Source organism: Platalea leucorodia, assembly GCF_965183815.1.
Source record: "Platalea leucorodia genome assembly, chromosome: 7".
Lineage (NCBI taxonomy): Eukaryota > Metazoa > Chordata > Aves > Pelecaniformes > Threskiornithidae > Platalea > Platalea leucorodia.
This window is the reverse complement of record NC_138829.1, coordinates 63127309-63199397: the sequence shown is the minus strand read 5'-3', so window position 1 is coordinate 63199397 and position 72089 is coordinate 63127309. Positions and strand designations below refer to the sequence as shown.

Genomic DNA, 72089 nt, shown 5'->3' with positions numbered 1-72089 from the left:
TGTGCATCGACTTCGTAGTGTTTTGGAATGGAAAAAGAAAGCCAGGAGCACCACAAGCTTCAGCCCAGGCCTTGCCATTCAGCTCAGCTTAAACTTAGTTGCTATCATGATCCAAACTTCCATTAGAAAAAGTAGTCACTCACCTTTGTGGTGGCAAAGAAAGAGCCACCTAGTGACGTGAGCTGGAGCCTTTTGAAGAGCAAAGTGTATGCACCTCAATATTAGGTAAAACTGATGTGAAGCAGCCTTTCAGAAAACCTGACCGTAAGGCAAAGTTAGCGTACAGCTGAGAAATGGCTGGCTGACAGGCCAGGAAAAAGGGTGTTAGCAGCTGTCCTCCCCTCCCCTTCCCCTTCCTGCCCCCAGATGGACCATTCTGCCACTACTAAAGATAATCCCACTCTCCCTTCTGCGGTCTGCAGGAAGGGAAAAGAGGGTAAATAGCAGAGGGGGTGCGAGTAAGGTACAGATGGTACTGCGGTACGCTCTGAGCTCTGGTCTGCTTTTGACTAGCTTTACTGTTCACCAGAGGCAGAAATCTCCACCTACACCTGAGATAAAAAATGAAAACACCTATTTGGTCAAATTTTTGTCTTCTGCATATAAAGAACAATACCTTTTTCTTCAAGGGAGTGTTAAGTCTGAAGAAGACCATTTAATTCAGCTGATACATTTTTCTGACTTACCTCTGGTATTTTAAATACTTCAGTTGCAAAATACTCTGGAGATTTTTAGTGGTATAATCTGACAGCTGGGAAATGGGTTTAAACTGAGTTTCAAGACTTTTCACACAGTGTGGGAGAAACAAAGGCCTTACCTTCCCCACTGAAAAAGATCACAGATAACTATGGCCTTACTGAAGTTGAAGGCTCCATCCAGCTTCAGAAGGGCAATGTCATAGTTCATCGGCCTTCTGGGGTCAAAGTTTGGATGCTTAATGACGTATTTAACAGGGAGTGTCTGCTCGCCATTCTCCCTGATCCTCAAATCATGCTCTCCTGCAGTGACATTCAAGTACTGGAGCAGGTTCCTGTAGAAGAGAAAAATAAACGTTCAGCTACGGAATCTTCAAAATGAAAGGAAAAAATACAGTTGTTTTTAAACAGAAAAGTTGGCCGGGGCCAACTGTATGAGGTTCAACAAGGCTCAGTGCCGGGTCCTGCACTTGGGTCACAACAACCCCATGCAACGCTACAGGCTGGGGGAGAAGTGGCTGGAGAACTGCCTGGCAGAAAAGGACCTGGGGGTGTTGGTTGACAGCCGGCTGAACATGAGCCAGCAGTGTGTTCAGGTGGCCAAGAGGGCCAATCGCATCCTGACTTGTATCAAGAATAGTGTGGCCAGCAGGACCAGGGAGGTGATAGTGCCCCTGTACTCGGCACTGGTGAGGCCGCACCTGGAGTACTGTGTTCAGTTTTGGGCCCCTCACTACAAGGACATCGAGGGGCTGGAGCGTGTCCAGAGAAGGGCAATGAAGCTGGTGAAGGACCTAGAGCACAAGTCTTATGAGGAACAGCTGAGGGAGCTGGGGTTGTTTAGCCTGGAGAAGAGGAGGCTGAGGGGAGACCTTATTGCTCTCTACAGCTACCTGAAAGGAGGGTGTAGCAAGGTGGGGGTCGGTCTCTTCTCCCTAGTAACGAGTGATAGGACAAGAGGAAACGGCCTCAAGTTGCACCAGGGGAGGTTTAGGTTAGACATTAGGAAAAACTTCTTCACCGAAAGGGTGGTCAAGCACTGGAACAGGCTGCCCAGGGAAGTGGTTGAGTCTCCATCCCTGCAGGTATTTAAAGAACGGATAGATGTGGTGCTCGAGGACATGGTATAGATGGACTTGGCAGTGTTAGGTTAAGGGTTGGACTCGACGATCTTAAGGGTCTTTTCCAACCTTGACGATTCTATGATTCTATGATACCTAACACCTTTCCTCTTCAGATTTTAGAGCACTTAATACGTACAGTCAGCAAGAGCTGAGTATGCCCCACAGCAGAAATTAGGAGATGAAAAGGACTGAGAAGAAAGATGATTTAGCTACATTCTGACTGTGGTTTGGTGGTCCACTAAGGAACTAGGTCCTCTTACTGTGTTTAAAAATGTTCAGTCACTGCTTTTTGAAGAAGGAGGGAAGATTTGGACATAGGAAAACACAGAAAAAATAAGACCACTTCTCTAACATTCTCAGTTTATACCTTAAAAACATAGTGAATCCTGCTTTAGGGTTCCTAGAAGCAGATCAGATGTGCAGCAAGGAAACACAAAAGCAATCATTATAAACTTTTTATTCTGATTCAAATTTATTCACCAGACTTGAAGAATTACTTTTGTGTCAGGAAGCCTTATGCTGATTTAGATATTGCCTGTCCTTCTGTAGTTAATATAAACGCTGCAGTTATTGGCTAATTTGACCAAGATGTGATCACACACAATGCCAGATACAGATCAAATTTATAATTCCAGGTGACCCATTAGTACAAAGATTCAGTATTAACTATAAGGGAATTAGAATTTCAGTGAAGCCACTACAGTATCAGGACTGAAACCTTCCATACAACATTCACAGACCTCTTTTTTTTTTTAGCACTAAGGCTGAAAATCATCAGTATGCAAGAGGTCAGTACTGTATCCATTCACCATTTAATTGCATATACTCTGCCAGCTGCTACCTCTGGGGGGAAAAAAAAAAAAAATGTAGTCGCCAGATAGTTATAGTTAGGTACAGATTTTTAGCTACACTTCCAAAATCAGTCTCCACCAATCCCTGTAAGTTTATTTTATTCTTAATTATTTTTGAGATGTTGAAAGGTTTTGGGGTTTCTCCCTTTCTGTTAAAACATGGAAAATATTGGTTACAAATGAAAGGGCAGCACCTGTAAGTAATTGCCACAAAAAGATGCTACAGAACACACACACTTTTACAATCAATGTTTTTCTGCACCTGCAGCCTGCTCCTGAAATATCACATCCATACCTGTCTAAGAGGCAGTGAGCTGCCGTGACCACCCACTGAGCAGAAACAATGGTGCCTCCACAGAAATGCTTTTGCCTTCGTTTCAAGGAAACCTGCACCACAAAAAGAAGGCATGTCAAATAAAGAAAATCTTTATTAAAATAAAGAAAATCTCTTCCTCTGACTGCATTTGAGGAAGAAAGGAGAAAGTACGTGCAGGTACTCTCTGAAGATTCACACAGCTGAAGTACCTGCTGCATTTTCAAACACACACACTTTCATGGCATTCTTATGGTCCTTGAACCTAAGAGATCCTAAACCTTGCCGTTCCCCTCAGCTATGACTTTGTACCTGGATAAAAGCAACATACATGTAATAAATGCCAAGTCACTGATGTGCTCAGCACGCTGTAAAGTTTACTAGTTAGTTGAGAATTTTTTCCTTTACAGGTCACTGGGAGCACTGGAAATGCATGATGCCTGGCAATAGTCAGGTGCTGGGGGTCGCGTCCTTCAGCGTTGTTCTATTTTTGAGTAGTTTCACCCATGTCACAATACATGTCACAATTTACAATAGACTCATCTACGGATGCTGTTTTGGAAGGAATGATAAACAAAATAATAAACGATAAGCAAAGGTTTCTTAGAGAGCAGGACAGGTTCCGTGTCCTCTCTGCCTGCTTCACTGTTTTTCATAAAAGCAGAGTAGAGCTCAATAATACACCATAAGTGTCAGTAAGCACAAAATACACCTGTTTTCTTCTTTTGTCATTTCTATGAAAAGTCAGGACTTTGTTCTGAAGATAAAACCACATTTGCTTGTACAAACCTGCCATGGATGTGAGCCTTGTTTCACCTGGTTTCCCCCAACAATCCGAGTGAAAAGGTTAAGGTAACTCCATGGTTTTGTCTCTTGAAGTTTCTGCCCACACTTAGGATCTGAGGAGTAAAAGGAGGAAAAGAAGGAAAGATTTAGCCTGGATTTAAATTTTTCTACTTTTTAGTAACATAGAATTGGAAGGCATGGCGTGGCGTAGAGGTCCGTGCAATCTCTCTGCCACGACAGGAACGTTCTGATAATTCCTAATACGAACTGCCCAGACTAAGGCTAAATTGGGCTAAGAAAAAGGCAATGTACTTTATTTTGCAGAAGTTCTGCAAATGAGCACTTTTTGGTTTAATCGCATCATAAATATTAAATTTTGCCTTCCATGAGCAAGTGTGTGTGTGCGTACACATTAAAGTTCTCATTAGGTCCATGCTTACTTGAACTTTCTGAATGCCAACATTCTCTTTCAAGCAAGTTTTGGAATTATTTTGGGACTAAACCACTGTTTCATTATGGTTTTCAGAAATCTCTTTACACCCAGCATTTTTACTTAAAAAATTTTGGACAAACGGGGTCAAAATGCACAACGTGATGTTGACCTTGATGATCAACAACAGTGGCTAAATTTCTCCAGAACATCTACTACTGGGCCAACTTTATTTCTTCTTAACTCACTATTGTTATCACCTACTATGGCTAAGTAAAGCTGATAATATTTATGTATTTGTATATTTACAGAAACAAATCTTTGTGGTGATAACTACAGATTTGGTAGTATTTTAAGAAAGATAGAAGCAAAGCAACCAATTCTGCCAAGCAGCACGTTGTAACAGAGGAATTCTTTGTAGTGCACTTCCCAAACCCAGCAGTGACCACAATTATTTTTTTCTTGAAGCTGTATGAAAACTCAATGAAGCCAAACACATCCCTAATACATTTTACTACAAATTCTGTTAAACACTACCTTGGGAAAAATTTAGCATCCATAAACTTTGTTGTTTTTCTGGCAGATAGGTGGCTGTATTCAAAGGATGGAGGACCAATACTTGTATACACTGCTTGGAAAACGCGAACCCTCCCAACTGTAAAATGCAGCTTACAACACCTATAAAAAGGGTTTTGCAATCATCCTCAGGATTAGCATAGCTGATGCAAGTGATTACAGTGTCACAACAATGCTGACACAATAATACTTACCCTAGCTTTTAAATAAAAAAGGCTTTATATAGAAATGATCCAGTTCATTTATCTGATTTTTTTCATTCTTTCCTAGTTCTCACTGCATCCACCTTTTTCCCATGTGCAAAGATATATTGAGGAAAGGGAAAAGAGGAAACAGAGACAAAATTTAAAAAAATGGGATTTAGGTTTTACCAAAAGGAATTTGGTACTGGGGAAATAGGCAAAAATAAATAAATAAATAAATAAATAAATAAATAAATAAATAAATAAATCAGATTCTCAAACTAACACTTCCCTTTTTTCTTTCAGCATTGAATAACTCTATTCTCCTAGCCTATGCAAGACTAGTTTAAAAGTCACAAGTTAATATTTATGTTAATATTATACCAAACTTATATTATCTGTATTTTGACAAACTCTTAAAATTTTCTGCTCCATGGCATTAGTAAGCCCAAGAGATTCCTGCCTGCTTTACAGGTTGCTTCAGGACCAGTGTCGTTCACTGGTCAGACGAGAGATTTCTATGTAAACTGCATCACATCCATCTGCATGGCAGGACGCTGAAGCAAGAGAACACCATCCTACAGAATACTATGCTTTGGGCTGCTTAAGTGAGTAAGTTATGATGATGATTTAGGTGCCACACCTGTTTTGACAGCCAAAATAGAGATTTTTACAATGAAAACAAGTGATCTGCAGAATTTAGGAAATCAAGCTGTAAATTGCCCTTTTTTACTACTGCAAATTTAAAAGGAAGCAAAATGGTTATGCAAACAGCCAAGATCTGATTTCCATTCCAGTTTGCTATAAATCAGTAAATCTTCATGAAAGAAACAGGAACAATGGCCATCATTAATTGTTCCAAAAACAGCATACTCTGGATTTTAAGATGTAAGACAATGGAAGAGAGGACTCATTGTATTTTGTTTGCAGCCCATGGGTAACATGCTAAACTATGTCCTTCATTAACTTGCTGAAAATCTGAGAGTACTTAATTTTATTTATTTAATTATAAATCATATTTCTTTAATGTTATTCATTCTGAATCATCAAGGAATCAGACAAAAGTTTTGTAAGGATTACCCATTAAAAGATAACTCTCAGTTACAGACTTGGAACAAAAGCAAAGAATGAAAACTAGACCAATTATTCTAATGCTACCCTGTGTCTAGGTCTACAAGCTCTTAGGGTCAAAAACTTAAGGGGTGAAACTAGTGCAGCTGCTTTATTTCAGCACTGACTGCCGTGCTTGTCACTGCCTAAGAACAAAACCATTAGTACTCAGCAAACTGTTAAAGCTAGACATGAAATTTTCATCCTACCTTTCTGAAGAGCGGACGGTACAGCACGAAACTCTGTAATACAAACTATCCCCGTCAGGAGTAACTGCAGCTTACCGGGGGCCATGCGCATCTTGGGGTGCTAAATGACTGAGTGAAAACAAGGAGAGTTTTTATAGGGAAAAAGAAACCCAAATACTACACTGCAGGAGAACAGCAACTAATTGAAGCAGAAGTTACTTATTAATCCAGCCATAAAGCACTTACCTGCACAAATACATTTTCCAAATTTAACGAAGCATGATTCTTTTATACGCCATTACGGAAACCTTTGCTGTACAATACTAGCTGTACAATCCTCCCTAAAACTAGTTTTTTCAGGCAAAATGACAAAATGAAGTTATCATTCCTTGCTTTGTTAGCAACACTTATCCAGGCTAATCTACACATTGAAGTAGAACACCCAAACAGAATGTCAATTGCTATTTGCCCCTACAATTTCTACAGCTCTTGAAGAAGCAATACGCTAGATTTCCTGCACACTTTCTATTTAGCCAGTTTTACAGACCTGAGAAACATATCAAAAGTTGATCATTTTGTTGGCAGCATGCTCAGTGTTGTACAAGACAAAGATAGCTCTCTGCAACAAAGTGTCATTTTTTCAAAAAAGCAGTTTACATCCCATTTGTGAAAGGCAACTAAGGAGGACAAGACAGCTTTTTAAAAATATTTCAAGTATTGTTGCCATCAGCAGTGCCAGTTCCAAGTCATTTTGATGGATAAGCTCCACTTTTGATAGCAATTTAAGTGCAAGTCTCTTAGAAGGCTATTCAAATCCTAAATAAGGAACACAGCAGCAGCTAAATTAAAAGATTTCACAAAACTGAAAGCATAAGTTAAATTACCCTGCAAATTCACCACTTAAAACTTTTGTCTCATCAGTTTTAGCAAGTATTGCCAGACTTGGAAACGAATGAACAACGTGGTAATTATAATTAAAATACTATCTGAACCATCTTGAATTCATATGAAACGTATAAGAACCAAGTAAGACATTAAAGTCATTGAGAGAAGAAACAGATTTACTCTGGACGACAGAAGCCACAAGTTTCATTTGTAACAGAAAGGGCAAGGGATATTTATACCTGGGAACAAAGAAATATTTACATAAGGCAGGGAAAAACATTGTTTGTTTTCTTGGCTTAACTGGTTGAGATCCTCAGCTTCCCCTCTCTTTGTAAAAAATAATTCAATATTTGCACCTTCGATATTCCCACAAGAAACATAATTTTCACATGGGAAATGCATCAGACTTTGAAGACAGAAACGTGGGGTGAACAATACGTGCATATTAATACAAATTTCAGTCTTGAACACCTTCACAGTCTGAAGCTATTAAAAGTAGATTTTTTTTTTTTTAAGATGCCGACAAGTAAATGCAAAGCGTATCTTCCTTTAAAATAAGTTGCAACAATAATTAAACAGTTTCTCTTTTTGTGTTTACCATCACTATGGACAAGACTCATGTTTCTTAATTCCACTCAGGCTCTCAAATAAAACAATCTTATACTTGAACCATTAGCCCCAGTCTATTGAATATGTTTTATTATTTGGCCAAGGCTTTCACAATACCCCCCCAATCCACCATCAGTCAACATCCCAACAATCATTTATGTATTTATTCAGTTCTAGGTTTTTGTTGTTCTTTTCCTCTATCAGTCAGAGGATAAAAACCAGCTTTTACCCTGAATATGCAACTTCATAACAACTGAATACAAACCCTGTCCTAGAAACTCTGAGTTGCAGTTGTTTTTTCTGTTATAAATATACAGAACTTCTTAAGACTGCAGTTTTCCTACAGGTCCTGTGGAGATCCCTAATTCTGCACCTTCTGAACCCCACATCACCAATATCATCCCAGCTGCTTTCCTTCATTAATTCCTTTGTATTTTGCAGGGACAAAATAAAAACCCCAAACCCCCCAAATCAGTTCCATGTATGGCAGAGCTCTCTGATCACCCACCACAATGACAGCCTTTGGAATGATAACATCCAACAGGATGATACAAAACCAAGAACAAACAACTTCTGCAGTTATAAGCGACGCTGTGCAAACTACATCTGTCACATTACCGAGGAGAAACAGAAACATCCGTCCCACTGGCAAACGGAGAAACAATCAGCTCATTTCAAATTTATGACAGAGAGGCAACACTTACTGTGCAGCAGCCAAAGATGTCAGAAAGAAAAAGCATAGAAGAGCACGTTCTGTACAACCTGCTCCTTGTCTGCGATGGCAAAACAGAAGCACAGGCTTTCTTGTCCTACTATTCTTCGTTCTCTTTTGCTACCTATTTATTCTTCTCCTGAAGCTGTTATCTTTAGCCTGTGTGCAGACAGAGGCACTAATGACTTTACCTTCTTCCCCCACTAGATTGCTGCTACTGCTCCTAAAAATCGCAGCCTTGGCAGGCAGCGCCGCCAGCATCATTCCTCAGAGAAAGGCAAAGGTCAAATCTTACGACTTGATCTCCATCCATGCATGTGCTCTGAATTTCAATGCAGAGCTGGCTTCGTATCCTGTTAGCGTCCTGTACCTTTGTAGTAAGACAAATCAAAGCCATTAAATCACCAAGTGTCCAAAACGACCATGTGCTTGAAATCTAAGCCTGACCCACGTTTTAGCAGGTAGAGCCAGTCCCTAGCCCCAAATTAACAGCGCTAATTGATACTAGTCAGTCTGGCCTGCCCCTTCTTTTGCCGTCCATTTGACTTACAAGCATTTTATTCCCCAAAGTATGCTTGATGCTGTAGGAATATACATAGCTGCTTCTTCCTATGAGATTATTAAAAAAATAAACATGCACACATACAAATCACTTTAAGACCAAAAGAAAGCAAAGAATATAGATAGAATAGAATAGACTAATATTCATCATCAGAACCTTCCAGAATGGATCCTCTGGTTTTCTGGTTTTGAGGGGTTTTTAATGGGGGTCGAGGGCTGGTGGGAGGGTTGAGGGCTGCTTTTCAGTGAAGGTTAGTGGATGACTGAGATGGCCAGACAGCAAGACGTAAAAAACCACTTTCTATTCTTGCTAGAAAAGTTGTTTCGCATTGCTCCTCCTGTCCGAGGAGGAAGAAAGGTGGAAAATGTATTCACCCAGTGGACAATGTGAAGTTTAAGAGAAGAGGGAACAAGGAGTGAAGGACAGAGGGTGGGGAGGGTAAAACAAGGAGCAAATGCTGGTTAGTCATTAACCTGTTAGAATATCAGTAGAAAAGACACATTTAAATTGGAGGGGGTTTTGTTGGGTTTGGTTGTGGGTTGGTTTTGTTTTTTTTTTTTAAACACAATGAGCTGTGCTTTCAAGGGTCACTGATCACATCCGAACCGTTTGCAAGGTCACTGCTGGAAGACCTATTAGCTCAATGAAATTAATGGTTTCATATTTTAAACAAGATATAATGTCTTTGAAATATTAAACTTCATAAATCTTATCATTCATGTATTACATTATGAATCCCATAGTTATTAACTGAAAGCAGATTTAGTTTTACTAGGGATTAAATGTATTTATGCTTTGATAGTTGTGCATGAATTTTGATTTTCCAACAAACGTAATTTTCACCAGTTTTAGCCTACTGTAATTCCAATGACTTGATTCAAATTATGCCAGAGTTTGATGTAGGAAGAAAATCAAGTTTAATTCTCAGGATAAGCCCATTATTGCCTACCATTTCCCCAAAATGAAAGAAGACATTAAGATGCATATAAAAGACGTGAATAGCACCAGCACAACACCCACTTCAACTTTAATATGCTTAAAAAAACCCCACCATACACTCACACATTGAGAGAGGTTAACTTTTCATTCACTTTTTTCAGCCAAACCCTTCATGTTACTTCAAAGATTAACGTATTGAAAAGCTGAGGGAATTACCTGCTTGAAACTCTCCATTCCTAGAATCAAAACATTAAATAACTCTTCAACTCACAAACATGCTTTTCCCTCTCTACAAATATAGTTTCACCTCAGAGCAGAACCATGCCGTTCTGCTACGTTATGCCTTCGGCTGGGATTCATGTACTTCTTTATATCAGTAGAGAACATTGATAAATTTGCTTGACGTCCCGCAAAAGACAAGCCACAGAATTTCTCCTCAATATTCCCACATGAATCCTAGTTAAGCTAGTTTTATAGTTCAGGATTTGGGTAAACATTGCAAAAAAGATCTGCAAACTGAAATTTTGCAGTAACAATGCTCACAATGCTATCAATTAATTTTCCAGAAAGAAATTCATAACCATGATTTTTCAGTTGCTGGGACACTGTCTGGGAAGCAAAATATTTGCCTGAAAATTAAGCAAATTAATATTTATACAAAGGCCAGAGACAAAAGTTTTAAGCCGGTACCATTTTGAACCTATTTAATTTCCATCTATTAATAAAAACAGTGCTGACAATTGATTGCTACTATACCAAGGACAAACAGTAACTGTTGAAAACACACAAGGCAAATCCTTCACAAGTGATCCAGAAAACTGATATATGTTCCCACAGTCCTTGTAGGTTCATGATAGCTTTAAACCAACTTAAGTTTAGGCTGCTACCAAGGTGGCAGTTGTGCCCCATCTCCTATGAAAACGCCTGTTGCTGCCATTCCTCTTGTGCTCGCCTCAGTTCTGGTCAGGCTGTGTGGAGAGCTGAATACTCTTCCTTTTTATGTAGCTGGGTTTGCTTTTATAGCTGAATTGGTTTCTTGGTCAAAGCTGTTACTCAAAAATTGAATGCTAGGAGGAACGTGAAGGAGGAAGAATGAATGCATGCACTAGATAGATCAGTCCATTCCTTCTGACTGAAGCCTTCACTTACAATTTAAAATATCTAAAGCAATCATGAAACTTCAGCCGGACTGGGTTTTAAACACAGTATTGTCCTAAAAACAGACCCAGAGTTTTCAGGTTTGTTCCAAGTTTTGTTAGGACCTCCTGTCTGGTTCTGGTTAGTAACCATGTTTCAGCTAAATGTTCTGCAATATTTAGGTATCAACTATCACGCTCTGGGGACCATGAAGTCTCTTTTCTTAAGGCATGAAGATCCCTGAAAGGGCAAAGTATCTTTATAAACTTTTAGTAGCATAGCAGAAGTTAAAAGATACAGTCACCTAGTAACTCCATAGTTCAAATAGGCAAGTTGCTACCACCCCTGCACAACTTACGTCCACTCCACATCCTCCCAAGTATTAGTCAGCCTAATATATCAGATGCCCTTGGATGCAGCTTACTTTCTAAGGCTTCATGCTTTTAACATTTCCTCCCCCGCTACCACTATATTCCCATTACAGGTCTCCACATAACTGAAAGGACCAGTGTTCTTGCCTCACAGAGAGACATTTAGTTATGTTTTATTGCTTCTAATTAACTGAAGTACGGACTCAGAGGGAGCAGTAAAACAAGAAAGGCTGGCTTCTGATAATGTTTTTACTTCAACTTGCTACATCCTCCTAAATTCTTCAGTTGACCTGTCAGGGCACAGAGCAAAGCGTACAATAGCAAGAATGTTCAAAAGAGTACTTGGTAGAATAAGAACCCACAGAAATCCCCCAAGACGCTGTTACCCAGAACATTCAGTCTTTAATTCAGGTTTTTGGATATGCATCAAGATCTATTTAAGTTTCCTGTGCAAAAAAGGAGTGCAACTTTAGAGGAAAATGCACCAAGCTCTTTTTCATTACACAGAATAAAGCGCAATAGTTGCTATGCTAGCCAAAAGTGACCCGTAACCAAGAACTAAAAGAAACACCACCTGCTGGCCTTCTCCCACTTTCCACAACAGCTCCATTTTTCCTGCTTTCAGAGCTCACCAATATATGAGAATTGTAGATACAGGCTCAGTTACTTGCGTCTGCAATGAGTAATGCTATGACATATATTTTCCTTTTGTAGCTAAGTCTTCTTACGGATGGAGATTTTGCCTTTAAAGGTAAACAAGATGAAAACCAAACAAGATGAACAATGTCATAAAATGCAAAAATACTGCAGGCTGTGAAATGCACAGTGTGTTAAGATATAGACCAAAGCTTTCCCTGGATGGAGTCCAGCCTTACATCTACAGCACAACTGATTAATTGGGAAAGGACAAACGAAGGAAGAGAAAGGGAACAAAATTGTGCTTAGCTCAAGTATTTGGCCTGAATATCTCAAAATGCTTTGTAAGGAAAGATTGATACTAATGCTTTTCAGCAAAGGAAAATCTGGCATATGGATTAAGCAGATCAGCGACGGTCAGAAGTGTGCCGTTCGCTGAGCTCCCAAACATACAGCATCCCCTCAGGAATGTTTTCTTGCTACTGAAATACATAGTCTTTAGCACAGTGGCAGCTCCTCAATGTAAACATAAATAAAAAAAATAGAGGAACACTAAAGCATTAATTTAATGTAAGTGTACTGTTTTATGCTGAGCTAACATACTAGCAATTACTGGTTTTGTTCTGCAGGTATCTAGACCCTATATTTAGCACCCTCTCACATCCAGAAGAACAAAGCCTGAAATGCAACGAACCTGAGCTCACAAGGCATTGTACCGCAGAGAAGCCATTATGAGCACAAAGGCCGTGAGGTCCTGGCTCTCCTCACTCAGCAGGCACCTCGACTGTATGAGATGCAAGGCACCGGAGAAACAGGCCCTCCATTGCTGCCAGCTGTCTCATGTTCGGTACTGCTTTGTGCACAGACAACAGTCGAGTCCCTCCCTCCCTCCCTCCGTCCTCAATCTCCCTCCCCCTGTCAGTACTGTGTGCACAGAGAAGAGCCCTAAGGATGCCTCCTACAGCTAACTGCTGCAAGACAAGCACGCCAATTAATAAGTGCATTTTTATATCATACCACACTTCAGTGAGGACAGTTGAAATGACGATACTGCAATCTGGCATGATTTGGCTGAGCAAACATTCATCAAGCAGGCTTTGTAGATTAGAAGACTTTTTTTTTTCCAAGAATGCAATTTCTTCTCTCAGCATGACCAATGAATGATAAAGAATCAAACGCTTTCTAGTGTAACTAGTTAAGCCACTTAAAAAATATACATACGCCTATTAAGATTTATCATTTGTTCCCTCACCATCCTCTTGATAGGAATCATTCTGGTATATTTATATTGACCATCTTGTAGGAATAAATCTCCAGCTCACCTATACAAGTACTGGCTTGTGCTTCCCTTACTGCTTCTCTCATCTTTGGGCCTGATACTAGGAAAATGTAACTGGACATGCTAGATTTTCAAGGTCTGAATGCCCCTTCTGATTAAGCATTTCTATGATAGCTTTAGCATTTTATCATGAAAACACAAACAACTCCTGAACATAAGGAACCACCTTTAGTATAGCCTTTTAATGACTGCATTATTTTTTTATACCTGATACTATAAATGAGATATATACCAATGAATGACAGATGCAACAGTAACATCAGGTAGAAGGGGCTGCACAACCTCTTCCCTGTCACTGGTGTGAAACACGCGAGTGAGACTACAGTCCTAACCTGTCTCCTCCTCTCCCCAACTTTAGGTACTCTTGCCCCTGACACACATTTGCCAGCAAACTCTGATTATGTACTATCTTCCAACAAGGTTCAAAATAGCTTAACAGAGGAAGGTATAAAAGGAAAATTTGCCTGCTACATAGAAGGCATTCATAATAATTACATCAAATCAACTGCACATCTCTTATTAAAGTGATGTATAACAGATGCATGATCCAAAATAAATCCAACAAATTGCTTGATTTTTGGAGAGCACAGTGAACACATTTTAATGTCTGATTTTAACATGGGAAAAAACATTTACAGTATTACAGTGCTTAAAAAATATGCTCAAAATATATAAATACACCATCTCAGGCAAACAGCCATGAGGTGAACTCTTGCATGCTTCTTCAGAAACTGAAGACAACAATTTATTATGTTAGCACGGCCACGCTGCCAGTACAGTGTCTGTACTTCACATCGCATCAAGAACAGGACATGAAAGGACAGCACTCCAGGTGCCTGCGAAGTTCAGCACTGCAAGTCCAAAACTCTTGGTATCATTGCACAGCCTGTTTCACAGAGGGTACCACTGCCTTACGAGGAGATGGAACTAAGGCCAAATGGTAGGCGATCACAGATGAGTGATTTGTCAAACTGCTTAAAAGACCAGGAGAAGGAAGTCCAAAAGTAATCCATGTATTTGCTCTTGATCAGTCAACAGAGACCAGCTTCCACTGTTGCACAAAACCGGCACGTAACCACGGTCTGTTTGCTCTTGGCCAGGCTTGGTGTCCATGGCTAAATAACTTATTTTCAAGACCCAGGGGAAAATGCAATCAGCACAAGAGAGATCAAAGAGCATGTTCACAGCCCTCAGCTACTGGTTTAGACTGAGAGGTCAAGCCAGAAAAGAGCAGAGAACAGTGACAAAGTAGCACGCTCATAGAGCTACTTATATTGTGCCAGAACTGTAGAAAGGTGGATTTTAAAAACTTTGGGGGTACTTTCCAGGCTGAAATCTAGGTAGTAGGTTTTGGGTCTCTTTGTGAAAGACTGCAAGATTCACAGTCCCCACCTTTAAATACAGAAATAGACACACAGAGAAAAAGAGAGGCAAAGAGGAAGTCTGCAACAAAGTTAAAACCAGAACTTAGTCTTCTGTCTACTATCTTATACTGCCAGAGTAATGTAAGGGTATGGAAAGCACACGCCAAGTCAGTCCAAGCCCAAAGAGAAAGAAATTTCAGAGAGAAAGGTAAAGCTAAGCCAAAACAGGATTACTGAACAATGATGGGATATTTCCTTTATTTATTTTATTTATAATGAAAATACATCCAATAGCAGAATCTGCTGTATTCATATTTATTCTTCTAGCTGCCCCACATTAATATGTGTAATCTTCATTGAAACTAAAGTTGGAAGTGTTGTGTTCGGTTTTCAGCTCTGCCATAAGATGGCAGAGCAACACCATTTCTGTCATGGAGGTAGCTGGTCTACACCTGACTGATACTGCTGGGTATAGTGAACAGGCAGCCATGCAAGTAGCTGTAGGAATTAAAAAAAAAAAAAAAATCAATTGTTTCCCCTCTGTAGTGCAAGACAAGCCTCACTCCAATCCAGAGAGATACCTAAAGTCATATCAGAAAGTCTAGTTCATAATCCTCTTCATAGACTTCACAGAAATAAATTTTAAACTGTTTCCATGATTGCAGAAATGGTTCAAGGAAAACCAAGAAATCATAATAAGGAACCACATTATGAATAAGTGACACACAGTCAGCACAGATCTTGCTGCATCATTTTTGTGTGGCTTTTCCAATTTTGTATCTCACTGTGTTGAGTGTGCAAGAGACAGTAATTTGCAAACCCTTTCTACCCCACAGCAAGCCTAAGAAGGATTCATCCTAGTACAGGTATATGCACTGACACAAAATCATCTGGGTTTAATTAGCTAGCTTAGAATTCTCAAGTTAAATGAACATGCCTATTTTCTCACTTTCATAACTAGCTTCCTGCTTCCAAGCAGCAAAGACTTAGCAAGCAGCTTGTATCAATGCAACCACTTGCAATATTTTCTGCCACAGAGGACTCACTGCTTAGGTGCTACCAGCCAGCAATGAAGCTACTAGCTCTCTCCTTTAGGGAAAGATGCAACATACATTGTGCTCCAGTAAATACCACACAGTAGGATGAGGGAGGACAAGCAGAAAACTTCTCTATTGAAATTGAGGGGATTCCTTGTCTCTGCAATGGTAATGTAGTTCTAAATACTGAGTAGGAAATGAGAATTCTGCCTTACAAAATATTCACTACTTTGAATGTGCAAACACACTGAAGCCTCTGTAAAAATCATTGTGGCAAGAAGAGGCAAAAAGAGTCAAAACGAAAAAGCTAAATAATGGAGCTACTAAAAACCCATTGTTGTACGTAAGCAATGTGATCATGCGTACTGTGAAGAAGAGACAGGGATGTACAACCATGCCATCACGCCTCTGCTTTGGAAGGAATAAATTTCAACTGTCTCAGCAAGATTTGGCAAAGTTGCTAGAGTCTGAGGGTCTAGATTAGTACTATCACATCTGCAATGACAGGCCAGAGCAAGCTCCAAGCAGCACATTGCAACAAAATGATCATGGCAGAGTCCTAATAGCTTAAGAAAATGAATTTAAAGGAGTTCCAGGGCCAATGTGAAACTTCAGTAAGGAGCAAATTGAACTATGCCACTGGTCAATTCTCTTGTAGCAATACAGTCAAAAATGGGAGGCCTTCAATGAACATCACAGAACACTACAGAAGCCACCTTATGCTCAAAGATGGGAAGTGGGTTTTGCCTTTCATCAGCAGACGCACGATCTTCCACACAATCAGCATTAGTTGAAGCTGCTAAATTCTTTCCATTCAGAACAACGGCAGTACAGTCCACCCAAGCTAAGCAGGCAAGTTTTACCATCAGCTCTCTTTCTTCAAGACACAGTTATTCTTAACATAGTGGCACATGGCACTAGGAGACATTTATTCATGGCTCAAAAAGATAAGTGAATTCAACCAATACAGACAGTGTTAAATTAAAATGAACAAGCTTTATTCTTAAGTTGATGTAAACAGGAGATAGAACTAAACCACCCACAAATTCTGTACATGCTTAAGACTTCATTGCCATGAGGATCGGCCACATATTTGTGAGAAGCAGCACTGTGCTGATCATGCAAGATCTCTGGCCAATTCTAAAAAAAAAAAAAAAACCACAAACAAAAAACCCAACATAACAAAACCACCCAATAAAACAAACTAGACAGCAAATACTAACTCCCTACAGATAAACAGCTAAAACACACTGAATGGCAGTTTCTTTCACATCTTTGCACACAATGCAACCTTTTTTATGTAGGGAAGTGCCATGTCAAGCCCTCAGAACACTGCAGTTCACAAATACTGCAGAATACTGTAGTTTTGTGCCACTCTGTGCTAGTTTATATTGAATTAGCACACATCACTTGCTGTGCTGTTCCTTGCCCTAATGCAATATGCATGGCATTGCATCACTAATTCATGATTTAGGAACTTTACCTTCTCTAGAGCGGAGGTCAGGGTAAACTGTAGTTTTTGATATCTTTTCATGCAAAAATAGCCCTGACGTGCAAAGCTGGTGTGGCACATGTCTGTATGGACAGATGGATGAAAGAAGTGGGGAAGGTTGGATAAATCTGCAGCCGAAGCACAGCAAACTTCAGTGAGGCACATCTTAACCTCCAGAATAACCTACCAAAAAAAATAAACCCCAACTTCCAGAGGCTGAAACCATGCGTGGTATCGAGAACAGGAGACATAACAGGGCTGTGGACTAACATGACAAGCCAGCCAGTGGAAGCACTGCCACTGACATTCAAGATGATCTTACCAACAGGCAACTCCTTCAGTTTAGCAGCTTCTGCATCTTCAGCATGCTTTTCTCCACCAAGATGAAGAGAGCAATTTTCTTTCTGCACTGTATTTCTACCTGCAATGTTAGAGGTCTTCCATGGGCCTTGTATATTCTTTGGAATCATGAACTGTTCCCAGGTAGCAAGAAAGCAAACCAAAAGGCTTCTGCAGTTTCAGACACCCTCTCAACTTGCAGGAAGGATGCCAGATTTAGGACTACAAAGACTAATAATTCAAGCAGTCTCCAATATTTTCATTGTTACAGGCAGGAAAGAATCATGAAAGAAACTAGTGGTTACTTAATAGGTGTGCTCAGTGTGAGTCATTTTCAAACACAAGATTAATTTGAGTTTAACACTGCATTGCCACAAAGCCTGTCCTATGGACCTGGATTCAACACACTGAGCACAAGGAGCTTCTGGTTACAGTCCGATTTTCTGTGCTTTCACAGCCTTTATCACTTGTCAGCTGTGTTCAGCCAAGGTTCTCCTACTTCCTAGGTTAAGTTAAAAATAAAGTTGACACACACAAAGCAACTGTCTAGACTTCATAAGTGTGGAAAAACCTTGACAACAGAATTTGGGTACACTTTGGCTTAAAACTTCTTAAAATTTAGATTTATTTTTTTTTTTTTAATTACTCTCATTCATGCCTCATTCTGAAATACCTGGTTTGCTGTGCAAAATTCTATTAAGTGATACAATTCAAGAAATAAAACCAGAATTTCACCTCAATTAACATTGCATGAATGGCCACTGCAAAGGTCATAATAGCAGAATGGCTAAATTAACTGAAAAACAGAGAGAAGAAAAAACCAACATCAATTCATTTTACACACGTGCTTCTGACCATATGGACATCCAGAAACTTCAATATCTGAAACTCCTTGAGTTCAGCTGAGGCCAATGATCTTGACTTCTTGGCAGAACAACTGAGCCCAGAGAAAGCTCCATTTTGCCATAGCTAGATTGCTCCTGGCACCCAAACTTCCCAGCAAGCACCTCAGTCTTCACTAGTGTAAAGCCCTCTGCTATAGAGAGCTTACAATTCTTGAAGTAAAAAAATGCTGCTTTTAGAATTAAAGTTTGTTGGGTATCAAATCATCTGCTGCAGTGTAGCTTTAATTAGCCAACCTCAACAGCATCTGAGCTGGGTTGTTCGCCTGTTTTTTTTTTCCCCTCAGGAAAATTCTCTTTAATCAGAACAATCCTCTTCCCCAACAAAACGTTAAGAGTGTGCATGTGCGCAGTAATCCTTGGAAAGAGTTGTTTTTGCCATGCCATGTAATATTCTCTTTCAAACCCCCCAGAAGACTAATATCGCTCTTTCATTTTGTGATCCTGTAGCTGAGCTCAATGGCAGCAAAATCAGGCCTGGCCTGTTTCCCAAGTTCCACCCTGAAGGGCTTCAGGCTGCAGACCTAGAGTTTACTATGGAAACACCGACAGTCTCCTGACAACAGGGGCTCTGAGCAACATTGCAGGAATGTGAGCAACTTGGAGCTGGTCATCAGAATTTCCTATATTTCTTATCTCTGCACGCGGAGCATTAAGAGCGGCGCCAACAGTGACAGCATGCAGTATTACCATGTAACAAGAGAAACAAGTGTGCAAAACAAAGATTACGTCTCTGTCTCAAGGCATCTAACCACCAATTCCTATTACACAGGTGAAGTTAGACAACAGGCTAACAGCAGCCCCTGCAGTAGTAACGCTGTATTTGTCAGAAGGCACAATTAAGTTTTCAAAACAGAGCACAAGCACACAATAGTTGCCATCAACATGCACTCTTTATCTATTTATCACTGCTTACCTAATAGTCTGCGTGCAACAACAGTCCATTGTTGGTTTGCTCTCTCTATTCAAATGAATTGTCAGTCCATAAACTCACTGAAGCAACAGCATCTGCAATATCATTATTAACGGACTCACTGAAGCAACAGCATCTGCAATATCATTATTAATGGTGTATCAGCACTTTCACTCAACCACTGCTTTGCTGTGCTTTCAAGTTTGCTCTAAAAATTAACTCTAAAATACAGCTCCTACAGAGCTGTAGAAAAAGTAAACTGAAAATTATTTTTTCCCCTCAAGTGTGTGTAGTTACAAGCTCCCAGGTTGTCTTCATTAACTGGCAGGAGAGAAGAGCCTCTCATGGAACACAACTGAACTTACTGTTACCTGCTCAAGCATGTGCAGAGAGTGGTTTTAAGGCTCTGATACTGTCTCTCTGCAAGTTCATTTACCAGTCATCAAGCTTTCAAACCCATCAGTAAACAAACTAGAGCCTACACATCTTCATGAAGTCATAAAAATAGTTCTTATGATATAGTTTTTAATTTTTCAGTCTCTTCATTAATCCTTTCTATTCAAAACTCAATTGTTCTGGAGCAGAACTTATCAACAATACATGCACCAGCTTCTCTATGTGCAGTAACTAACAAAAATAGAACTGTAAGGCTCCAAAGTGCATACTGCATTTAAAATACCTGTAATGATGAAATGGAGATGATAAAACTTTTAGTTCTCTAAAGCGGTGAACATCCTCTCATACACCTTGCACTGCAAGCATTTAACCTTTTGTTACAAAGACTGAAACTGAAAAGTCATTCATACATTTGTGTACATATATATGTGCGTGTATACACACACATACATGCTTGCAAAGTTTACACAAAAAATAAGCAAATCATGTAATTTAGAGAGGATGATCTTTACTTGGAAATATTTAAGTTGGGGCTAGTATTTTAATCTTCTATTCAATAATGACATGGAAAATGTTTAATTCTATTACAAATAGAACTGTCTGCCTAAATATCACAATATAGCAGGTACTGTCTGTACAGCGTTAAACTTCAATTGATTTGAAAAGTATTGAATGTATAGATTATTTACTTCATTACTTTTTGAAATGCTGTATTGGTAGACATGCACCACTTACAAACAGTCTCCTGAGGCAAGCCTCTTCCCTAAAGAAGTTAACTGCCAGGTAAGAGAGAACTGGGCTCTGTGTTTCTTGGTTTCCAACAAACAACTAATCTTCAGTCATTCTTTTCTAAAGAAAAGAGGTGAAAGAACAGGAGTGTCACAAAATCTGCTATGATAACGTTACAGTCTGAGTACATAAAGAGTAATTGTGTCACTTCTGAAGAACACTGAATATTGCTTTTCTAGTAAGCTCACTAATGCACACAGTTCAAAATGATAGCGCAGTTAGATCTAAGCAGATCTTACCAATTAACATCACATGTATTCAAATTACTTTAACTCCAAGACATCCTAGCCAGCGGCCAGGAGTCTGTTGTGCAAAACCTGCAACACAATCAACATTTCAGTTACAGCCTTTGCCCCTTTTATCTTTCCTCAGATACTTCATTTTGGCAGAACAGAATTAAACAGCCCAAGAGACATCATCCTACAACAATTTTATCGATAAACTATAACCAATTCCTGCAGGACCAAAAATCAGTGTTTGCAACAATTTAGTAAGAGTGTTTACTTTCAAAACGCATTCTCTAAAGCAGTTACTTTCCACCCTAAAGAAAAGGGCAACAGTAGAAATATTTTAAGAGCAGTGATTCATCACCCACCTTCCATTTTAACTCTCATTTCCCACTTCTCTTTCAGACAAGTGCAAATACTACCACAAGATATGCAAGTTAATCCACTTGTATAAAATTTGACACTTTTTTTTTTTACCACTTTCCCATTTCTTTTATGCACACCTGCTTCTTGCTTTCAAAAGGTAGCAGGGCAGAAGGCTTGAGACAAGTCTCAAGAAGGAATTTCTGCAATAAGGATGAAATGTTTCTTCCCATCTTCCACATCTATGTCGAGACACTGGTGAAAACCTGTGCTCCCCCACTTCAGTTCTGGTGCCCCCTGATAAATCATACGCTTGTCAAATCTATTAACATTTTAGCATCTATCATTCATGTATACTTCAAAAGCCTCCTTTAGAAGCTCACCAGTAGACACAAGCTTAAAAGTATTTAATCCTATAGCATCAATCAGCAGCCCCACGGAATTTCAAATAATGCTGCATCCAGACTAGCTTCATGTCTTCTCCTCAGACCAAACTGTGCTCTTTCATAGAGCCAACAAGAAGACCATGGCATCAACACAGCAAAAGGACTTAAGGCACCGGACTAGTGCAGTTTTGATACAAGCCAAGCACCCAACAGATGGCACAAGTTAGCACAGGCACTCTATATTTAGCCTTCTTGTAGAGCAGTTATGTTTTGAAAATAGTAACGGTTAAGTGTTTCCTTCCTCAGTTCCAAAAGGAGCCATAGATAGAACAGCAAATCACAAGTCATGAACAAAAACAGAAGAGGAAAAACTGGTAATGCATATTGCTCTTTATACATACATACACATTTATGGAGATTATGAGACATGTACATATTAAACACTTCAGAAAATTTTCAAACTATTACACAACGTTTGCAAATGACTATGTATGTTCATAACATGATTAACGCAACTGAGTAATACTTTAAAGAAACATGACGACTCAAATCTGCTGTGGATATGCCTGTTCTAAATAGAATTTTGTCAAAAAAGACTATTTCCAGGGAACATAAAGCCAGCAATAAACCAGAAGGCTGGACAACAGAAGTCATGTGCACTGTATATACAGTTTGAGAAGCCCTATAAAATCCAACAATTAGAGAGCATAGTATTACAGATAGCTGGAAGGAAAAAAAAAAAAGTAAAAACACCAGTAGTTTTTCACTTCACACATTTTACATTTTTAAAAAAAAAAAAAATCATTTTTTTACCTTACAAATTGGAATGCTGACTATGCGCACATGAAATCACATCAATATTTTCTTGGTGAGCTATGTCTAGGAATTCGCACTAGCCTCCCAAGCTACCCAGGCTAAGGACACTGAAGCATGAGAAAACAAAGCACTACACAAAGGAAGCTATTTGCAGTGCATTTAGTAGGACATTCAAGAATTCCTACAAAACCCAGAAGCCATGTAACATATTTGAACACCTGCTAACACACTATATATGCTCCAATAGAAAGAAGAAAAGTTGCTGCCTGAGATCAAAAGAACTACGGCTGCAAAAGGCCTGCAGTTGAGGACAAATGCTTTAATTAAACGCAGTGAAGCGGAGGAAGCAAGCAGTCCCTCTGGAAGCAAGTATTTACAAGTCAGCACAGAGGGGCACATGGATGATGCAGAAAAGATGACCAAGTAGAGCAGCAAGTTCACTGTGGGTCAGTTCAAACAAGCCACTATTCAGAGGAACCTCTGAGCCTTTTTGTTTTCTCCTTACAGAAACTGCTTATTTGTGCTTTTCTCTTACCTGAAGTCTGTGTCCATCTCCTGACCAACTTCCTAAGGAATCCTACGAAACTGCTGCTGATCAAGAGAACAAGCAAAAGCTTCTGGAAGAGTGACTGAGAAGATGCAGCAGCAAATCAACCCTGAAAACCCCACAAAAGGAACTTGAGGCAAATTGGGCAGGAAGACTAAGAGCAGGTGCTCTCAGTTTGAAGTGACAGCAGCCCATTCTTTCACCATTGCTTGAGGCCCCAGTGAGCTGCTTGTTCTCCTACTCCAAAGCCCTAAGCAGCTAATGTGCAGCAGCTGTGTCTTTTTGCAACACCACATACTAATAACTACCTGTTCTAAACTCCCCCACCTGGGTTTCTAAGAAGGTGATCTTAAAATAGGAGCCACCTAATGTCTCATAGGTGGCAAGAAGAATTAAGAGAAAAATGACCTGTAAGCAGATTTAATGCTTTAAAGATTATAATCATTCATCAAAACACAAGTCATCATCATCACTTGTCATGTTTTAATAGCTTTCTAACAGAAAATGCAAAAAACATCCTGATGTGATGATAACACCTCAGGATTTAGAGAAGGTATCACTTTAAGTATGCAGGTGACACTGGTTTTCCACTTAGCATGGTTTTTCTGATTTTTTTTTTTTTAAAGTGCCTGAAGAGATGGCCCTTTCAGGCAAGCTATCTTACCATGCCACCACATATCCAACTCACCCCAAAAGATGCCCGACATAAAAAGGTTAATTACTAAACCTGCATGCCAAGCACCTGTAAAGCCACCATGAGTGAAGGGAGCATCTGTTTCCAGATTCCTCATTCAGCTTCTATGCCAGCTACACTGCTCACTGCTGGCACCCAGGGTAGTAACTCCTGACATTTCAACAGAAGACAAACAAGAAGCACAAAACCCAAGAGCGTCTAACAGAATGACTAAAGCAACAAAATTGCATTTAATTCTAAAACAAAGAAAGAAGTGCCGAGAAGAACTGGCTGATTTTTTTGCACTTGCTTTCTGGTCTTAGCATTTTTTGCTTACAAAAGTTACAGTAAAGTTCTAATTAGAAGCAAGGTTATTTGATAGGTATTAGCACAACCTTTAAAGAGAAAAGCACCAACTGCTTCAATATTCTGTGGCTCTGAGTTTTTCTAGTACTTCTCTATCAAGTCTGATTAAAAATATTTTAGCTCATTAATTCAGACATAGCTAGTATTTCCTACCAGTGGTTTAACTCCTGTCAGTATTTTCCTCTTTTCTCTACAATGATAGTGGAGACTGATACAACAGTGAGAGAACATAAAAAAAAAAAAAAAGGAACTATTCTCTGTCTCTCACTAACCAGAGGAGATTGCTACAAGGAAAGCCTTCACAGAATACTGTTGGAGTGTAAGTCCCTAAAATGTCTTGAGCCACCTAGTGTTCTGCAGAATTTCAAGTCGCATTTCATGCTCTTTGAACTCATATATAGGTGCTAAGCACATATTGGCTCTAAAATGCAGAAACCACATGGAATGCAGAAACCAGCACAGAAGTAGCTAATTCATCCAGAAGGTGACTTACTAAGCTAAGTGCAGCACATTCCTATTAAAAATGGATAGACTTGTGTTTAAATTAGAGTCAGAAAGAGTGGAAGTCACCTTGCATGTTTTTCTTTCCAAATCAAATATTTAACAGAGGAAAACCACAGGTGTCACTGACAAGGAAAGATTAGTTGTAGCTTAAAACCACACACATGGATTGAAAATTAGTGAGACATTCCCTGCTTACTAAGTAACCTTACAAGTGCATAATTTAGACAGAATTTAGATATCAGGGAAATGGCTACTTTGGTTTTTTTTTTTATTTAAATATTACAGTGCTTGGCATTAGTGAAGTACTTGCAACCAAAAGCATACAATCTTTTCCTCTCAAGAGGCCTAGCACTACAACTACAGTCAGTTGAGTGGGTGGCAAGAGCAGAGGAACCAATGGTAGCATCTGGGTGGGGGAGGAAAACAAAGGAGCCAACAGTTTTTAAGAGTTTGTTTGCTCAGTGCAAACTAACCCACCATAAAATACTCCAAACATACCAGCTCTTAGTGAAGCATAGCTAAATACAGAGCTCTAGTCTTCCTTGTAAAAAAAACCCCTTCAGCAAGGGGAGATTAAACCTAAGACCCAAACACAGAAGCAGCCTACTGGACTGTCACTCTTGCAACATGGTACAGAGGAAAAAGGTGATTATTAAGAGTCCTACATTAGATTGCGTTAAGTTGTCCTGCCAGCAAACAAACAGAATGCCAGGGGAAATCACTTTATGGGTCCTCCACTGTTGTATTTGGAAGAGAGCTCTTTCACTTGCAGGCTTGGAGAGGGTTGCATTAACAGTCAGCATAGCATATGTTGTTAATTCACAGTTACACAGTGAAAGCTCAACAGCTTCAGGAGAATTGTGCTGCTCTGGCCTGAAGTAGACTTGAATCCTTACCCTAGTTACTAGGCCAAGATTCCGAAAGTATGTGCTCTGTGCTTTACGCAACAAATAGCAGGTCTCTGACCTAAACTGGGAGAGCCTTTATGAAACAGGAAAGGCAAGATAGATTTGAAAGATACAGGCAAACAAAACCAACTAGTCTTTCTCAAAGTAAAAGTAACTTCACACAATTGGAGAATTGTACTTAAGTACAACTTAAAAGTTAAGCATATCAAATAAAAAGTCCTTGAAGGAACATGAAGCAAGAAATTCTAAAGCACAGCAAGTGGATCAGGGAATTTCCACTCTTCCTGCTAAGGACTTACAGTAGCTACCAAGTCCCCTTGTTCTAGCCTATACAATTTGTTCAAAATTAATTATCTCTGTACAAGTAATTTTTTTAAAGCCTATTTGAACAGACTGAGAGTCTGTTCATGGAAGTCTAAACATGGGAGTGATTAACGTGTATTTGTGGGACACACTGCTGCTCTTTATGCCATGTAAATAACCTAACTTGTAAGATTTCTGTTCTGTAAATTGCAAAGAAAACCTCATCTTCCACAGAGTCTACAAACTTCCATACACTGTGAGCAATAATCCAAACATCTCTTCAGCTGCTGTCCCTCTCCAAACTGAATCTGAACCTTTAAGTTGAATAAGCACTGTCCTAGGAGAGTACATTAAGTGAGAAAGGCTGGATAACAGACTTGCTCACTTAGAGATAACTTGTCTGATTTATCTGTTTGGACCACAAGCTTTATATACAATGCAGATCATGAGCCACATGACACAATACAGTGTCAATATACAGCCTCAATTCCACATACCTACTAACAGAAGAACAAATATTAACAATATTCAGCCTGCTCCCATAATTTAGCCATTTCCTTTCATTTCCACGTCTTTCTCTCCCCACCCCACAATATGACTGCTTTTGAGAAGTCCCTGCTTATTTTAAGCATTTGCCTTATGATTCTGAATCATACTGAGAAAACTGTATAATAGAGGAAATCAAGCCTCCTAACTTTAGATTCTTGAATTCCAAGTTAGGTGTCTAAAACAGTAAGTGTAACTATTTGTGTCCCTAGACATCCAGTTTTGGGATAATTTCATCAGGAATGAAGGAAAGGATAAGGTATTGATTTTCATAAGGATAAAAACATTCAACTATATGACACTGTCTTGCATCTGGATTAAGGCTGATATGATATATAAAAGTTAATAGTGGCTAAGTACTGAACCATTTTCACTTAAGTGGTAAATCAGATGTTTGTTGATTAAAACAAGACTACCACAACTACTTTCTGACACTCCTGGTGGTAGACTGAATCACTGTTTCTACAGTAGAAATAGAGCATACACAGAAAACTCCAGCAGAAACTCCTACCATATAAGGTAAGGGCAATTAAGATTTAATGTTCGTTCTACATCCCAGAAAATTTTAACCAAGTGATGGTTTTAATTTTTGCATTTCAAAGAATCTTACAGTAAGTTCATATTTTTTTTTCATATGCTGATAAAGAAACAAAAGAGACCTTGCTTCTACATGTCAGGATATTAATTTTTCAGAAGTGATAGTGCCTACAGAATTACCATCCTGAAAGATGTAACCTCTCAATTAGAATGAAATTAAAGGCTTCTGGAAATAATCACCACACTTGCAGCTAATGGAGATAGATAACTAAATCAAGAGTAAAAAAAGTCCCATTCACTCTACTACCTAGAGCCCATGGCTCTAAGCATTCCAGTTTTATTCAGCGCATTAGTGTGTTGGAACTTTTGCTTTCACCAATTCGTCACGGTTTCTCCAGCTTCTCATAGTAAGAATAAAGGCTGCTCAAAGCTGTCATTGTTCCATATTCCAGAAAAGACAGTGGCATAATTACTAATTATCTATCAGTGAGTCACATTTGTTGCAGAGCAGGGAAAGGCAAAGTGAATGTCAACTCTGCCTTGAAGAAAAGTATAAGATAACATTAAGGAGGAAAGCACCTATAAATATCTTGAAAGTGGAAGCAGGGTTAAATTTAGTTCGAGATGGCAGAGAAGCAGCTCACAGTTTGGTTAAGTAACCTTTAACTTGCAGTCATCTGCAGACAGAAAGGAGGACAGAGTTGTCTGAAGAAACTCTGAAGAACACTCTAGAAGAAAGCGAAAAAACCTAGAATTTAATAAGTGAGATCTGTCAACCTTTGCTTCTAAATTTATGACGGTACAGCACATATCAAAAATAAGACCAGACAATTTATATCAGCTCCACTGGAACTATTTTACAGTTTCTAGGGATTTACTCAAACACACAGTGAATGTCACCAGGCTAAACAAAATAAATTGGACATACTTCAGCACAAAAACATTGACAAACAGCAAGAATATGCTTTAAAGCAATTCACTTACATTTCTCCAGAGTAGCCATTCTTTGGTGACTTTTCTTCATTTCTATTTTAAAGTCTGCTGAGCAGATCATGCAATATGTAAAAATATTATGAAAAGTTACACTTCCCAGCTCTGTGCAGGGTACTTCTCAGATCCAAGTTACCTCTATAAACCTGTTCTTTGTTTTTGAACAACATACAATGTAATACTGTACTAGGAAGAAAGGGTAAAGTGTTTAACAGCACAAGACACATAAGGGATAACATCCTAGAAACTTTTTTTCATTCCTTGCTTCCAATTTTGAATCAATTAAAAGAGACCAAAAACCATCTAAGACTCAAACTACCAAACATAAAGTCCAGTAAAGGAAAGGTTACGTTTTAAAGCTGGTAGATCCCAAACCACAGCTTACAGATCATGCATGATCTCTAGAACTGTGCTCTTGATAAAAGGAAGAATAATCCATGAAATCTGATGATTCCAAGGAATTAAGGTAAAAAAAAATACCAAGCCATTTTGGTGATGCACTAACTTAACGCTACCTTTTCCTCCCTCATCACAAAGTGTAGATGCTACAAATAGCTGTAGTTACTTGCAGTTCCTTGAAATGTTAATCCAAAACCTACTGCGAAACCACAGTACCTTTTTAAACTACATGAAAACACACCCATCTATTTAAGTAAATTTGAAACTAACACTACAAATGAACAGGCAACGACAGCAAGGAGAAAACTGGCTGACAAGAACATCATCGTAACCAAGCATACCTCACCATGTGTTCTGATATCACCCCATGAAGGTTTAGACTGGGCGGGGTGGGGGGTGTTGATTTTGTTTTGTGATTGTGAACACTTTTGTTTTGTTTTTTTTTAAAATGCAGTATTAGTCATTAACTTGATTTTCAAAGTTTCTCACAAAGGAAAGAACATGTTCATGTATATTAAGATGGCATTTACACTATACAGTTATTTTCCACAAACTAGACTAAAACCATGCAAAAATACAATAAACACTGTAACAACACTTTCAAGGGATTTGTTTATTTTTGGTTTACAAACAAAGGCACCCAATATTTTTGTTTATGTCTTATAAAAGCTCACAGATTTAGCATTTGTTTCCAAACATCTGTTCCTACAGCAGAGAAAAACATTACAGGAAAATGTAAATTTTTTTTCCTGGTCCCAAATCCAAATACCAGTAACTGTTAAGTGATCATGCTGTTTCAGACTGCTCTTCTTCCTGTTTAATCAACTGGAATACCTCCTGCAACTTGCTAGTCAGTACAGTGAATCTAGCTTAATGTATCAAAATATAGTTCCAGTTTATTTTTGATCAACATCCATTATGTGCAAACACTGGTATGAAGAACTGCAAGAGAATAGGGTTCTGATATGAAAAAAAACCCAGTAGTTTCAGATAGAATTTCACAGACTGACCACAGGAAGTGACAAAACTAATATAATAATGTGCCACTGAATCTATTGTCAGTTAAATAGGATGACCGATGAATTTGTAAGATACCAATAGTGCACAGAACCATGGTCTCCAAAGAGGGAAAAATTTGGGTTTCTAAATTGGCAAATGTTTAAAGAGTAGAGGTTAAATATCCTTATGTTTAAAGTAATCCTTTTCTTCTGTTACTTATTCAAAAGAACAGATTTCCAAGCAGTGTTTTGGACCAGAAATAGTTAGTTCATTGGCTTCATAGTTCTCAGTATTAACAAATCAACATTAAAAGTATCATGTATAATAAACAACCAAAATTCATAAGTGAATTGCTTCACAGAATAATTTTCAGAATACAATGTATGTCTTTTGCAAAAAACTTCAGCCACATGCCAACATGGGACAAGGGGTGTCATTAGATAGTAGGCACCTCTGAAAAAAGTCTACAATGCAGGAATGCTTAAGCATACTGTCAGGTCTATTAAGATACTTGGGGAGGCAACTAAAAATGTAATACACCTAATGTATTTCTTAAAGTGTATCATCTTCAATCACAGAAGCCATCATTTATTTTCAGCCAGTCAGAGGTCTCTCACACAAGGTGTGGTCCTAGACCATTTAGGCTTTTCATCACTAGCTTTATATATACACAGATAATTTTTAAAAGGAATTACAGCTTAACTACTTACTACAGAATATTTAGCTTCAGCAAGGAAGCCATTATCTTTTCAAAATGAGATATACACCTGCACGAAAGGTGTTCTCTAAGTTTTCACAAGAATAGCAAAATAAGTTCTTTAGATACTTAATTCAAATAGGACAAAAAACTACCAAGGGCAAGTATAATGTAGCTCTTGTGTAATTAAGTCATTATTTGCCTTTCCAAGCAGATTCAAGAACATTTTCATCAGTATAAACTGATTTTAATGAACAAACACTGGGCAAGGGTGCTGGTCAGTGCATCAATTAGAGGAACATTACAGTGTTCTCAGAATTCTGTGCAACCAAAATTTAAAGGGGTCTTCATGTATTGCCTTAAACAAGGATTCAGTCCTTTCTTACAGCTTGCTATTTTTGCTAATGTTTTCCCTACTGAAACAGAGTAACATGCAGAAAAAACAGATTTCTTGAGATTTAAACCTGTTAAAAGATAGATGGAAGAATTGTTAACATAGTTTTATTCTGAAGCAAGGTGCATCTTGCTTTGCTTGCCCAGTGCAATAAGAGATTTTATTGGGACAGGGATAAGAAAGTGTGCTTACACATTGGTGTTGTCCATGCATCAAATTTCATAGCTCAGAGATTTTAAAAGTTACTAATTCATGAAGTATTTCCTAACATTGCTTAGAATTTAAAAACAGGTATCTCTCTTAATGAAAGCCTATAGTTTGTCCTACTACTATTACCAGTAATATAAATAGCAACTAAGCATAATAAATTCCTTTCAAATACATTTACCTTTTGAAGTCAGAAGTGTAACAATCAAGTGCTGGCTCTGTGTTCTCAATAAAAGTCATTAAAAAAGAAAAAAGAGGATGGTCAATGTCTATTTTTGCCCCCCACAGGGTTACATTTCCTTTTATCTACTCAATGATAGGATCAATTCCGCTTTCAGAGAAGCGGATTGTTCATGCTGACATAAATGCAAGTTGGATGCAGCCAGTTTTGAGTGCAGAACTGAATCACTAAGTGCATTCTGAAGACCAGATTGGACAAAAGGCCTTTCAGTAACTAAGGAAGGGTTTGGTTTGGTTTTTTTCTTTTTTCATTTAAAGCAAAGTAGGCACCATTGTTGCATCCCTACTTTGAGAAGGGAAGAAGTGGCAAAAAGTAAAGACAAATTACAAAAGCCTCCAAAGAATTTTTTTTCAGGAGATCCACTATCATTTATACACTTCTGCAACTTGTAAAACCCTTCGTAATTTAGAAGAATTTCAAATAAATAGGTCTACAGCAACTAGCAACTACTAAGTCAAATATTTATCTTGCTCAATGTGGAGTAAAACCTAAAAGGAAAAAAAAAAATGATGTTAAGGCAGGTTTCAAACACGTTCCAAATTGCACAGTTATGTTGGTCAGTGGTCTAAAATGTTTTCCCCAGGCCAAAGAGTTAAAGTTATTTAAATGCTTGTCTAATGCCAATTCAACCTGGCACTTGACCATTTTATTTTCCCCTGTTTCCAGGAAGATACACGACTAACATTACATATACCATACCGTATATTTCACACTCCAATTTAAGATGAAATTATGCTTTTACAAAACGTGAGATGACTACACATTACAGGCTTTGTGCAGTTAGACCACCATATGCATAGATGTCCTTATGTAAATTCTCTTCTTCAGTATCTCATAGTACTGGAGGCTCTGAAGTAGGAGAGGAACTTGTAACACAGACTAACCACAAAGTACCAGATATTTCTTGCCATTTGTGACCTCGCAATAAAGATACGCCAGATCAAGATCACAAGAACTGTATTGAAGCCATAGCGTATGTTCCTTAACCTAAGAAAAAACAAAAGAAATAATTAAAAGCCAAGGTACCAAGACTTACAGGAAAAAAAGAACACTCTAAAAATTAGCTTCTAATGTAGAATTTAATTTATTCATCTATTCATCTCAAGATACATTATGAGTGGTATTAAGTGAATGCTGGAAATAAGCTGTTAAGTGAAGGACCAGAGACAGCTTTTCCATAGTTCATGGCTGAAAAGTGGAACACATGAAAACTAAGGAACAGAGCCAGCCCTGTAGGCTAACCACATGTACTGCTTCATAGCTGCTTGATAAAAACCTCTTAAAGCCAAGGTCACACACATGGTAACTTACCTATAGAAGGCTGCTATCCACCCCAAAAACAACGAGTATTTAACACTATGAACTCCCTTCCTCCCCACCACGTATTCAAACCTTCATATATGACATATATATATGTGTCAAAGTAACTCCATCTGCCGCTGACAAAAAAAACCCACATCATCGGATTTTCCAGCCACAGACCCTGGACTCTTCACTGCAATTTTAGACTCATTCCTTCTCAGGGAACTATATTTAAAGATTAGGAGAAACTCGGTGTCCTTTTAGGGGAACTGTGACTTTTAGCAGTCTTCTCACTTGTAAAGACGGAAGCTTCAAGACAAACAGCAATCAGAATTTGCTCAGATTTCTTAGAAAGAGAGCAATCTCTTTGGTTCCACAGATCATGGCAATTTGTATGTTAGAGGCAGCTCTTTTTAAGGAAATACTCACTGCCCTTATCTTGTTTTACAGGTAGGCTGGGTGTTAATATAGCCAGACCTTCCTCTACATATCTTATTTGTAGAAAAAACAGTGTAAGCTTCTGTACTACAAAAGTAAAGCCCACTTTTCTATTTGAGGAAAAATTCTATTCAGTAGTTTCCTGAAGCCGCCAGATCCCCTAGGCTGCCATATATGATTAATATTGAAGCAATGGACTCCTCAAGTTCAGATTAGAGTTAAGAGCTAGATAGTAACAAGAGAGACCAACTTAATACCTCAGTGTAAATATATGTTAAAATCTAAACCTCTTGCAAAATAATCCACTTATAAACAGAGAGCTGGGGCAACCAGATGCTGTTCCAATACAAGACTTTCTCATGTCATTTTCGTTATAATCCTTTGCACAAATAATGGCAACTGTATGATAACTCCTATGCATTTTTAACAGCATCTAAATGAAAAAAAAATAAGGAGGAGACACCTCTTCAGCTATCCCCAACATTATCAAATATTACCTTCTTTCCAAAGTGTATTTGAGATTGTTACATATCATGCCAATCCACTCTACAACTGCAAATCCTTGTCTTTAGAAGTAATAACCTAGACCACTTCTCTTTGTGCTATCAGGATAGCAGATGTGAAGTAGTATTGCAGAACAAGATTAATCACTTTTATTTCACTCTTTAAAGAGACAAATCAAGAAGTCTACAACTGTCATTATGAATCAGCCAAGAACAAAACAAGGGCAACTGTGGCAGTAAAATTTTGAACAGTAACAATGCATTCAAATTGGAGGAGTTAAGCCACAGATAAAAGGCTAACAGAAGTCATCATAGAACACCAACATCAGTGTTTCCTGCTCTGAGGTGGACAGTCCATGCCTGTTTACTTGCCTGCTTCAACAGATCACATTCCCAGAAGAAAACTATTGTTCTATTAAACCTGAAGAATTGAATAAGCCATTCTGACCTTATGTTACTGTGTACCTTTTTACCTTCCTAAAGATATCTGGGTAAAATCAGAAACCTGGATTACAGTATATACTAGCGAATAGAGCTACAACCATAATCCCAGACTAATACTGTAACTATTAATACTGAGAGCAACTCAGGGGCAACAAATAGAAAAAGAAAGATGACTTCTTTGGAAAACGCTTCAGATCACTGGGAACACAAGAGTTCTGGAGGACCTAATTGTTCTTTATAGCACCTGTTTAAGTCATAACATGGAAAAGCAAAACTTGACAAGGGCAGGAAAACACAGAAAATATAAACAGAGGAAAATAAAAATTTATGCTTACTTATTCAAGTGTTTCCTAGCTGCAGGGATGCCAGACATTTCTTCATTCAGCACATATTTCTTCGTTCCCATGCAGTAATTTTCCATGTATTCTGCCCAATGTAGTTGTCGAACATCAAAGTTAAATGTCTGCATAAAATAAAAGCTTTCACTGTTAGTTGCCTAAATATTCACCTACTACGTATAATAATCTAAAGGAAAAGAATAAATGCCTTTATACCAGATAACTTTCTTGCATCAAAGACAAATTGGAATTATCTTGTCCCTAATCATAAGAACGATCCAGATTTAGATCTTAGATCCCATTCCTGACTCAACTACCAGCTTCTTATACCATCTTTTCCAAATTTCAACTATTTCATGCCTTATTTTTCTTCCTCAGCAGTAATATTCTTCCCTCCACTTCCAAGTGCACTGCTTTCCCATTTCGTCTGTCTGTAAGGAATTCCACTCTAGAATAATTATTTTCTGTTATTTCCTTTTAAGCAATAAAATAATTCTAATGCTATAGAATAAACACTGCTCTGTGCCAAGTTCACTGTTTGATAAATGCCGAGTTCTTTTAGCTGTGCTTATAGTTGTACAGCTATATTTTAAAGAGAACAATGCGAGGAGAGGAAGTTATTACGGAAAATTCATAACTCAAGTTTTTCACCGATGTGTTGATTTCCTCGTCTCAAGATTCTACAATAACAGCCCCTTAAGTCCCAATAAATATCAAGATTTTCCTAGCAGGTTTTTAACTGTGCCAATTTTGTTTCAGGTAATAGAATAAGCGAGATCATTATAGGAACAAAAGACAAGTAAACAGTATTGTGCAGTAAAACTGTGTTCAGCTTTAAAAGTTGTTTTACATACACTAAATCCCCAAGTCCATGCTTCCAAATAAGCTGCTTAACAGCATAGCAGGTGTGTTATAAGGTATGATGAAAAATAAACCCACTGCAGTTCTGAAGACAATCCCTCAGTGAGTCTTTGTAATTTAGCATTGTTTGTAAGATGAAGGTCAGCATGTGGTTCCCGTCATGATATAATACATACACGCTAAACAGCTTTCTAGCACTGGTAAGTTATCAGAATCTATCAAACTTTATTTTTCACAATACATCCTCATAGCAAGAATGTAAGAGTAAAGAAAGTAAAGTTTCAACTGTTATTTCAACTAGTTCTTTATTGCTGTATGCACATCTTATTGAAGATTCAGCTATTTGAAAATACTAGCAGTCTAAAGCTCTGAGGTTATTTTGGGTTTGTTTTTTAAACTTTTCTTGAACTCAAGCTGCTGGGGGGAGGCAAGATAGAGGAAGGAGTGGAAATCCTCTCCACACAAGAATCACCAAAAGTTATTCCATTTCCTGCCTTTAGACAGTTTATTTAGAAGTTTGGCAGCTTTTCTTCAACTTAACTACAAAACTACATTCTGGAAAACACTTGAATAGGAAAGACATCTAAAAGATGGCAAAACTGTTCCAAATGCATAAGGCAATTCAGTATCCTGCTGAATATTAACCAACAAAACAATAGCAGAAAGGATGTTTAAACTCAGTTAAATGTTTAGGGGGCAGGGAGCAGAAATTGATCTCAGCTGCAATACTTCTTTATGTTAATATGTACATCTATCTTCCTGTGAGATATATCAGGGCAGGGGAGGAGGAAGGGAACAACTCCATTCCATTACAGCTTCACTATGGCACGAATGTATTTTGAATAACTTGGAATGAATCCAGCAAGATTTGCATAAAACTTTTCCCAGCCATATGAGGGGCGGGGAGGTGGGCATCTAGCAGCACAGGCACACATGCAGAAGAGGAAGGTAGCTTCGGTCCATACTAGTCACCAGGGTGAACCAGCTAGCCACATCGAGGTATTTCTGTTAGTTTGAGATTAGTAAACATAGCACAAAAATAAAGACTCACATAGATGGTCAACAACCACACACAGTGGGAAGACTAAGACTTTTCCTTTGAGCTCTTTCATTCACTCTTACTCAGACCCTGCACCCAACAGTTTTCCTTCTTCCTCAACAACCCTCAGGACTTTTCTGTCATCCTGCTTCTGTTACACTCTTCCCCCTGCATGGGGCAGTTTTAGTCACATAGCAAGAATGTGCTTCAGAAAGAAATGAGAGAATTTACACTAAAATTTCTTTGAATACTTGGCTTTCTGGCCAAAGCATGACAAGGGTATATAAAAGTTGTTACTAATTTAAAAACAAGCAAAAAAGTCCCTCAAAACCCACCCCCTATTCCTCAAAAAAAGACACAGTGGTCAAGAAGTAAAGCCTTGTTTTATTCATGATGTAGGTAAAATCATAACAATTTGGCCACTTGGTTGATATATGGGCAACACCAGATCACATGATCAGGCCACTCCAAAGACAACCATCTTTTACATCAGGGCTCCTTCAAGGGGGTCCTGCCCTTCCTTATCATCACTGATCTAGCTCATAACACAGCCCTGGCACAAGTGAAAGGATGTGACAGGAATCTCCAGGGCTCAGTTAGTACTAGGGTTAGCTCCACATTACAGTAAGCAGCACTACCAGTTCATAGACTCATAGAACGGTTTGGGTTGGAAAGGACCTTCAAAGATCATCTAGTCCAACCCCCCTGCAATTGGCAGGGACATCTACAACTAGATCAAGTTGCTCAGAGCCCCATCCAGCCTGGCCTTGAATGTTTCCAAGGATGGGGCATCTACCACCTTGCTGGGCAACCCCCATTCCAGTGTTTCACCATCCTCGTTGTGAAAAAGTTTTTTCCTTGTGCATGTTCATGTCCGTATTCAATCTTAAATCAATGAGCTTATATTTCACTTTCAGTCCCCATGCCCACATCACACAGCTACTTGCCTTTTTGTCTTGGGGGTTTAACTGGTTCATTAGCATAGTCATATTTTCAGTATTCCAGGTCCAAGAATTGCTTGTAAAGTATTCCAATAACATCAAGGCCTTATGAAGACGTGTTATTGTTTTCATCATCCTACAGTCCAAGGCATGGAATATACAGGTTACAGTGATAAAGATTAGTTCAAAGAAGAAAGACAGTAAGACTGTAAATTTTTTACCCTCCAAACCCACACCCTTATGTTAACATATCCCATCTTGCTCTGTACGCAAAGCATATTATATTAGATCAACAGGATGTTTCTCCATATTATTAAAGTGGACTTTGGCTGTCCAATCATTATATAGAATCAGAAATTATAGGCCAGTCCTTTTTTCCTAATCCTACTTCCCAGTGCAATAGTAAGTTTCTTCCCAAAACAAAAACAAAACAACAACAACAACAAAAAAAGATGCTACAATGTTGTCTTCTGTGGGCAACTCTTATTTTAGGACACAGACAAGGAACACTTTTCAGCATAGTGGAATATCTAGCTGTACTGAACAATCTGACTTGATGAAAGAGTCAAATTGCAGAGTGCAGAACATATGCACATGACAACTTGAAGCAAGGGAGTAAGCTACCCTGATCTTCCTGCACACTGTGCAAGACCAGATCTCCATAACAAAACGAGTTTATCATGGTCACTAAGAGACCAAGGCTTAAAACCACCAGAAATAGGGCTTAGCCCCTTAACCCTACTGCTTCTGCAGCACAGGGCAGGAAAATATTTAAGGACACGGATCAGTTCTATGCTACTTCAAAATATGCAAAAATACCTTCCATCATCCCTTATTACGCAGGGGAAGCAACTCTACAAAACCATCACTTGGAGTAAAGAGAAATCATGTTATAAGGATCAATTTGGGCAAGTTTCTCTTTGATCAGACTATCTAAAGTGGACCCAAAAAATGCGAGTCATCTAGTCTCTCAGATGCAAAGTTCCCACATTTATGACAAGCAAATTGCTTCAAGTGTTACAGTGCTGGAGATGGTCACTCAATTTTAATACGTACTAACTACTATCACATAACCTAATGCTGTTAAATTCCTGTTTTGGGTGCTCGAGGTATTTCCATCTCACAGAACTGCTTCCAATTTGATCCTTATAGCAGGGTACACTGATTATTTTAAGCACAGAGCTGGGGGGTGTGGGGTGGGGTGGTAAAAAAGCAGAACAACCCAGCACTAACAGGAAATGGCTTTCTGAAGGTAAGTTTTGTTCAATAAAGTTCATAGAAGCAATAAAAATCACTGATTTTTCTCTGAAAGCTGCCTTCATGCATACTTGTAGAAGGGATATAGTACATTGTCCCAGAAACTCTTCTAAAGAAAGTATTTTGCATCACAGTAGTGTCCCCTACTGTCACTAATGGCTGGTATCTCAGTATTTAAGGGAATATCAAAATTGCCTCTTTTTCGTCTCATGAAATGGAGTAATACAACTTGCAGAGACCACTGCAAAAGTAGAGTATCTCTAAAGTACAAAAAAGCACAAATACTTTTCCTTACACCCCACAGGAACCTATCTACAGAGTAAAATTCAGAGTTGTATTCAAATTTTAGACTGCCAGCTAATTTCATTAGTAGACATTTCTAGATGCTTTTGAACACGTTTATAGTTTCACCAGTTGGGCAAGGTGGCAACAGTGAGAGCTGAGTGGAACCAGAGTTCCTCTGATTAAAAAAAATAATTAGGATTATAGACTGTGCATCCAAAACATACCCTGTGCTAACAAGACTGAACTGAACATTAAAAAAAGCCAAACTGTTAAGTCAAAAAATTCAGAAAAGAACTTGGAAGTTGGAAAGCAAAGATCTCACTAGTCGGATAAGCCAGAAAGACCTCATAGCAAAATGGCCTGGATAAAAATAGTGCCAAACAGGACATAGTGACTAAGTGCTTAGACTTTTTGCAGAGTCAATCCACTGACAGTCTTAAGATTATTTAACTTAGTTGACTTGCCCTTTTGTGCCTCCCCAATTTGTGTTCTTATGCTAAGCTGGAAGAGCAGCTGAGTTTTAGTTAGAGTGGTTAGACTGCTACAGTTTAAAAAACTTGTGCCCTTGCCAAATACTAAATGGTGCAAATGAATATCTGGTTAGACAAGTGTAGATTTTGAGCTTGTTACTGGCCACTGACATTAGTGTAGTTTTTGTTTACAGGAAAAAGCAAAAACCAAATTTAAACTAGTGTAAAGACTAACCTCTGCTGGGAATGTTGCTGTCTCTGCTTATGGATATGGTTTTAGAGCATAGCTAAGCTGATTAAAAAATAAAATAAAAAAAAAAATCAAGTGTCTAAAAAGAGTTTTCTACCTCAGCTGCAGATTTTTCCCTCCCTCCAATCCAAATTGGATTTAGCGACTGGCCACAGAACCAGCTGATTCAATTCATCAGTGGAAAATTGTTTGTCTTTATAGCGTTAGTTTCTTGATATATCAGCCAAAAGAATCAAATGCCTCCACATTCTCCCAACTGCTAGATCAATTACAAAGCTGGCAGAAGAGGATCAACTTCCTTGGTGACAGCCTGTTAGCTTGCACTAAATCAAGATGAAACTACACATTTTTGAGATAAAAAGAAGTATGGTGCCAGCCTCTTGTATTCAGAGATGTCAGCAATGAGTGTCATTTAGTGGACACCTGTGTAGCCCTGGCAGACTAAGTTTTATAACTTCAATGGCACCGTATTCCTCCTGCAAATAGGAATACACACACGACTCAAAAAAGAGCATGCAAACATATAATGGAACTTTATCTCTCAACCTGAAGTTTTGAAATATGTACTTCACAGGTTGTTCCAGAGAGAACCATTGGATACAAGTCAAATATCAAAGCCCTATATAACCAGTCAGTATAATACCAAGCATTGTATCACACCTTCTTCACAAGCTGAATACAGAAAAAAGTCAGACCTGCTGATCATCATGAAGAACTGAACATTAGCAGCAGTCAGTAAGTCAGTGTGACAGCAAGACCTTCACGTAGATACTAAGCAGAATTTTGCCTCTACTAGGCAGACCTTACAGCCATTAACACAAAATACATTACAACAGTTTGAGAAGCACATCACAGCAATTGAAAGTTTTAAGCCATAGTTAATTCAATTATCAATAAGTTAGGTGGGCATATTTCTATACCAGGCCATTGCAAGTGACCTGGCTTAAGGCTATGACTGCATTTTGAAGAAGTCTTACACACAACCTATTGTCTCCAGGCTGAAAACAGTTCTGATGCTAAATACAGACTGATCCTTCAGTGGATCTACAGGCTACCAATCTGCAAGTCTCTGCATAAGCATTAGAGATAGTTAACTATATTTAAAAAAAAAAAAAGATTCCTCTAAAATACATAAAACAAGCTTTCAAATTCATCTTTGTTCAGATTTTCATTTGGATGTAAATTTTGAAGTGTAAGATATACTACTGGAATTCATATCTTTCCAGCATATCTCTGTGGCTCCTTTAAGTGGACAACTTAAAAGTGCTTCCAAGAAGAAAAATCCATATTAGTCTATTCAATAAAAGTGTACTCTTTACTCATTTCTAGTTTGTAAGACAGTAACTATGTGAAAGGTTCTTCATTTTAAGTTTTAAGAAGATTTAAATTGAAATCATAGACATGAAATTATGTCCTTTAAACCTCCCTACATACATCAACCACACCTTCCCTTCAGCTTTCTAAGAAGCAGTAACAGAAAATGAATTGCTGGAGAAATCCCTGAATTACAACTTTAAATATTTCACGCCACATTCTGTTCTTCCAGGGTAACTGGAAATATCTGCTGGGTGTGTATTTTTAAAGGCTTTAGGATTTCAAATATACTGAATTGTTTTTAAATAACATATGGTTCTGTTGTGCTAAGCACTATGCAAAGTTAAAAGAGAGAACTATGCGTTTTATTAAAGTTAGACGATAATAAGCTTTGCTATGCAACTAAGTATATATGGCAAGCTACTGACAACACTATCCTTAAACTTGGATGCTAAGGATTATCACCACTGTTTATGTAATTGCAAAATGCTATAAGTGTCTTAAGTATTTTGTATAAAATATTAAATCTTCATTATGCCAATCCTTACTATACATGTTCCTTCTATAAAATTTGGGAGAAACATTATATACATTATTTCTTCCTTCCCTTTCCTTAACTGTTTATAATATTATCAGAGAATTGTTAAATTCGAGAACCTTCAACTAGCTGCAAAAACAGCAAAAAGATTTCCATCTCACTAAAAACACTGCTTCCACAAGTGAGGTGCAAAAGAATGATTTCACATTGCAGAAATATTTCAAGAGATGTGTTTTCAAAAAACCCTGAAAAGGTTTTTTTTATTATTAGTATGAACATAATCCTTTAGTTCTGAAAGGTCACAGGCCTGATCTGTTTCTTCCACTTGTTAAAAATTTCTCATTCAGTTGCAGTACAATATCCTGATGATATGACAACAGTGCAGTTAAACCTACACAGTAAGTTCATTGCTTAGAGTTTTTCCTACATTGTACACAATAAAGACCTCAGAAGTGTTTTCAGACTCAGCACAGAGAGGGCAGGCTATTGACCATGTGAAGTCAAGTTAGCACAGTATTTGAATTTTCTTGTGCTGATTTTACTACATTTTTATTATACTGCTGAAGTTTTTCTGCTAAATCATGGTGGAAAAAGTCACAGTTTAGATTAAGCCAGCCCTTCTTCACTCCGAACAGCATTATATTGAGTTTAAGAATCTCCAATAATGTTCTGAAGGCTTTGGAAGTTTCCTAGTGCATGCTACCTGGTAATTAAAACCATTCTGTCAACTGGACAGAACGACCACAACAACAGGAATACATCCCTATACCATGACTGTCTCCAGCCCATCAGTTAAAGCAGCTTTCAAAGTACTTTGAAAAAAAAAAAAAAAGTAGAAGAGTAAAGATGTGTCTCAAATTTCTTCTACTATTAAACAACACATGAAGCTCATTACGATTTAACACTGCATGTCTTGCTTGCATCTATATATTTACTTGCTTCTACTGCTCCTACTGCAGGATCTCATTTTTTAAATGCTTAAGAGCACTATATAATGAAAACTATATTCCTTATGTGGGCTGGGTATCAAAAGCTTTTCTTTCAAGTGCATTTGAGTAACCTTAGTGACTGTACAATAGCTTGTTTCAGTTGAATCTCCCATCTTTCCTCCAAACTGGAAGTCTTGTGCATGACAGCAAACTCACCCACCCACTGCTATATTAAACTAATGAGGAATACTCATATCAGTCATACTTCACAGGATAGAAAATACATATTTAATGTCACCAATTGCACTAGTACTGATTAAAGTTCTAAATTCCATCTTTGGACATCAAGTAAGAACTCCAGGAAAAGCAAAAACAAGATTCAACATTCCCAGTGTTATAATAGAAAACTGCTAAGAGTGTTCTAAACAACATGATTATTCACAGCCTTGTTTTACTCTCACTAGTCAAATACTTAAAAGACTAGACACATTTTAAAGACTGACAAGATCCCGGCAGTACTACTTCCTAACCCTTTGAAAGACAATAGGCTAGCATTTATAGTATAACCTCCTTTAGTGAGTGATGAAGTCTTCACATCTGTCAGGGAATTTCTATCAATTTTTATTAAGAACAACTTAAAATTGCTACAAGAACCTAAAAGCTAGGAACTTGTACATTCAATACCTTCTTTTGATCTGAAGAGCTCACACCTTTTTAATGTGGGAAGACGACTATATAGGCACAGCCTCCTGCCACTGCTGTTGCTGTATTACACTACTGAGTAGGCTTAGAACAACAGAACCCAATGCAGTTTAGAAGTTTTCTCCTACAAACCACTTACATGTCTTCCTTCTACTGATCCAGTGCCAAGTCTGTTACATAACTTTTCCCCTCCTTGTAAGACAGGCCTAGACTACAGGACAATGAATGAACACTCAACTTGTGTTAATACGCTGTCACCACAGTGGCGATTTTATAGAGTCTGAAGACAAACACTTTTGAAAACATAATATAGGCAATGAGTTAAGATCATATGGCTTGGCAAATCTGAAACAAATTGAAGTGACATCTTATATTCCTTCTACATAATTCCGTTTAGTCTATTTAGCAGGGCTATGCCACTTTCACCACTTAAGAAGTTAGCCAGATACTATTGTAAATATTATAAACTGAATGGAATGTTGAGATGATACAAACCAATACACCAGATCAAGTTCTATCACCTACAGAAATAACCTGCGATTATTAACTCCGTCTCCCATTCCATTTTCAGTTTATAATAGCAACAACAATGTTAATGCAAGCTGCTTTCAGAGTTTAATGACTGACTAGGATTCTGATCCGAGACATATCTTGGACAACACTGTTGAACCAGTCATTAATCTCTTAGAAACGCCACCACTGGATTGTTATTGCTGATAGTTAGTAAATCTAGATAGTGCCCATGCCACATCATCTTCACAAGTCTCCATCACCTTACCAGCAAGGTATTTTTAGCCCTGTCCTTCTTACCATGGTTCATGACCTGTCAATCTGAGCAAAAGATCATGCAAAAATGCAGGCACTGTGTGTCTGACTGCAGTCCCACATTGATACAAGAAGGGGTTGGATTGCGTACTAAAGTCAGGGTGCCTTACTGCACCTTCTAATGTATTTTTCTTGAAATTCAAATTAAGGCAGTCTTCTGTAGGAAAAAATAAAGATCAACATATTTTGCACAGTTATTATTCAAGAACAAACATCACTTGCTAGATCTTGTAATTCTGTTTACCTTGACTACTCAAACCTCTAACTATCCAATAAAACTATCCTCATTTTTGCTAGAAAGTTCAAAATCACTCTGAATTGAAGGACCTATTCTCAGGAAAAGGCTGAGTTTTAGTCACAAAGCATTCAGGGGAAGAAAAAAAATTAAGAAAAAAAAATCAATATACATCATAGTGTAAGCATAGCTTTGTTTAAAAGTCAGAGGAACAGACAAGACAGAGCTAGTCACCATTACCTTGGGCTTCTTCCAGTAATCCTGAGGTAGATATCATACAGGAATGCTGGGGCCTTATGGCTTACAGCAATCCAGTACTGATATAAAAGATGATTGGAAGTTAGATTTACATTGGGCCGTCTGAAGGCCTGTTCGAGAGGATTCCTCTTGAAAGAAGAAATTACATGGTATTCTGAGAAAGAAAAGTTGTGTAACAGCTTTGATAATACCCATGTAAAAATGTAATGGTTTTCAAAGTACATTACAGTGTATAATATTTACTTCAGTATGTTAAATAGCTACCCTAACTCCTCTACAATCCACAGAAACTAAAACAAAGTCATAAGCTTTTAACTTAAAATACTGTTAAACTGGTTCTTATTATAATCAAGAGGTCTTTTACGCCTTCATCTTCAGTATCGTATTTTATTGTAGCTTCTCTCTTTCTGTTCCTCTTTCCTACCTTAGAAGTTGTTGATTGCAAAAATTCACAGAAATTTCAGTATACATAGCATGTAAAGCTATTTAAATAGTCATCTATATTTCATGAAGAAGGCTATTCTAATCTCTTGTGTGAAGAATAATTTAAAAACAGACTGAGGACTTAGCAAGCATCTGAAGTGCATTTCAAATGACATTTTTAAACAACTTATCCATATTTAAGCATTAAGAAAAAAGCAAGTGGGATGGGACTCCATGAGAAACTCCTGCTGACACCTGAAAATTCTGTACATGACAGACATGCAGAATCAGTGTCTTAAAAAGTTACACTGAAATTCACCTCTTTTTTTAATCATCTCTTGTAACTTTATGCTGTTGTTACAGACAGTGCTTAAATGCCCCAATTCAAATTGGGATATAAATGAAGTCAGGAATTTTGCAAGTTTCACTGAAGCAATAAGGTTTATAAATACAAATACATATAAAATGGGCAAAAGCAAGTAAAAAGCATGAAGTAGTCAAGAGAAATAAAATAGATTTAAGTATTTAAGTTAACTGAAAGAAAAAAATAATCTGAGCTTAATAACTCTATTTCTAAAAAACTGAAAGCTAATAAACAGCTTTACCATGCCAGTCAGCTTGTATTGCTATTTATAACAAAAACTATTACAAAACTTTTGGCATGTCAGTTACACTCTGAAAATAGGTGGTCATACTTTCTTAAAGATTACTTTTCCCTTTACATGAATAGTTGAAGTCTCATGTAGCTATCTGAAGATTAAAAGAGCCACCTCAACCGAAAATTAACTTAAGCCAAATACAACAAAGAGCTACACAAATGCAAAACCATTACCATACCTCTCAATTACGCAGATGTACAAAACACCTAATTGCAGGCTGTTTATCCATATGTATTTAGTAAAGTTGGCATTAAAACCAACATCACTACTGCTCCTCTGAGCAATGCTTTTCTCTGCACACTACCCACACTCTGAAGATTAGGTCATGGCAGCATCAAAACAGAAAAATCAGTTCTCCCATAGTTTAAGTTATAATGGAATTAAAAAAAAAAAACAAGAACAAAATGAAACAGTGAATGCTACAAGGAAAGAGACTTAACAATGGAAGATAATGAAAAAGCACAATACTCTGCAAAATTGAGAGGTATGGCTATTATACTAGTTTCAACAATAAAAATGCAATGCGACCTATGATTATAGCCTGTGCTTTTATTATTTGACCTTATTTTTCTATTAAAGCTTATAAAAAAAGCAACATAGCATACCAATTTCACCCCAGTGGAAAGGATTGGTGCCACCTGTTGTACAGTTATATACCATCATATCTCTTGGTCTGGGCAAGGGGAAGACAAAAGAGCAAGTTAGAAGACAAACAACCTTTCAAAGACACAGACAAAAGATATAGCCAAAGTTACCTTTTCCCTCAATAGCATCATTTACATAAAGCAGAAAGCATCAGTCCTGTGTTACATTTTTTGCTTTCTGTATCATCTTCCAGTATTTTTCTCCTTCTGTAACTACCGTATTTCTTTTCTTTCAGAGAAGGCATCACCTACATTACTGTATATTTTATTGATTACAAGGCCCAGGAAAGAATTTTCAGGCATAGCTTGTACAACAGTTTCAGTAGGTGATGTCTTCCTCCTTGGCATAAGGAAGTTACACTTTGTGGGACTAATGCTGTTAGAACCTTAGACTCCTTTGTCCAGGGGGAAGAGCAGGACACGGATTAGAAGTTCCACAGAAGACTGATTTATTAAAATACACAATACCATTCCAAAATACTTAGTACTCTCTATTGTCACCTGTTATACCTATTAACTCCAGAATACCAGGCTGCAGCCAGTGTCGAATTGACAACAACATCTACTGGAATAAGATCTGCTACTGCACTGTTGGAAGCTCTGATTGTTCGAAGAATTCCTTTTCCTGCCTTAAAGAACAAAACAACAAAAAAAAAGAGACAGAAGACCCACCAGTAAAACATATGAAGCTTTGCTGCCTTCCAAAAGGAGCAAAAAAAATTAAGTATATTCATTACTTACAGCAATGAAGATACCACTAGGTCCATTGAAGTTATCAATCCATCCCTATTATGAACAGGGGGGAAGGAAAGGATTTGGTTACTGAAGTCAGCAGTTTCAAGAGCAACATTTGAGAAGCTTCTACAAGCATATTCTCTTTTCCCTCCACCCCTTAAAGAAAAGAAAGGTATTAATTTCCACATCTCTAAATGAAGTTCTTCCATAGCAAAATCCGGTGATGTAACAGGTTGCCATGACTCAGACAAGACATCTACCCATGGATTCACTGGTCCTTCCAAGTGAGATGCTAGCTTGCGTATTTCTTAGTGAATAAACTGCAGGGCATTGTCTGTATAAATATGCTTATGTTGAAAGTATTCAAGTTTACAAGTATTTTTAGACTAGCTTCTAGCAACTCAAAGAACAGGTAAGCAGTTTTGCCATCAATTATTACATTTTTTTTTCCGTTTTTCAAACAGAAGACATTCTTGCTCATCTTTAATGACAGTATTTAGACACTATATACTTATTGGTTTGACATGTACATTGTACATAGTCAAAAAGGTATGCAAAGTCAATTATATGGATTTTAAGGGCTTGAGAGACATTCAGTCTTGAACTGGAGAAGCTATTCCAACACCACTCTCCCATACAGGAGGAAGCATATATGCTATATGTTAATATAGCATACAGTACATAGAACTTATGCCATCCTCTGCAAAGCTTATAGGGTTTGACTAAAAGAAGCAGAGCCAAAACATTTTTATGTCCTGCAGTCCCTAGTTTTCTTAGTCATCCTTTGCAGCTACTGACATACCAAAGCATCTTGAAGAGGGAAAAACAGATGAAGATACACAGAATCATGAAGTAAAAAGCTGACCATTTATTTCATGTGTGAAATAGTATCTCCCATTGTAATAAAAGTGTATTGTTCTATGATTAGAAGTTATCCCTAAACTTCCCACATAAGAATACTGTATTTGGCAGCTTTTGTATCTGAGTTGTTATCTAGAAGCAACCAAGCCACAACTTCATAGTCTAAAAAATTTTCCTCTACAAAGGTCACTGGATAAACAGGCTGTCAGTATGTATTACAGTTTACAGGCAAGATGGTCAGGTGAAAACTCAATGACTTACAGGAAAAGGCTCCTTCCAGCTAGCACCAACAATAGATGGCCTTATAATGGCTGTGTTCAGATTTGCACCTTCTTGTTGCACTACATATTCGGCTAAGGCTTTTGTATATATGTAAGTATTAGGTATGTCACCTATCAGTTTAGGAGTAATATCGTTCACTAGGCCATCATCCATCCACCTAAAGAAACAAAATAAGAGGCAAAGGCAAGTGTAAATTACCACATGCTGCTTCACGAGGGGTGGGGTGAAAGCAGTATGTAAAAAGGATAACCAGATAAATCAAAAATACTTCAGAAAGTAAAATTAAAATCCAATCTCTTCTTCAAAACATCACCCAAGGCAAAAACAAAACAAAAACACAACAAAAACCACACTAAACCCACAAAAGCATTAGCATTCCCCTAGAAGCTGCATAAGCAGAGGAACAAGAAATTCTGTGTTAGATACTGAGGTTCTTTACTAAACTAGTACACTTTAAATCTCAGCTTGATTTTCAGAATTTAACACCAACTCCCACTGAAGTTAGCATGTCACATACTTCTTTCTACTTTACAACTTCCAGCTGTTTAAAACATTTCCATAAGCATTTACATATCAAACAATAAATGTCTGCTGACAGCTTATACTACGCTTAACTTTAAAACCACACAGCCTCCTAAAATACCATTCATCAAAATATAAGTTAGGGTTTTTTGCTTATTTAAACTGAAGGCCAATCCCAGAGGCCAAAAAAAAAAAAAAAAATCAAATTTAACAGAACCTATTACTCATTTTGATTATACACTACTATTTAAATAAAGGTGGCAGCTGCATATGTAGAACCCTTCTGAAAAGGGGATCTTAAGGAACAATGTTACATTTGAGATCCTACAGCAGCAGTACAGTTAGGCTGGTTTGCTTAAGGACATTACTACCAACTTACAGAAGACTGTTTATACTGACTTCCTGCTCATTTTGTTTTGTTTCAAATTAAACCATAAAACCTAAACATTTGAAAGTAAATGCAAAGAACAAAAAAAATTTTTTACCACAACATGTGCCCAGTTCCAAAACACTTTTGGAACCATTCCATATGGTATACTGTAGAAAGTAAGTACATTTATGAACTTTGTTAAATATCAACTCTTTTTTTTCTTTTGTTGCAAAGTTACCATGAAATTTTTTCTCCTTTAAAGAAAAAGGGATACAGACTGAAATGAAAACAAGTTTCTCAGCAAAAGAGGGTTGCATGTTCAGTGTCCACTGAAAGCAGCACACTGCTATTTACTTATTTATTCATTCATTACACACCAACTATAGATCAAGTAGTACACTCCTTTACAATAATCCTAATTCTATCAATTAAGTTCTCAAACATGAAGTGCAGACACAGCAAGTTAGTCTTCGGGACACAGGCATACTGCTCTTCAGTTAGCATTAAGTGAGCTAGAAAGTGATGCCACTGGAAAGGAGTCCCAGCTGCATTACAAGCATCACCTCCACCTTTGCAGCGTTAAGCAGTCCCACACCTCTGAAGCATGCTGGGTCACCATGTTTCTCCCCTTAATTAAGTCTTGCAATTTCATCTTACTTCCCAATTCATTCAGCAGTTTGTATTTACAATTGTAATAACCTTCAGTCATAGCACACAAGCACAAGAGAGGTGTGCCTCTTGAACTATTGCTACTTTGGTGTTCTCCACTTCAAAACAGGACTTGGATTTTATTTGCCTCAGCCACCCAACATCTTAGCCACATAAACGGAATTTAGCCAACATTGTTATTCTTATTCACCAAGGTTCTGTCACAATCAAAGCTGAGGTACATCAGACTGCCTTCATGATGCAAACTGGGGTGGGAAGAGGGGTAGAAAAGCCCAGAAAGGGACCCAAATCTGTTTCTATGTGTCTCAGTCAGCTGTTGGCTGGAGAGATCACTTCTGTGTAAGTTTACAAAAGCCCTCCCTCATTGCCATGAGTTCTAAAATACACACAGCTGTTCAAGCCCAAACCAAGCAGTTTAAGTTATATTTATCCTGCTTGTGAAAAGATAGACAAAAATATGATTATTTCAGAATATCTAATTTGAAAGTGTATTTAAAGTGAACATTATAAGAACAGGTTGGCTCGATGTACATTCCAGGTAGTAGCTCCTTTGTTTTCAATGCTAGTGCTCTTCCATCTATAATAACAAGTTAAGATATTTTACTTTTTAATTAGTTGTTTTTAGTTTCATACTTCTCTTACAAGGGGTGATATTCTGTATGACAGGGAAGAAGGGAGAGACTGATCTAGAGATGAGATTATTATTTATTACATTACACTTGACTTATCCCATATTTGCCACCTGTTTCAGTTAGGGTTTGACAGCTACTAAGTAAGACCTCAGGACAGCTAACATACACAGAAAAAAATATAGAATGAGTAATTTCCCCCTCCCCCAAGTAACACCCAAATCAAGACTAAAAAGGTACAGAAACAAATTTTTAATGTTTGTGCTCTCTGAATACCTAACAGAACTACTTCTACAGTTCTGTTTGAGCAGTTAAGTATATTATTTCAGTATCTCAGACTGATTTGGCTATGGCATTTAGGTGAGTGTAGTAGAGGCTGCTGTTAAAGGGCACTGTCTTGTTTTTATCCCTTCCCTTCACACGGCCAGTACTAGCATACCTGTATCAGGAGCTATTAAAAAACAAAAAAGCTGTGCTGATTCAGCTCATCATACAGCTAAAAAACTGCCACTCAGCATATAGGAAACATCGTGAATAGATATGAGCATCCCCCTCCTTCAGTACTACTCCATACCTAGCTCAGCTGAAAGCGACCATAAAACCTTAGCCCATCTCCTTTCTCTAAAGGAGAAGTATCAGCCATGCTGTCAGACTTACAGGACAGCATAAGCTAATTTCTTCATCTTTCAGGTCCCTAACCATTTTTTGGTACTTCATTACTACGAAACAAGCGGCTATAGATTACTGAAGTAGCTTTGTAAAACGTAACACATACTCGAGAGAAGCTATCAGTTTCCTGGGATCAACAGGAGGTGGATAAACTACTTCTTCAATCTGTTTTCGATTGCAATGTGCAAAGGCAGTCGAAACGTGCATGAACACTTCCAGATTCTTCATTTGCTGTGCCAAATAGAGGAGCTGTTGTGTGGCAATGACGTTTAACTGAACAGCATCTCTGTTGATTAAACAGAAATTTGATTAGCAGAAAGCAAGACAAAAGCAAGCAAAAAGAAATAACTAGTCAATTCATTCCTAAATGCTTCAGCGATGGGTATATAAAGTATTCCTAAACACCCCACCCCTCCTCAAAAAAGGATCACAGTGACCTAACTTTCTGCTTAGAACAATGCACCGCAGTCTTAATCTAGAACATCGCTCAACGATTAGGATAATTTTCCTAAGTTTTACCCTGTTCTTATCGTCATCCTCATGCTCCATTACTAGAGTGGGAAAGTCAGCATACCTTTGATCTCCTCAAGCTAAATCCCAATCCTGTATTTTTAATAAAATGTGAAGGAAATAATGCAACACAACACCTAGGTGCCACATGAGATGCCTGTCAGTTTTAAACTAGGAAGTTCAGAGATGCTGTTGAGTTAGGTCAACAACTCAGAAGGAGGGCTCAGACGGCTAGTAAGTTGGAGACTGGCATCTTCTTGTAGGACAGTACAAGGCTCAATAGCACAACAGGATTACAGGAAGGAAGAAAAAAAAAAACCACAAGAACACCACGACCAAGAACCACACCTTCATCCTCCAACTTCACTGCTTCTCATTAAAATAGACTTGTCGAGAATACTTTAGGAGAATAGGTGTATCTCCACAATTCCCACCAGAACACAGCTTACTGACCAACTACTAGGATTATTTTGTACAATTCAGATTCTCTCCAGCATACAAAACTTACTATGGGCACTAGTTTTCTTGTACACAGTGTACTAATCAATTAAGTTTCAAGAATACAGCTGAATAAAGCTTTATCAATGTCTTTGCAATAAACTGTTACATTAACAAAAAAAAAAAAATCTTGGTTCCCCCAAATGAGCACTAAGTTTACAACTGCTTTATCACAAATTACTGAAGTGTTGGGGTGACAGGAGAGAGGGGGCCACTATCCCAAAGCAATTAACATCAATGGAAAATGTAACTTCTCAGTAAGATACTTTTTTTTGATAAAAGTATTATTCTCAGTCTTCACTGTCTCTTTCAAGAAGTCAAAGGAAGGAGTTCATAGTTACAGCTGTACGCACTCTGCTATACACACCGAGCATATAGCAAATACAAATTAGGAAAAGTTCCAAAATAAGCCCAAGTATTTTGCTTTCTTGACTTTATTCCTACTGCTGGCCCCAAGCCAAGCATTTTTAACTTTACATTAGTTATTCCTGTTAAATATCTGATAAAGGCTGCTCTAGGTGGTCTTCAGATTTCTAAGGTTCCTCCAACCATTCCAGCACATCTGCTAGGAAAGAACTGAGACCAGAGCACCTAAGACATGTTCGCATTCTCTATTTTGCTAAAGAACATACTGGGCCCACCAAGAAAGCAGAAACTGTCAAGGGTTTTTTGTACCAGGACCCCATTCCACCAGTCTTTCAAACTGTTTTGAAGTCCCTCTGGGCTTTTGTCAGGTTGGCAGTTCTTTAACATTTCAAGACCATGAAACAGTGATAAACATTGGCTACCTATGACATTTCAGTATACAGTATAGCATTCTTAGAGAGGTAGTGCCAACCTTTGTAACAACTCAAAGAAAATCTGAGTTGAGAAGTGTTTTATCTCAAAGTTGCTTTACTTCCCCTCCCCAAAATTGGAGATGTTCCTCAAAGTAATTTACCCACATTGTATATTTATTCACATGTTTCAACACTAAATCAAGTCACTGTTTCTGCCAAAAGGCAAATATAATCTTTTCTTAATTCTAGTATTCCTTTCTCTAGTATTTCCTTAACAGATTTTCTGTACAACATGGAAGTTTTCAACTTCTGGTTTTCACCTTTCTCCCTGTGCATATACTTCTCCCTATCCCTCCAAAGCAAACCTCTATTCTTCTTAACGAAGGACTTTCTGAAGACATGGAGAAAGCTGAGCAATATTTAATCTCCTCTTTGCTCGTCAGGTAGAGAGCAAGTGCTAGAACTTCTCCCACATACAGTTTTGCCAAAAAGTTGTCCTCTGAAAATGTGTTCCTCATCTAACAAGTAAAGCTAAAGGAATAGTTTGTGTTCCCTTTTACACACTAGGAAAAAAGCTCTAACATTACTAGTGAGCACAGTACATATAGCTACAGCTTATTTGTATCCTTTCTACCCATCCCAGAGATCAGAGCAACACATGATGTTAGGAAGACTCAGAATAACAACATGTTCCCTAGTCTCCAACAGCTTCCCTTCAAAAAGACTTTGAAATTCAGGCACAGGGATTTAGTTAAAGAAAAAAGAAAAAACCAAACCAAGCAGACAAAACCTGAGGGGCCTATAGCAAAAGTACAAAAATAATTTATTTAGTTTCTAAGCACTAATAATGGATTTGTCTTTTTGCCTGAAGCTTTAAAAAGATATGAACGTTTCCATGTTGAATAGTATAATTCTAACCTCTGGCAAAGCAGGTGTAAATAAATAATATGCCTCCACCTTTTTAAGAAGAACAAATAAAAACCCAACAGCTTAAGATAAATTTGGTGGAAAAGATTATTACCTTAAGGGGCATCATGAAATTGAGCAAGCACACAAACATCAGAGTACATGAAGTAGCCCGACAGGCTGAATATTTGCAAGATTGTGGAGACACCTGATTTATCCTCTCCCTTTGAGTACCATCAGTTTACCAGACCAGAGTATACAGAATTTTAGACTTACCTTAGTGTTTCATTGAATCTGACTGTAGCAGCACAATGAAATACAATATTAATGCATTCTATAAGTTCTTTCTTGATTGGTTCACTAAGGTCCAGGTCAGGCTGTGTAAGTTCACTCGTAATTACTATTATTTTTGCTCTGAAGTCTGGCTGCTCATCTCTCAACCTGTCAAAGACCTGTCAAAAAAACAGGACTAAAAATTCAAACTAGTAGCCAGTGAAGATAAGAGATACATGTTTCATTGAAGTGAAGAAAAACCCCACATTTTCAGCCTATAGAGAGTTACACTGATGATCTTGAGAAGTAAGGAGGTAAGTTAGAAAAGTGTGTTACGAATATCACAACATGTTACTGACTTGCCATGAACATACCCAGCAATGAAGTTGTGCATGCTTTATCCCATACAGTGAAAGCAGTATTGCATGTGTTGTATAGAAGCTAGTAAGACTTCAACTTGCACTTTTTTTTTTAATACTCATCCCTATCCTTAAAACCAGATCTCTATCAATATCAGAAGAAAGGAGGAATGGTCTCTATTAGACACCAGGACTCAAAGAAATTTTAAGTAGCAGTCTAAATACTGTAATCTTTTCTTTCAACAGAAGGAAAGGGAAAAGTCTGCCCACTTCCCAACCTTGATAGTAACTATCAAATTCTTGTAGACTTGCACAAGTCACACTGTTTTTTAGGTTTAGAAAGCTTTCATCAAGCTTCAAAAACTTCCAGTGATTCAGGAAATTGGGTCCTACAATTATGCCAGTTTTGAGGAACTTCCAGATGAAAAAAATTGTTTCTCTGGCTAGTTAAAAGAAAAAGGCAGGGTTAAAGGTTGTGTACCATGTTAGAACATCTGATCAAGTCTTATCAAACTGCTATTCAACTAGTCTCACTGAAAAAAAAAAATCTCACCCTTATTATATTCCATCACATATTCTCCTCATAATTAACTGGGTTCTAACCATGGGGCTTAACACAGACAGAAATTCTTGCCTCATCTTATTTACGCTCATTAGTATGCAAGTTTTCCTGAGAAAAATAGTACTGTGGGAATAAAACACATTTGAAAATTTCACCAAAGGAGACCCCTCTTCTTAACTGTACAAGGGCCAATATCATAGCAACCGCTTCAACACAAGTAAATTAAAATGTATTAAAATGACAGCAGTACTTCCCCCCACCCCGAGCATGCAGTTATACTGAATGCAAATAGTTAAAGGACATTTCATTACAGATTGAAGAGAAGTCAATTCATTTTCAGCTATAAATTAAGTCATCTAAAAGGTACATTTTCATGACTGTTAAGGCAATGTAAGTTTGTACTGCTACCACACAGATCGGTCCCTCTCCTAACTTCATTTCTGTGTTGCTTCTCCTGCACTGGCAATAGCAAGTAGCCTGATGGCTGTGTGAGCATACAAGCTTGCTCATCCAGCTCGTCCAGGGGTGTTCGTAGATATTTCTTCAGCTCAGCTGTGAGTTAATGCAGTTCACTGTGTGGCCACCTAAAGTAATGGTGGTAATGCTATAGTGAGAATATGGGACATCTCCAGTGATAGAGGTCTTGAATTGATTTTTTCCAAACACGAAGCTTCGCCTTGAAGGACAAAGCTGCCAAGACAACATTTAAAGCCTCTGCAATTGTTAGTTCACACAGTACAGCAAACAGTGCTTACCTAAGGGCAGGAAGCCTTTTGTCATTTTGAAAATAAACCTGCTATGTTCTTAGTTGGAATGATGGTGCCTGCCTTCAGGGAACTGACGCAACTACCTTTTAACCATATTAATGTGTGGTTTGCATTATAACAGAAGAGCAGTCCCATGGATAAGCACTTAAAGAACTGGCTTGGTACTTTTAGTTTGTATGTTATATCTGTTCTGCCCCTTTTCACATCTATAGAACACAATGAGCCCATCCAAATTGTGAAAAATCACTGGCAAGGCCCTTACAACTGGACAACTTAAGACAACATGTCCTATTAAAAAGTTTCATAGTCTTTTGGAGGAATCTTGATTACATTAATACCAGTTAAACCATACACTTTCAATCTAATTTGTCTCACCATGTGATCAAGACAGAATAAATATCTGGCCTTATCTACATCTCTGCACAGATATGCAACACCATCCCTTTAGGCTCTCGCTCTATGGACTACGATGTAGGACTACCTCAAGCAGTAGTCCTGCTTACCAGGACTTCTGTTGTGAACCTGTTCCAGCAATAAGTACTCACTAAGACTGATAAAACACATCAGATTATACCAACTCCTGCTGAGATAACAGACTACAAGCAGAAGATTTGGACTCTGATTTAAAAGCCTTTTACAACACGAGTTTCCCCAAAAGCTATACTGAAGCTTAAGTCTTACTGAAGTTTAAGTCAAACCACACTACTGCTACTCTCCCCCCTGCCTGAATATTCCCCACTTTTTATCTGTGTAATAGTGTATACAAAAAGGGGACTAAGAAACTTTTTCCTTTCTCATCTCAGAGCTTGGTCTGGAGACCTTCTCCTTGCTTCAGGGAGTGACAAACTGAGGGTTTTATGTAGACAGAATTTGCAACTCTATTTTAAGACAGAACCCCACTGTAACTCATTCTGCTGCATTGCACCGAACTGCAAGCAGATGCTTTTGAGCTATGAACTGGAGTTTTGACACGGTTACAGAAAATAACTTCTATGACTCTGACTAGTTAAGATTACAGCAGACATGAGGATGGTTGTGTCCTTAGTAAATTCATTGCCTTAAACAACTTACCCCTTCTAGCCTAAATGAATTCATACTTTCTTATGGATTCCTTTAAGATTCTTCTAAGGACACCCTTTGTAGAGACTACATTGCATCTCAACGTATTTCCTCAGCCTGAAAAATTAAACTGCCAACTCCCATGTCCCATAAGAGACAGACCTGGATAGAATTAGACTCTGCTTTAGCAAAGTTCACACTAGACGTCTCTCCCCTTCCTGTTCATCCTTCTCATCATAAACGGGATACTCTGTATTAAGAGAGATGCGCAACACTGATGCATGGTTCTGCATGTAGTAAGAATGCCCAGCCTAGCTCACCAGAATATTAAGGTACTTAGTCTTTTCAGGAGGAAAGTATCCCACCCAGCATGCACAGAAAATCATCTAGATAACCACTTTGATAATTCCACAGCACAGAATTTCAGTGCCTTTCCTTTGTTGTCACAGGTTTATAGTAATCTGTATGACTAACAGAAGTCCGTAATAGAATCTATTAAGACAAACATTTATCTTCTTTTCACAAGCATAAGCTATTTAAACAACCCATTAGATCACATTCTTGCTTACTGATAGATCCAATAGCACATTCAAGAAAAAGGAAGTACTAAACCTTATCTTACAGAAAAGAAAATAAGGCACACAAGAGAAAAAAGGTGACTTGCTTGAGATCTAAAGGAGGGACTCAATCCCATCTTACAACTCCCAGTCCACATTGCCTCTTGCACTTGGTTATACATTCTCTTAACAAGTTTTAGCTCAAGTGTTTTACTTTTCAATTCTGCATTACAGCTGAACATCCTCCTCCTGAATTAAATACAGGATAATTTTCCACTACCAGCTTTGCTAGAGACTAACAGCTTGAAAACCAGCCACAGAAGCACTGCCAGGTCTTGGATCTTATATTTCTGTTACAATAAAAAAAAAACATTTCACAACAATATTTTGCTTTAGACAAACCAAAGTTGTTCTCAAAATGAAACAGAACATTATAAAGAAGGACAAAACATGTACTTCATGAGCATATGACACATACCTTACAGCTGATAATTTCTTCTACTCGTGCTTCAGGTGTCTGCCCTGCTTTGTGTCTTACCAATACATACACTGCTTTCACTTTAGGACAAGATCTGAGCAGCTTTTCTAGAAGCACTTTTCCCAGGAAGCCTGTAGCTCCTGTCAGGAGGACGTTCTTTCCTTCATAGTACTCAGGGATGGAAACCATTATGACCTTAACAAAAGTTAAAACAGAAGTATATTAAAGAACTTCTAGGAGTTCAGATTTGCAGAAGATGTAAATAAACAGCACAGATGCAAACATTCAACCTCATACCTGAAAGAAATGCTTAACAGCCTTTTTTTTTTCTTAACCTATAACCAGTACTTAAAGATGTCTTTTTTCACCACATTCCAAGAGTCCCACAGGGTCACTATAGTCATCCCAGATCTTCTTGTAAACTGTCCCTGTTAACAGGGTCCTAAGGAATCAGACACCCACCCAGTCTAGGAAAATAGTTCAATTTTAGTCTATTTTTATCTCTATGTGCCTGGTCCTTTACAACTCTAAGTGGCTGTTTCATGTAAATTAAAGGTCATATCATTAAAATATAATCACAAGTAGATACTTCAAATAGGTTGACAGAAGACAGGGAGCCAAGCATCTGCCAATTGCTGGCCCTGGCATTTTGCCTGTGGCAGCAAAGTCCCCTGTTCCTACAAACATTGCTAAGTCAGAGAGAAGCTATAGCTAGTTTCTTGGCATGAGACCTGCTGGTTCTACACTGATTACAAAAAAAACATACAGTTTCACAGATGATACAGGTTTCAACTTTTTCATCAATTAAGTTTTTTTCCCCCCAAATAAGTGATTAGAATTCTCACACAAACTTAAGATTTGAGTTAGCCACAAATATGCCTCCTAATGAAACGAAGGGCAAGGGATTATTACTCAAATCCAGCACAAAGCTCGGAAGTGTTGTAGGTTTTGCTTCCATTAGGAAGTTAACTATGAGAATTATTATTTCTTTCCCCTCCCTTAATCAAGCACTTGGATATTATGTCTAATTCAAGATACTGGAAACTGAAAGACTTTCTAAGGACAAATATACTGCCTTTTTTTTTGTTGTTGTTTTTGTTTTGTTTTGGTTTTTTTTTTTGGTTTTGTTTTTTTTTTTTTTTTTTTTTTTTTTTTTTTTTTTACACTAATGTCATCTTTGGACCATGACCTTTATGATGTTAGAACTCAACCCCTGTGCCTCAGGCTAACTTCAAGCCATTCTGTTAAGTCTGATATACCAACATCTTTACTGTAACCTTTAAACAGCTTACTTACCAAGATTGTGAGGAACTGCCTAGAAACACCAAATTTGAATTAAGGTTAAAATACACGTATGGAATCTAGGTGTGCATGAAGAAAGCTTGAAATAAGCAGCCCATGTTTTGCCCTACTAGAAAGAAAGGTCATCTCAACTGCAGGAAAAAAAAAAGAATGTTCCCATTCTCCACCTACCTTTCCCTGCCTTCTCCGAGAATGCATCACCACATGCCAGTTAGCATAGCATTGCTGGCAACACCTAATTTCAAGCTTAGAAGGGACTTATCTCACAGATTACCTGTGTTACCTTAAGTTAGTTGTGGCAGCAAATTACTGAAGAACTACATCATAATTGTGTTGTGGGTTTTTTTTTTTAGAAAAAACAGTTAAGAAATAGATGTAGTTCCCAGTGGAAATTTAGTTTGACCTCTAACACGTTACAGGCTGGAGTAGGTCCAGAAAAAGATACCTACCTTGGAAGACAACATAGCAAAATCAAATTTAGCTTTTTAAGATTGATGTTTAAGTGTCAGCAATCATTTTATCTAATTTTAAAGTGCAACTTCTTGCATGTTTGCAATCGCTGAACTGTAGCTATTAACCAGCAACATATATTTTAACAAGTCATTGGACAACTAGTGAACAGCTACCTGTTCAAACATGCAGACAGATAACTCCTATCAAACACAAAATTGTCTAATGCATACTTTGGAATATCTGAATCCCTGTATCATAGCTACTTTTTTGAGCTCATAAGTAGTAACAGTCAAGAAAAAAGAAATCTAACAGTTGAAAGGATTAATAAGAGTTCTGTAAAGGATTGTTGCTCCAGAACAGGGATGAACAAAATTACCAAGTGACTTGTAGGGATAAACAGCCTTTGGTAGAGGAAGTTTCTGTTAAGTTGCTACAGAGGAACTGATGTTGGGATACTTCTGAATTCACAGGTTCAGGGCTAAACCAACAGTGACACTTTGAAGATACTGCTTATTTAAAGGGTGCTGTCCTTTGATAAATCAAGACCTCCTAAGCACTTGAGTAAAAAAAAAAAAAAAAAACCCACACTCCAGGATCCTAGCCAGCATTCCCCATCTTGTAAAAAAATTCTAGTGTCCAAGGCTGAGCAAGTGCTATTATGGAGCTAACAACAGCAGCTCTGTTTGCCTTCAGAGCTACAGCAGTAATATTTAACTCGTTGCTTCAAACAGAGGTCTCTGACTCTCAGAACAAAGACAATTCTGTTCTTAATAAGAAAAAGATCAATTCTCAGATTTGTCCAAACACAGATCAAGATGTTTAAAGATTTGCTTTCCAAGCGCCAGGAAAGTCCGCTGCAATTCCACTGAATGCTTAAATGCTAAATCCAGCAGCTAGAAACAGTGTGCATGTATGTCCTTGTTAGAGATTGAATGGTCTGTTTTCTAGTTTATCACTGACAAACATTAGGTCAACAACATGCTCCCTCCAAATTCAATCATATTGAGATTATCACTCACAGGAAATAGAAAACATGTATTTCCCAGCCTCTCAAGCGTCAGCAACAAGCCACAAAGTTCTGCAAAAATACAGCCTGACAAACTAATTTCCTTCTTTCCCTCCAACAGCTGGAGGCTAGTACTAACAGCAAGTACAACAGAAAAAAGGTCTACAAGTAAGCTGCAAGAAACATTTTATTTAGGTAAATTCAGGAGATGAAGTCCATCTAGACATCAAATCTGAATATACCAAGAAGTTTTTAAACACCACACACACATGCATCCACACCAGACAAGAATCATTACAGAAGTCTCTCAAACAGAGCTTCAACTGCCACATTGCAAAGACACTATAGCAAGAGGAAAAAAAAAAAAAAAAAAAAAATCTAAGAATTGGAAAGACTGGAGTGATTTGGGTAACAAAGGAAGTAATATTTAACTCATCTAAACAACTCTACTGCCAGAAAGACAAGCCTGGGTCATATCATGATATCATGTTGCATTTCATTTGGTGCTTTGTTTCCACAAAAGTAAATCAATGAATGCTATCAGCAGAATGTCCACATTTTCAACCACCACAAGGGTCAATGATCTGCCCTATTTGGACAATACCTACCCAGCATATCACCAAAGGATGACAGTTTGTTTGTCTTCACGGTCCAAGGTTATATCCATTGAGAAACCTTATCTGTGAAAGATACCGTTTTAGAAGCTGAAGAGAGACTGAAGTGATGGAACTAAGCATTTCCTCTTGTAAACTGCTTTTGGTGTAAGTTAACCTTAAAGCATACCTATTCCAAACTTCACGATCATGTGGAAGATTTGGGATTCTTCCCACAGCTAGCAGAAAGACAAGCTTATCCATGTTCTAGACTTCATCAACATTCTTATCTACTCTCTCCAAGGTCATTTTCTTTACCAGCTGTAAGCCACAGTCCCTTGCAGGATAAACCTGCCAAAATAATTTAACACATCCCAGGAGCTGGAAAACACACTGCCAGGTTTGGGAACTAATTAGAACAACTAAGTTTTGAAGAACTATCAAAATGGGTCCACTAATTTAATATTAGCTAGCCAGTCTTTGCCTCATGCCTAGTAGTATGCCAGATGGTGTCTCACTACACACTTTCCAGACAAGTAACTGGAGTGGATTCAGGGTAATAGCAAGTTCTCCCATGTATACCAAGCACACCTTTACTGATGATCTCTACAAACAAGAGAAACACAACAAAACTAAATCAATCTGAAAGACTATACCTAAGTCATCACAACTGCAGTATAAATGCCACCAGAAGACCCAAAGCTGTATGTGGAATATGGTAAACCTGTGACTGACATTCGGTGTATTAGAGAATTTCTGAAAAACAATAGACATTTCAAACTAGTTGTATTGTTCAACCTGGAAGATGTTCAGAGACTAACCTACTACCAACGAAGAGACTTGTCTACTTTAAATAATTTCTCTATTGAAACACAATACCAGTTAGAGTAACTAATATAATTAGGTCAAAGGTTACATAACTAAGTGTATAGCCTTATGTCCACAAATAAAGTGGACTTGCTTTTAAAGAACAATTCTTCTCCTTTACTATCCCTTTAAAATTGGGTTATAAGTTGATGTTTTTCTGAATTGTTTACTGTTTGAGCTTAGTCTTCAAGTGCATGTTAAAGGAAAAAAAAAAAATCTCTTTTGGTATAATCAACCTCATTTCTCCAAGTTGCACAGAAGGCATAGATCTGTCCAGAAATTAAGCTATTACAGTAAAGCACATACCACATAAGAACACTTACTATACTCTAACTCCAGTTCATGTGGAAACATGTTTAACACTTGTGTCCAGAGAGCTTTCAAAGAAGTTTTAGGAAAACAAGAGGCAGGCAGATTCAAGATTTGCTGAACAGGACCATAGTTCCAGATCATTTTATCTATGTTAATTAGAAATCTGCATTAGAAATCTCACTTGTGCTTTTGGTTATGAAAGGATTACAAGGTAAAGCCTCACTGTTTATCAAGGTAGTTGCATAAATCATGACTCTTGAGTTAACCTTGAAAGGAGAACAAACCCTGTCTGAAGAACCTACCTACAACATAATGAACAGAGTAACACTCACAGTTTGCTACTGCATAAGCTGCTGAAGCTACAAGATCACTCAATTCTTATTCATTGCATCAAGAAAGTAAGCCAAAGGCATCAATTTAACCTTCATACAAGTATGTTGACATCCAGTCCAGGTTATCACTAGGAAAAGCCTTAGCAGCAGCAGCAGGATTATTGCTCCAGTTATTGCTGTGATACTGTAATTTTGCTGGGAGGGGATGTGGGGGGATGTTTACGGTTCATCAAAGTATTTTGGAACGCCAAAAACCAAGTAGAGAGAAAACAAACAACACTCAAGTGGCCCATCAGTTTGTCTAGTTTCACAGGTAGGAGACAAATCTAGGTAATTAAAACAGATTCATATTCCTCATATTGCTCTGACAGGACAAAGGTAACTACCCAAAAACTGTGCCTGCAATTACATTCTGTTCAAAACATCATAAGGACAAGATAAGCCTTTGAGCTAGTCTTTTACTAAAATTGCCTTGGCATGTATAATTCGATTTATTAACTAAGTATTTACAATCAGAATACTTAATCAAGAACAAAAAACCCAAATCTTATTCTTCCCTTGTTTTAAATTATACATATTATTACAGAGTTAGAAGGCTTGAGTCACGTTTTACAGCAGACATTACACAATGAATTTGAAATACTAGGAATCAACACTTCCAGATTTCTTCCATACTTCCCCATACCTTTTACAATTGAAAAAAAAAAATCCAAAATTATCAACTTTGCTAATCCTCTCAGCTGAAGAGTTTCAGGTAGTTTAAAGATTTACAGGCAACAAAAAAAAACCCCAAACAACAACATAATGCATTATTTGACAGATACATCTGAACGTTCAGTGTAATTCACTAACTATACTTCTGTAAGAAAATCCTCAAATGCCCTTGATCATGTTTCACCAAATCCCAACTTCTAGGGCCTTTGTAGTAAATGACGCCCATAGTAAGCATACTTACAGCTGATGAGCTGATTGTTGAACAGCCATAAAGAGAGTTAAGATTTCAGAACTCTTCATGAAAATTTCAGTCAAGTCCTCCATAACTATAACCAAGAACTTAATTCCTTAATGTTTAGGTGAGCCAGTTCAAAATTCTTCATGCAAAACCGCAGTCAAACAATATAACAACATCTTAACATGGTGCAATTCAATGGCTTTCCAATGCAAGTCAATAAAGATACTTCCTCTGCCATTATGCTCCTGCAGAAATTCCCAATAATTTTTCTGAAACCTAAAAATAACTCACTTACCTGACAACTGGCTTAGCAAGTTGTATTTGAAGACTAATCACCTTCTTTAAAAAAAAAAAAAGTTTACCTTTCCTTTTTTCCAAAACATGTAAAATAAAACCCCATCAAAAAAATAAAAGCTCATTTTCACAACTTGCTTATCTTTAAAAATAGCTTAAACACACAGTTAAAGCAAGTTGTACTAACAGATTGCCTACTTGTCCTACAAACAGAAGTAAACACCAATTAAAGAGGATGCATGAAGCCTCTCTCTTCTCAGAAGAACAGTTATTCACTCCACTCCCGTAGTGATAGAGATCATGTCAATGCTAAGGGCTCCAATCTTAAGACCTGTTTACACTAACAGATGTGTTATTTGGATCTATCAATTATGCCTATTGCACAAGAAGCCCTACAAATTTACAAACATCAAGCTGAGCAATGACATGGAAAGGTATGATGTAGTGAATACATAGCTACCAGCACCAAATGGCAGCTTAGCAAGATCTACTAAGCAGTCTTTCTAACCATACCCAAAGGAAGACAGTAATAGGGTACATCCATGGAGTCACACAGTCTTTGAGGAAGCTTGGAAAAAGCTTAACAAAGGCAAAGAAGAACAGTTTTATAAAAAGGCCCTCATTACGAATGTTGGGCTGAAGACACTCAGAAGAAAAAAAGCAAATAGGAATACCTAGTCTATTCAGAGAGACAGTATTTGTTAGGACTGTTTGCAACTCCCAAACTTTAAAAGTGCTGAGGCTAAATAAAGCATAGCTGGAAGACTGTATTACTGCAAAGCTCATAATTAGCAACTGGGAGAAACACTATGGATGTACATGAAGGCACTAACCATGTCCAGCCATTGAAGGATTACACGAGGTAAGCCCTCCACCTACAGACAAAGTACCAAACTAACCAAGTACAAGTTTTGATGATATTGGCTCCTTTTCAGAAGTTTTTGTTTGCTTGCTTAAGTTATCCAGCAGCTCTGCTTCCTGCAGACAAGTAACAGGCCTGTACTGAACATAGACCCTCCTCAAACACTGAATATTTTGTGACAAAAAACCAAACACACACACAAAACAGACACACACACACAATTTCTGGCTGGAGAAGCTAACCAAACCTGAAATTACTGCAGTGATACAGCTGTGCCTTCAACAACAATATCTAGTACATTTTTTAGCACTTGCTTAAACTTTACAAATTGCTGTATAACCATTTTTGCTTGTTATACATCCCTTCCAAGCACTGGAAGCACGGTGCTTGCGAGGAACTGAGAGTTCCTACAAGAGCTAGAACTCAGAAACAGGATGACAAAGGACCCTTTGCTTTATAGTAGTCAGGAGGAGATTCAGTTTGGGCTCTCAGGAGCTAAGAGGTTCTATGGATAGACTGATTCTCCGTTTGCAGGAGAAATGTCAGTAGAGGTATTTCAAGACATTTATTTCTCCAATTTTCGAAGATGACTCTCTTAAGCAGAATCATGGCATACCATCAGGAGTTGCACTGTAAAACTGACACTGAGTGATGCTCTCTGCTCACACCTGGCTAGTAGATATCCTGTACATTTTCAAAGTCTGAGGAACACTAAATACCGAATGAGGAAAAATCCTTTGCTATTATAAAAGTTACAGTTTTGCTTCAACACTAACTTTTTATTGACAAGTATCAGCTGCTCAGGATGATTAAGATATGAACAGGTTGGGTTTTTTGTAACTATAGAAAGGAAAAACATTTATTATGTTCAAAACGTACCTCTACATTACACAATGACACTTAATGGAAAACAACTACCCCACTGTGCTTTTACTGTTAAAATTGTTATCTCTAGTAAAGTTTCATTAGACCTGCAGTCCAGCATAAGGTAAATAAATAAAGACTAAATACTTGCAGTAAAAAGTTACAGACCTAGATTTGCATATTACTTTATAGTTCTGCAGCAGCTAGGAGGAAAAAAAAACCCTGCAAAGTCAATCTTTCAATATCCAGTTGTGGCAGGTTTTGGGTGGGGAAAGGGCTGATTTTTAAACCATATGTATTTCAGGGGAGGTTACAAAAACAGGGTAGAAAAGCTGAAGAATAGAGATTCTAGAAATATATACTTAATACACAATCTCCAAATTGCTGAAATAATGGTATCTGTTATGAAGCACAGACATGATACACAAATTGGGGAGGTTGGGGGTCAGGAAATTCTAGCCTGCTACAATACAGATAGATGTCACAGATAGTAAAACTCCTACACCCTCCACTTCTGGTTTAATTATTATTGAAACAGTTATTAAAATACCGAAAACTTTCAGTTACTAAAGCTGGGAAGTAGGTTAAATGAAATTAAAGGTTTCTATTTCCATGGGATTCAAGCTTGTTTCAATTACAAGTTTGCAGAGATATGCTGATTGGTAGCAATTGGCCACACTTTAAACTTCACTCAAGAAAGTCTTTCTGTAGACCCACGCGGCTCCTGCTCCACAAGGGCTCCAAGCCTCTACCCGGAGTCAGGGGCTGCTGCACACACCAAGAGCTACCACAGCTCTCAATCTACCATTTCCTGACGCACGGACCCACTGAACCGGGACTCGCGTGTGAAGAAACGGACCGCTTCGGTTCTCTTCCCCATATATTCTTCTCAGCGGGAGAGAAACTTGCGGCCCTTTCCTGCCTTTTCCTATTCTTTGCACTAGCCGCAACCACGCGGGCTCTGAGAAAGGGGAACTATTGTGGCAGCACGGCCGGAGCTGGGGGAAGCCGGAGCTGCCTCGCAGCAAGAGCCGGCACGCCGCTGCTCGCAAGAGGCCCATCCGGCGACGGGAGGGCAGAGCAGACGGAGAGGCGGGCGGGCGAGGAGGAGCGCGGGGAGATGGGTGGTACCCGCCGGCTCCGGGCCCAGCGGCAGGTGGGGCGGGCCGCCGCCGACTCCGGGGCTTTCGGCCTCGCCCACGCGAGAGCGCGGCCCGGCGGCGCTGCCGAGACAGCCGCCCGGAGAGGCGCTGGGGCTTCCCCCCTTTTCTAAGCGCCGATCCCGCCGACCGAGCTCCTCCGGCCTGCCCGCCGCCACGACGCGCCTCACAGCTCCCCGTCCCCAGCGCCCGCCCGCCTCCCCCCCTCCCCAGCAGCCTCCCGGAAACGCACGACGGCAGCCGGCTCCCTCCGCGCCCCCCTCGCGGACCACAGGAGAGGATGGAGCGGCGCGGCCCGCGGCCCCCAGCCGCTCCAGCTCGCCCCGACTTCCCGCCGCAGCTCGGGCGGCCGCTACCTGCTGCCGGACGGCGTCCCCCGCCGGGCCTCGCCTCGCCGCTCCGCTGCCCACACCGTCAGCCGCCGCTCTGAGGGGCTCGGGCAGCGGTCCTAAAAGAGCCGCTCCCGTTGGCCGCTGCGCGCAGGCCACCCGCCCGCCTATTGGCTGCTCGCTCCGCCGCTCGGAGGGACGAGGACGCCGGGGGTTGGCGGCTTCCAGGAGCCCCGCCCAGTGCCGCGGCTCGGCGGGTGGGGGGGCCGGGCGCGTGCGGGGGGCGCGTGCGGGGGGCGCGTGCGGGGGGCGCGTGCGGGGGGCGCGTGCGGGGGGCGGGGCGGGGGGGGAGCGGCGGCGGTTGGCGCCCCCGCCGCCTCGGCCCCGCGCGCCCCCCTCGCCCCCCCTCCGCGGCGGCTGGGGAGGGCCGCGCGCCCGCCGCCGCAGGCCGCCGCCGTGGGGCCCGCCCGCGGCCCCGGCCCCGCAAACCGGCCCCGCGGCGGCCGCCGGCCCCGCGGCGCGGCGACGCTGCTCCCCCGCTGCCCCGGGCCTGCGCCGCGCCGGCTCCGGCCCGCCGATGGAGCCGCTCCGTCGCAGCCAGCAGCGGAGGAGCCCGGCCTGCCTGCTCGAGGCGCCGCCGCGCCTCACGCCACCCGTGAGCGAAACGCGGGCCCATGGCGCTGTCGTTTGCGTGTGTGTGGCGGGTTGGGACGTCAGACGCCTGAGAGGGAGACGCCGCAACTCACACTTGCCGCAGTGATTTCACCCGTTTACTGTTAAATTTCTAAGACTTCGAATATTGAGATACTAAGTCAATTTCGGTTGAAATCGGCCAAAAGGTCCAAAACCAACTGAGGCTTTGGAAAGCAACCACAGCCTCCATAAAAGCGAGCCCGGTTGTCGGGGAGTTGGCGCGCGCCCGGGGCAGAGCTGGGCCGTTCCCACTAAGCTGGCATTCCCGCAGCAGCAACACTGGAGAGATTTTTAGCAGCTTGCACCTACACACCAAATGCCCGAGGACCCCCGGCAGCATTACATGCGCAACATCAATATTATCAGCATATTATTAATACACATTGTATCTGTGCTACAGAAATCATTGCACTCCACTTACCTCACCGTTTGTTACCAAATATTGCTAGGCTACAAAGCAACATGCCATTATGCCGTGCCCTGTCTCTGTATGACATTTGTTTCACAAATAAATACTGCACAGATGGACATGCATCAGATTAAAAAAAAAATAAGCAAGCTTTCAAAAGTTAGGGAACACCCTATACAAGCTTGTGCAACCCACATTACTTCAGATTACAGTGCATACAAAGTATTATATGAGAATCGTTGTGAACACAGTCTTTGCCTATGCAACTGCATGTTACTTTTTTAGAATGGCTTCTGCCTGGTCCAGGCCATGAGAATGGGAGCTGTGCTCGCATAATCCGCAGCAATTCAACAATGATTTTATCCTTACTGTTACATGTGTACTCTCACGATTTACCTACTCCATACTAGTTAAACCTAGTACCGAAGTATTTCTTGGCAGAGTACTTAGAATCACATAACTCTAAAGTCTTTATCGTAACTGTTAGCGGATGGTTTTTTCAAAGACACTATTCCTCGGAAAATAGTGGCTCATTGAAGCTGAAGCGTTACCGGATCAGGAAAGTGCTGGAAAGTGCCATACAGGAAAGTGCAAAGATTTGAGTCCAAATCTCCCACATTCCTGCTGAAAGGTTTTACTACTTTTTTGTATGCTATTATGGCACCAATGTTTCCTTTTTTGTCCTAGTGAAATCCTGACCTATGATAGGCAGTCTTACTGCCTACAGGGATGAAGCTCGCTCATGTCAGATTCCCCAGTATGGAGGAGTCCATTGCAGCAGAGAGATGCAGATGCAGAATTGCAGTCAGTGCACATGAACTCTTCAGAAAATTTATTTTTAAAAAAACTCTACTGGGGACATGCAAATCAAAGTTTCTCAAATTATTACAGAAGTTAAATTTGCGTGCATTTTTCAGAAGTCACTTTGTAAAATGTGTTCGTGACACCAAATGGAAGTAATGGGGAAGATACCAGTAATATTTCAATGTGGGCACAGCAGTGTATTTTGTCCAGTCTCATTTTTGAAAACAGCTAAAAAATGGTGGGGCTTTAGACCTTGCCTATAATAAATACCGTATCATCTGATGATTGTCATAGCTCATTAATGATAAGTTATAATGCAGTGACAGTGCATTAACTGATGCACTAAGTATAAATTGTTCTTTAGAATAATAATTAAGCAATTTTGGTATCAGAATTTTAAACCCAATTTCTTGGCAAAATAGGGGAAAACCAGAAAAAATACATGTAAAAGTTATCAAGCATGTATTCTGCAGGCTGAAAATACCTAATCAGTGTGGTCTCTAACTGAGTGGCGAAGTACAGCATGAAAGTCCCAGATTTTCTTCACTTTTGTGGGTTTTATCACCTCCGTACCTCCAATGCCAAGATCACCATGCCATCATCATACATCAAATATGTGCATTACCACAAGCTGACTTAATGGCAACACAGCAGAGCACAGTATCACAGAATTATTTCAGATGCTATCAGAACATAAAATAAATATAGAATATTCAGAGCACACTGTTGTCGATTTGTGTTGATTGCTGGTTGCAGTACACAGTTCTGTTCAGTGAACTCAAAATATCGACACGTTGTAATGTACTACTATCTGTCTGAATCATTCTTATACTGCACTACGACAAAATGTGTTGATAAAGCAGAGTATCACAACGATACAGCGTGAGTTCACAACGCTGTGAAACTTCCTCAGGATCTCAAGAGCCTCAGAAATTGTGGGGATATTGTGAGACATAATGATCTGATTTTTTTCCAGATTACTCTTTTAAAGTCACAATTAATTTATCCCTCCTAAATTATTTATCGGCAGGAAAACATCATAGTGACATAGTATCACGATGCATTTGCATTTTAATGTAGTAACATATGATTGCTTCTCAAAGGACCTACCAAACTGGTTATTCAAGGTAGCATTGTGAATTTTTCATCACAGGAAAAACTGAGAATATATCAACACAAATGTGCTCTAGTCTGGGAACACTGAATAAATTATAAAAAAAACAAAAACAAAAAAAAAAACCAACCAAAAAAACCCCAGCATAGACTTGCATTAGCTAATATTAAAAAAAAGTATTTGAAACTCTATTACCCAACACAAAGAGGTAGTGTGACACAAGGTTATAGAAATCTATAAGTAAATAACTACAAGCGCCTGCAAGGCCAAATCTTGGTTTGTTATCTGTGAGAGTAAGAAACAAACGCCTACATACTCACAATCAGAAAAAAGAAAAAAAAAAAAAAAAAAAGAGATCCAGTTCATGTCTTGAAATTGGTCCACATTTCTAGGCAATACTAGCAAGTTATTTCATTCACAAGAATCTTCCAGAGATTACTTCATTGTGTCTCTCCAATTTTAAGCAAGGCTAACTGTTGTAAAAACTGTGCCTTTTACTGACCAACTCACAGAAACCTTTAGTTTTGCATCCGCTGCCTGGACTAGGTTCCCTAGTCTCCCTGCTTTGGAAACTGAAAAAGGTGTCACTGGCAGAAGTGAGAGAGGAGAAGTACCAGACCAAAAACATGAAGTATCACTAGAAATTACAGCCGTGCTAGGGGAACACACTGTTTATATAGAAACTTTGTTTCTCTGTGCCTTACTTTGTCACTATATACCTCAGAAACAGAACTAGTTTTATGCAAACAATAGTCATGTATCTTTATTTCAGTAGGCTGTGGACATATTATGAAGAGTAGGGTTTTTTTGCATAAACCGGGGCATGTATTTACTACAAGCTAGCTACCTGTGAGGGCTATATGGATGCTCACTTTTATTTCTTGGTAAACGCAACCCATTTAATGAAAGGATTAGTCAGCAAAAAATTTACTTTCTGTGCTGCCAGAAGTATGCGCACGGGCAGTTTCTGTTCAGCAAACTTACACTCTCCTAATATTTCATTTGTGCTCACACTGATAGGAGTTAACAGCCATACCTAGTGAAGGTGTTTATAAAGGGTTTATTTATTTATTTATTTATGATGTTATGAGCATTAACAGCTCTTACCCTCGAGCTACAGTGCATTCCAGTCACAGTAATACAGGCTGGAATTGGCAAACTTACTTCTGTAGGTGATGTGATATGGAAGATACAGTTCTACAGGAGCTCAAAACAGGGGCTTTGTGGAGGAATAACTAATACAGTTAAAACTATTTGTCTTCTAGCTTGAGGTACTATGGTTCAAACATAAGCATCTGATCAAAACTAGTTAAATCAGTTTAGGAAAAGTCCAGGAACTTATTTTCAGCTGTGTATTAAAGCTAGTTAGAATATTTAAAGATATCTTTGGATTCAAAACTGAGCAAACAACTCATGAGAGGAAACTTACAATTTTACTCTCCAAATAGGTAATTCAGTTTTTGGTCAAGTGCTGCTTTTGTCTTTTACTAATGAATGAACTGATTGAGCATACTTATTTAGTGTTCTGGGTGTTTTTTAAATTTAATCCTGAATATATTTAACACATTAGGTATCGGTGTACAAACTGGATGGGTAACGAATATATTGTTTGCAATTGAATGCATTCTGCTACCTTCTGTATGTTTTCCACACTCGTGTGCTAATTCTCCGGGTTTTGGTAGCAACTGTTAGGATTACAATGTATATTCAGTAAAGATTACTGAATCACCAAATCACAGCATGGAAGGGACCTCCGGAGATTGTCTAGTCCACCCGCCCGGCTCAAAACAGGGCCACCTAGAGCAGGTCCATAAAGGCCGTGTCCAGTTGGGGTTTGAGTATCCAAGGACAGAGATGTTACACCCTCTCTGGGCAACCTGTGCCAGTGTTTGACCACCTTCACAACGGAAATTTTTTTTTGTTGTTTAAATGACATTTCCTGTATTTCTGTTTGTAGCCTCTTGTCCTATCACTGGACACCACTGAGAAGAGTCTGGCTCCACCTTCTTCGCTCCCCCGACAGGTACTTATACACACTGGTAAGATCCCCCTGAGCCTTCTCTTCTTCAGGCTGAACAGTCCCAGCTCTCTCAGCCTGTCCTTGCATGACACATGCTCCAGTCACTTGATCACCTTCACGGTCCTTCAGTGGACTCACTCCAGTATGTCCCGGTCTGTCTTGTACTGGGACCCCAGAAATCTCACCAGTGCTGAGTAGAGGGGAAGGATCAACTCCTTCGACCTGCTGGCAGTGCTCTTCCTGACGCAGTCCAGGAGGCTGTTGGCCGCCTTTGCCATGAAGGCACATTGCTGGTTCATGGTCAATACGCTGTCCACCCAGATCCCCAGGGCCTTTTCTGCAAAGCTGCTTTCCACCTGGTTGGTCCCCAGTCTGTACTGGTGCATTGGGTTATTCCTCCCCAGGTGCAGGGCTTTGCATTTCCCTTTGTTGAACTTTATAAGGTTCCTGTCGGTTGATTCTTATCTTGTGCTGCATGACTACACACAAACATAATTTCTCCTTTTGCATTCTTGCTGTGTCACTTCAAGCAGCAGAAATACCTGTCATGAGATCCCAAGTATGAAACTTAATGTCATACTCCTTATTTTGAAGAAACTGATTAAAGCACCTCTTAACTGTACTGGCTACCGTGCTGAGTCCTGTCAGCAAAATATTAGGGATATTTGTGTTTGATATTTTCTCCTCTGTTATTGAAATTTTCTGATGTAATTGCATTGTGGCATATCAATACATTTAATTGCATTTTAGTACATTGAGTATACAGATAAACCTGTGGGTGGTAGGAACAGTTGCTAGGAATG

General features: G+C 38.8%; 2 protein-coding genes across 2 annotated transcripts in view; both read right to left on the bottom strand.

Annotated features, from left to right (window-relative positions):
• The window catches only part of OVCH2 (ovochymase 2), a gene marked incomplete at its 5' end in the record, with an annotated part of 19580 nt that extends 13213 nt beyond the window's left edge, over positions 1–6367 (bottom strand). Inside the window, 4 exons of the mRNA XM_082316915.1 lie at positions 858–1030; positions 2966–3057; positions 3773–3882; positions 6277–6367. Coding sequence (XP_082173041.1) covers positions 858–1030; positions 2966–3057; positions 3773–3882; positions 6277–6367 — 466 coding nt within the window. The remainder of the gene's footprint in view (positions 1–857; positions 1031–2965; positions 3058–3772; positions 3883–6276) is intronic.
• Positions 6368–28852: 22485 nt separating this feature from the next.
• Positions 28853–66349, bottom strand: FAR1 (fatty acyl-CoA reductase 1). The gene is made up of 12 exons (XM_082318282.1): positions 66274–66349; positions 56921–57115; positions 53142–53317; positions 50279–50458; positions 47293–47470; positions 46177–46221; positions 45946–46064; positions 45397–45464; positions 43692–43863; positions 36653–36782; positions 33803–33930; positions 28853–31767 (listed from the first exon to the last, which is right to left on the bottom strand). The coding sequence occupies exons 2-12, from the start codon at positions 57107–57109 to the stop codon at positions 31605–31607; spliced, it is 1548 nt and encodes a 515-aa protein (XP_082174408.1). The 5' UTR covers positions 57110–57115; positions 66274–66349; the 3' UTR covers positions 28853–31604.
• Between the last annotated feature and the right edge of the window lie 5740 nt (positions 66350–72089).

Coding starts and splice junctions, on each gene's coding strand:
- FAR1 (XM_082318282.1), bottom strand. CDS start 57,109: ATGGTTTCCATCCCTGAGTACTATGAAGGAAAGAACGTCCTCCTGACA. Junction 50,459..53,141: donor AGATTCAATGAAACACTAAG/GTAAGTCTAAAA, acceptor TTTAATCAACAG/AGATGCTGTTCAGTTAAACG. Junction 31,768..33,802: donor GCTAGGAAACACTTGAATAA/GTAAGCATAAAT, acceptor GTTTTTTCTTAG/GTTAAGGAACATACGCTATG.